This window comes from Ischnura elegans, chromosome 8 (assembly GCF_921293095.1).
Source record: "Ischnura elegans chromosome 8, ioIscEleg1.1, whole genome shotgun sequence".
Classification (NCBI taxonomy): domain Eukaryota; kingdom Metazoa; phylum Arthropoda; class Insecta; order Odonata; family Coenagrionidae; genus Ischnura; species Ischnura elegans.
Genome location: NC_060253.1, coordinates 62,323,284 through 62,395,372, shown reverse-complemented (window position 1 = coordinate 62,395,372; position 72,089 = coordinate 62,323,284).

Below are 72,089 nucleotides of genomic sequence, written 5' to 3'. Positions count from 1 at the left end.
GTACTTGAAATTACACACTGTAAGTATAAACTTTTCTCCGGATTTCACGCGGGTAAGATTTTGTAAGAGTGCCGACGTTTCGGGTACCGACTCGCTACCCATTTTCACGGCTACTGATTGAATATTTGAAGTGACCGTTGAAGCTCAGCATTAGAAGGAGCGGGATTGGTCAAGTCCCGATTGTTGTCGCGGAGGACCGTGGACCAGCGTAGACTTAGCTCTAGCAAGCATAATTATTTTAAGAGTTAATTCTTACCCGCGCAGAATCCCGAGAAAAGTTTATACACACTGTTCGCTGGAAAAATGTAAAATCTTACACACAGTATGCCTTCTATTAAGAAGTTTTAGCATAATTTTTTATAATTTATAAATTAAAAATTATTTTTGAGCGATTTAATCAGGAAAAATTAATAAATTTTTAAATAAAGTCTTCATAATTTGTTCTAAATTTGGATTTAGAGAATGCAAATCGTTCCAAATGTGCGATCCACTTAACGGGAAATCGAATGATATGCGGGTAAACCTATTCGAGCCCATATCGTTATTACTTTTTGACAAATAAACACGACGATATTTTATTTGGGAATACTATGGGAATAAAGAACTAATGACCCCTCGTGAATGAATGAATTACGAAAAAAATACCTTGGCTATGGAATGCCACACATAAAAGGTGAGAGATTTGAGGCTGAATTCTTAAGTGTGCGAAACAAATGTTTAATTATATCCATTCGCCTAAGTTGAGTGGACTTGCAGGCCCAATGTTAGTTTAAAAATCTGTAAATGAAAATCTATGGATTATTTTATTCTCAATGGAACGAAATTAACCATACATATTCCCTAAAAGACTGGTAGTATAAAAAGAAATTTTCAATAGAAATCTAAAAGGATGAATTACATTATTCATTTCAAGGTATTTTGGCCATTGAAAAAATTGTTGTGTCCTAAAAATAATTGATATAAGATGTCATTGTTTGGAAAAAATAATTTCATCAGTGATGTATATTAATTACGGATATGTAGTGCATCATTCTGCGAACCTCGCACGATGCATTCAAATACTAGTTTGGGTTGATGAATACCTTCGGCTCACGTTATTGTGATTTTCTCTTCTTTCGTTCATTTTGAACAATATAAACATCCAATTAATTGCAATGAACCAAATCAACTGAACCGAGTCATCAAAAGGAATTGAACCATAACATGTACCGAATCTTTTAATCAACAGAATCATCACCATGGACCGAAACTCTCACCATTGCTCCGGTTCAGTTATGTACATGTTCAGTTATCAGTGATATATCTATATTAATTGCAGATATTTATCGAATCATTCTATGAACCTCTACCGACTCACTTCAATTATTAGTCCGGATTCATGGATTTATTTCAGTCTTGGTAATCGTGATTCTCCCTTTTTTAGGTCAATTTTAACAATATGAAGAACTAATTTATTGAATTGAACCAAATCACCTGAACGAATCACCAAAAAGAATCGAACCATATAATAAACCGAATCTTTCGATGAACCGAATCTTTTCAATGAATCGAAATTCTCACCCTTACTCCGTTCTCTCTGCCCTCCCCTTTGCATCTCCCCCACCCCCGCTCAAATTCTCCCTCCCTCTCCCCCACCCCCTTCATTAAATCCACCTCCCCTCCCGCGGCTACGCGCGCCCCACTTCCCACCTCCTCTCCTGCCAAGGAGGAATGGGATATTGGGAGGGGAAGGCCCTCTGGCGTTCGCTCTCTCTCACTCAGTGTGTCTTTCTCTGCACAAGTCCCCTCTCATTCCTGTTAGCTGCTTGCCAGGAGGCGGCAGACGGGTTACCGCTCCACCACTCCTACTGAGCACAGTGTGTGGGCTGAGAGAAAGAGATAAGGAAAAAAAACTGGCCGAAATTCATGTCTCAATGCACATATCTAATGACTTGCTCTGTTAAATCTAACTTTGCTAGGATCATCCTGTTATCTTTTCTCTTGAATATTGTTTCTTGCTGATGCATCTCTACACCTTGTTGTTCATTCATTAACGACGGGGGTTGCCAAAATGTTCAGCCCGAGGGCCGCATTAACTGCCTATATGCACATTACTGATGAATTGCTTTGTTGAAACTAGCTGCACCAGGATTACTATACATTTTGTCTCTCACATTCATGCATATTGCCGTGCGAGGTGATGTGAATTGCGAGTTGCCAGTTGTTATTCCCAATTCTCCACGTCAATGGCGATGTTAATCTCAGTATAAAAATCGGGTCATTACGTCAGGATAAGGCCGGGAATGAAAGATTCTAGACTTCATGTGCAATTTTGAAGGATATGAATAAAATAAAATGTGATTTAGCTCGGTGTACTTCAGAGCAACAAACTTTAATCCTCTTGAGCTCCCATCGAGCAGTGAGGGCAGGAACCAAACAAGAGAAAAAGCTGGCCTGAATTATTTGTTTCAATGAAGCATTCAATGGCTTCCTTTGTTGTTTGCATAGAATTTACCTGTTGTCAATTAATTTTGATATTATGTTCATCAATCACACGCCTAGTCATGTGATTTATTATTTTTTATGTGACTATTTCGTATTTTCCTCAATGACAGGAATTAAATTATCAATCAGTTCTTAGGAATGAAACCTATCACCTATCATAATAGGTGCAAAAATAAAGATTTTTGATATTATGGGGCTTTGCAAAGTTAAAATTAAATACATTTCAAGTGTCAATTTACCATCAATAATCCTTTTGTTGATTTGTTGGAACTACCTCGGTCAGGATGACCATATTACGTAGGATGGTTGGTGTATTTCATGTAGCAAGTCATGTGAAAAGAAGTGAATATTCCATATTTCCTTTTTTAATGGCGATGAAGTCATCATAATCATCGATTCACGAAAAAATTAACCGTATAGGGGTCGAGTTAAGATTCTGGACTAACTTGGCCGTTTGAAAGACTTTTAAGAAAAAGTTGACTTGGATTGGGTAGACCTCAGATGAATCTTACCCAATTATTTCTTATCGTGACATATTATGTTTGAATAAAATTTTTTACCAACTCAATTATATGCCTGGTATATATTATTAGGCAGAAGTCTTGTTTCTGATCTCTTTTTTAAAGTGAGCACATTTTGGAAACTTCAACGACCGAAAGGGTCGGAGAGGATTACGCGCAATATAAAGGTTTTCAGATGACTCAGACAGTTTTGTATACAGACTGTCCCACAGGTCGTGTGTCATTTTTGACCTCTAATTTTAGTAACTTCGCCTCGAACAACACTGTTGAAATTGGCATACTTATGAAGAAAGTTCCAAGGCTTTGTTAAGTGTAAGCCAAATTTTACAATTTTGAACTTTGTACCTCACAATGTGGGTCCAAACCAAAATTTTGAATTTTCATAATGGAGTTTTTAATGAAGTTTTAATAAAGTTTTAAAAAAAAATTGAGATAGAAAAAAATCTGCATTTCATTGACCAAGATGTCAATTCTTGGGTTCTCGGACATGATAAAACCGAAAATAACCATTTTATTACAAAAGTTTAACAGTCAAGGTTGGGTATAGGGGTTGCATAAAGAATAGCATACCTGCAAAGCTGTCGATCCATAGGTTTTAAATTCTCCAAGTCATTGCTATTGTCCAAATACCCGTGTTATCCCCCAATTGACCTCCAAGATTTAATGCGTATACACATCTAATGGTGTATACAAAGCTTTCTATGATGTCGGTCGCAATCTATTTTTCACTCAATTCTGTCAAGCTTTAAGAAAATTGCATCGTAAACAAAGGGTTTACTAAATTTTGCAGCATCCCTTAATATTCCTGGGAGCTTTGTTTTTTTTTGTGCTGGATGCATGAAATGTTGAAGAACAGGAAAGACATTGTAAATAGCTATAGGACCGAGTGTGAAATATTGCATTAAATAGAAATAAATGGGGAATGTCGATTCATATGTTCAAAACTCTTCCTCTTTTGTTGAAAGAGGATTGACGCACCAGTTAGACAATCTACAATTGAGTGTGCTGAGAGAGAAACCCTTGCGTGGAATCCTATGTCATCCTTAAAGGGATGATGACCCTAGACTAGAAGACTTCATATTATGCATGTGGATTACTAGTGCATGCATGGAGCGTAGAAAATTTCTTTAAATTATCAGCTAGCGCTAAAAACTTAAGGCTCTGTGAGAGCTTAAGTTAATAATCTACTCAGTAACTGAACTTGTATTTAGGCATGATGCAATGAAATTGATGCAGAATTAATTTTGCCAAAGTAGTAAGTTCTCATGGAAATAGCATGAACGAATTCGTTTATAGATCATCATTCGAAATAAAGTAAGTAAATCATTGCAGCCTGTAATTTTTTTATCATTTCTCGGATAATTATTGTGAGACGACAGTTAAGTCTCCCTGCAGTGTGAGAATCCTTTAGATATAAGATGCGTTTGCATGGTTTTTTTTGGTCTACCAAGGCAGTCCCTTGAGGTGTGGTTTACTTTTCTCGTTTTTTCTATTATATTTTTTTACATTGTGCCATTATGTAAGGCACATACTTCTGTAATAAAAACCAAATATATTTTTCGTACTAATAGTCGATTAAGAGGCTTAGATGTATATTTGTATGGCTTATTTGATCAGATTGATTTATTGAACCTATACATTGCTCTCTATTATAAACAATCTCTTGTATTCCTTAGCTACCAAATTCTCAATACTCTCAAGATCCAACTTAACTTTTCTATTGGCCATCCTCTTCTAACTTGTCCTTCAATTTTACTCCTTCAAAATTTAAACCATGCGGCTTAAATTTTTCCATTTGGGGAAATCACGATTTTCATCGGTAGCATGTATTATTGTATTAGCTAAGGAAAAATTATCACTTCATGTTTTCATCCTTGCAACCGATTTATGCGTATAATACATACTGTTACACGAGCTGTGTCATTAGCGGTGCAAACGCATTTAAAATCTCCAAATCTAATTTTTAGATTCTATCAAACCCATGGACTTCTTAAAATTATGTTAGATACCATACCGTTGCGTTGTGTCTTCAATTGTGCAGCTGGCTGTGTATAAGAATTAAAATAAAACATGTGGAGTAATTTTTTTGAATGAGCGAGCATTTGTAAGTATTTTATTGTGATAATCTGTGCTAATTTTTGGAATCATTGGTAAAAATGGTTTATTCTAATATTAGAGTTGCTTTTGTATTATTTTATTAAAAGTAAAGAATGCCCATCATGGCGGCAGACTAAAGATGGAATGACGTCGCTTTGATGCCGTAAATACATTTCATGCTCTTTTTTGTTTTCGTTGGGCTGCGTTTTAAATTATTTTTTTTCATAAATCAGGAGTTATTAAAAAACATACTATTTATTAATTGATGCAAGTGGCAATTGAGAGCAGAAAATATATCTACGACGCACGTCTTAAAAATCCTATAATCGTTGGGTAATGAAATAATGACAGGCAAATCTATCTGAAATTTTTATTTATTTATGCTCAAGGAGTCAAAGGAAGCTATTTCTTATATCACTATCATTTGCTTGGCATGATAATGGCATTTTTTTTATCTATAATGAAATATAATGGAGAGAGGAAGTAACAGGAAAAAAATTATAAGAGATTTTTTTGTAAGAAAGTCACAAAAAATCAAATCATTAGTTACCTCTCGTTTTGTCTCTGCCATCCGGCTATAATTTATCAGTAGTGTGTTATTAGGTGCGAAGCACAAATTTGGTCAGAAAGAAAATGCGGAGATACACAGTTGAGTCACTGAAAAAAAACATCTTGTTAAAATTGATCGAGGAATTTTGAAATCATTTCGGAGGCAAAAGGGATAGATGATGAACGTAGAGCAAAATATGATACCAAAATACGCAGCTGCTATAAAGGAGAAATGAATGGAGAGGGTATATATAGATGTTAATGTGGTGCTATGTAATTCTGAAGGTCGTTTCTTTCGAAAAAAAGGCGGACCTGTGAATCATAATTATTATCAGTAATTAGTTGCCACGTTGCATTGGAAGTGTATTTACCACTAGCATGCCATCTGGCTTTGCTCGGGAAGGACGGTACCCAGATATGTGGTAAACTTGGAGCTTTAACTTATGATCATAGGGGGTTTTGAGTTTTCACTACGATTGTTTCGTGAGGTATGCATATCCGTCAGGATACCTACCCGCAGTAGTTGTATGGCGTGACGTAACGAACGGTAATCAGAAAACGACACAGAGGGCGCATCGGACGCGACCGGAAGTAAGACTATGGGGTTCAGGTACATAAAGTGCACTTAACTAATAACTTAGGTCGCAATCTGTTCAGCCGCATGGAAACTTATAGCGGACAGACATACTGACATCATCTTTCATATGCATAGATAAAAGCCGACTAGCATCCATTTGTCGATAATTTATAATTCCAATCCAGTAGATTATTTATGATTCTAAACTTGACGAACCTCTACTACCTGCTTATCTCTATCCACTCAATGTATTATTTCTTCTTCTCCTCTCCCGATAAGCCTAACATCCTTCGGTCTTCCGTGTTTCCTCACATTTCCTGCTGTTATCTGGATGAGTGAGATGTCAGCGCTTACAAAACTGTTGCATCTTATACTGTAGCATACCCAGGATTTTTTAATGGAGGGGGTTTACCGGAGATTTTGGGGTCCTACTGGGTTTTATAGAAAACACCCCAGGAGAAAGGGGGTCCAGAGATTTTTGATGTTGAAAACGTGATTTTTAGGACTCAAAAACGAAATTTTTTATTGCTCCACGTGTACCTACACATTTTTTGCCCAGAAATAACCTAATATTGTCTACAATCTATTTAAAAGTGATCTTTTATCTATTAATATGCCTAATAAAGTCACCTTTCCAAACAGTCCGACCTGCTACCATTCAGGGTGGCGAAAAAACTTTTACTCTTCAACGGTATTTATGTGAAAGAATTGCTTGGTGTAATTTAATTAGTAAACATTCTACAGAAAGAATCAATCGGGAACACTTTTAAATATTTTCTCCTTACTTTCATCGTGACACCACTTCTCCGAATCCTATGATAAATGGGTGTTTCAAACCAGCATTGTCGAGGAAAGATCAATAACTGCTTGTCAAAATTCACTTAGAAAGTAGAAAGTTGTTTACAACGGATTGAAATTCTTTTATAAAAATAAACTACCTCACCAAGAAATTTCTATCGGAAAAATGGTTTTACCTGCCTACCTGAATCAATTAAGTGGCTATGATCAGTATATCATTGAGATAACATGCCTCGGCGCAAGCTGTATCTCTAGTGATTAATTAATGTGGCTTTTGATGGAGCCAAGATATTTATCCTTGAATTGATTCATGTACCTTAGGAAGTTCCACCTTATTTCACCTTAAGAAATGATGCGCTGCTCTAGAATTTTTCAGTAGCCGTATTTTGGCTGATAAATTCGGAAAGTTGGAAAAAAAATTATGGTTGAACAAAAACAAAACTAAGAAATGTCGGATTCAAAACATTCGAACGGTGCCGTTATTTATACAGGCTAATAGTGCCTTTATTTATTAAATGCCCATCCCGATTTCTCCTTAATTATTGAGCTTAGACATTTTCAAAGAAAATTATCTTCTTCCACTACATTTTAGGTAGATATTGGATTATGCTACAGGAGTATTAATGGCATAAACAAAAAATATGACTTTATCTATTCTAAAAATTGAACCTGAAAATACATTACTAGTATATGGTTATCATTTTGTTCGCCAAATGGCATTGACTGACACTTAATTGTATATTATATATTGACATTAAACCAAAAACTATTAAATGAAATATAAGGTATATATACCTTTCGGTGGAAGAGTAGCATAAATACTAGGCGTTGATCGGCGTGAACAAGATAGCCTATAGTTGATTAAGAAATCTTGTTTCGTATTCCGCACTATTTTCACAGTCTCCGCATCTTAACAGTCTACCAGTACGTTTGTAGCCCTCACCTACCATTTAATGCATTTTTTCATTAACTAATATAGGATCTCATAATTTTATACACCCATAACTAAATGATATAAATGGCATACCAAGCAAAGAATTTCGCTTCGCGACTAACATTGATTTAAAAGAGAAATGCGTCATTTAAAATAACTTAAAGGGACTCAATAAATTAGGAGAAGCAAATTCATGTGTATGGGGTGAAAATTAAAGGATTCAGAAGGTTCTTCAAATATGTTTTGCCTGTCAAGCAAAACATACTTGAGTAAAGGGATAAAAAAATATTCGGCAAAATTTTGTTTCTACATGGAATTCGTTTAGTAATGTCGCCGCTGGCAAAAAGTCATCATTTTAACATGTAGTACTCTTTTAAGCTGTATTTCTCCTGGCGTGTGATTCGGTTGACTCAATAGAATGATAAGTCAGTAGATCTAGCTTCCTTCGGGTACCTTGGGTGCGGGAAGGAGCGGTTTGGTGGCACTCTGGTCTACTGTCCGGGAGGAAACTTGAGGTTTCTGTGCGTGGGGTAAAGGAGGAGGAAAGAGAGGTGGGGGTAAGCTGTTTGTGGAGTAGGGGGTGAGGGGTTGAAAGGGAGCAAACTCAGCCGAGGACGTGGAGAAGTGAAAGGATTTCTCCCCCCCCCCTCCTCCTCCCTCTGCTTCACCCGCAGCAACTCACCCACTGGCGGGAGCGTGGAGTGAGTGGACCTCCTGCCTCCCCCCCACACTGCAGACAGACACTCACGAGATACAACAGCCAGCCGCCTTTACCTCCCGCCCCAAGACGAATCGGTCCTCGCGTGTGCATCTTACGTGTTAGTGTCTCCGTCTCGAGAAATGGTCACTTTCCTTTCCTTTCATCCCACTCCAACGCCACGCTCAATCCTTTGGTTTTACTGTCCATTGTTATCGTATGGTATTTGGAGGAGGCGACCGACAGCTGAGGTTATTTGCGCCATGATAGAAGGGTAGGTAAGGAAGGGTGGAGAGAAACCCGGCGTCGGCATTACCCTGCTCTTTACAAAATGCGCCAAGGGGACCACGGCTTCACGTCCCATCCGTCGGACTGAGTGTTGCGCTTGAAATGCCTTCCACCCAACATTCAAGCACGGAAGTTGACTCTAAAGTAAGCTGATTTTCATCAGAAGAATATTTCGTGAATTAAGTATACATTTTATAGTTTATTTTTTAAAGGTGGTATCATTGATGTCAACATAAATTTTATAGTTTATCTTTTGATGGTGACACCATTGATTTTCACAAACTTAAGCCTGAAGTTTTGTGCTTTTTTATTATTGAAGTTGGCTGTAGGTATACTTCATTATCATCAGTACAATACTTCGTGAACTAAAGATAAATATTCAAAGTTTATCTTTTGCTGGTGTCGTAATTCAATTCCAAAAAGTGAAGCCGGAAGTTGTATACTTTATTTTTTTGAAGTTGACTGTAGGTTCATATGATTTTCATAAGTAAAAATGTCGCTAATCAATCATCAACACGTGTACCAATGAAGTTGAGCGCCGCGCTCAATCAGTCAACTCATCGAGTATAATAGGGAGGTTTCCTTTTATTTCATTACCTAAATCGAAAGATTATTACTTGCATTAAAAATTTATTTCGTTGAAATTTCAAGAAGAGCACCTGCAATTGAAACTCATATCTACTTCCATTGCTATGCAGTCGCATAATCTTCTTTTCCATTAATTTCACGTGCCTTGACTTCAGTGGCGTAGTCATGAATTTTGTTTGGGGGGTATCTATTGCATGACGAGTATAACGATATCAATTTTTCGCGATTAAATGAAAAGTGAAAATTTTCAAGCGCGCGAAAACGCGACGGCTATGTATGAATGCTGGAAAAAGCCCGAGTGACGTCGTTCTGGTTCCGGCTGCCAGTGTGTGAGGTCACTTTGGTGCGAGGCTATGAGCGCCGCTACGATGCAGGCTGATAGCAGGTAGCTGAGTACCCTGCTAGCAGGTAGTGCTTGGCTTAAATAAGGATTATTAATACCCTATTAAACGAAGGTAACTTTCCGACCATAGGCAATTACAATACATAGGTGATTATTAAGTGATGTTTCCCTGAGGTCTGTGCCTCATGCATGCATTGGTAATCTCAGACGATGTAAAACTCCTAACTACTCGTATAAAATCTGGGTCCATGCGACGTCACGTGGAGTGGCATCGCATGGCCGCCAATCCGGCCTTTTCCAAATGAGGTTAAAATTGACCATTAACATTCGTCTAAACTGGGATTCATAAAACCAAATAATTTGCATATTATGAATACACTAATGGTGGATAACGAATCGCAACCAATGCCTTTCGTTTTCATTGATAAAGGAAACTACCCAATTAAAGGAAAAAAATCGGAAGATCAGACGGTCTTCCTGATGGAGACCGAATCGTTGGTTTAAAAAAAGATGTATAATTTTTCATCAAAATTAAACAGATCAACCTCCAAAAACTTTGAAGATATTGCTCAAAAATAAACCTTCTCTGATAAATAAAAGCGAACAAACTATGTATAAATCCACCAATTTATTTATGTGGTACTACTAGTTTCGACGCAGCGGCGTCATCATCAGGTACAAAGGCTACAAAGAAACAAACATCCTTATATATCATGTAGTATCGGGAGGAAGAAGGTATATATAAGGATGCTTGTTTCTTTGTAGCCTTTGTACCTGATGATGACGCCGCTGCGTCGAAACTAGTAGTACCACATAAATAAATTGGTGGATTTATACATAATTTGTTCGCTTTTATTTATTAGAATGAACCTCCACAAAGTTGAGCCTGTTACGATAGAGATTAATCCTTCTCTGTATTATCTCTTACAGATCTTGAGTGTTGACTTTACTGAACAAGACCGTGTGCGCTCAGGAGGACGAGAAATGACAGAAGACATTCAAAATTTAGATGAGGAGGAGAATGAAGAAGGTGACATAAATGGAGATGATGAGAAACGACGAAGTGTTAGACATGGTGGGTGAGGAGAGGAAATTTCTAGAAAGAATTACGATGAGACAGAAAATTTGGATGAGGCGAGTTCTAAGAGGGAAAGGAATGATAAAATCCGTGCTCGATGGAAGAATGTTGGGTAAGCTAGGAATGTAAGACATTAATATTTATAGAGAGAATGGAAGGGAGGAGACAATTCTGAGAATTGAAGAGAGATGTCCAACTTTGACAGGCTGAGCTAATTCCCAAAACGTACCATGTAACCAAACATCAACCGGTAGACTTCACTGGCAGCAATTTTATTATATTAAATTAGATTTTTAATTTCATTCGATATAAGAAAAGAAACTTTAAAAATTCAGTAGAGGTAATTATTGGTAAGGATTTAATTTATAAACCCTGAAAATTTCAGAGCGATATCGAAGTTTTGAACTAGCATTGAAAATATATTGAAAGCTCCACATCGAGTGGACGATACCTATGCATACTCTTAATCCGTGCTAGCCTTCGTTCCTGGTGGTGATCGGAGCATGATTGACCGTGAAGTTACTCCACGGTCATGCTCTGACGGGTCATCACTCTTTTTTTTGTAGATATTTTCAGGTATCCAGGCTGGAAAACTGGAGGTCATACTCAAATTGACCTTGGTGAGAATTGTTTTTCCTTCTGAAATTAGTCATTAAGATGTCTTCCCTTTCATCAACGGAATTCAGCTAAAACCTCTTTCATTCGTATTTAAAATGTCTGTTAATTTTAAAAGCTATTTACTTTAGGCTTGAAGTACAAGTTACGATAATTTATTTCACTTTAGTGAACTTTATCTTATTATTGGATGGTAATTTATCCCAAAAAATACTTTAGATGCCTATGACATGTCCAGGTCATTGTATTAGTTGCAGTCCAGATCAGTAAGAGAATATACTGGGGAATATATATTTATGAAAAAACTTATTATTACTTGGATGTCGAGCAATTTTTTAAATCTAAAATTATATACAACTTTGTTTATAATTAACCATACTAAGGTTAGCTACGTGTAGTCAGGATAATTATTGCATCAGCGTTCTTAATTTATTTCTTTTGACGAAATTCCCAAATCTTATTATATGATAATATCAATTAGTCCTTCACGACGTTTAATATGTTGGTTTCGGCGGTTTAATTTTTGGGAATTTTTAGATTGACTTGGAAAGAGATTAGCAGTAAAAACTGAACGTTTCTAAGTGTAGGTATTAATGAGGGTCTTTTGGTCACACGTAGGATTCTCAGTTGCAGTCGCTACCTGAATGTTGCCTCCTTTCTTCGTTAATTTCATTGTCTACCAATTATTTGCGGCCCAGCAAATTGCGATGTCGTAGATCATAGTTTTTGCTTCAGTAATAATTGGCGAAGCGAGAGAAATGAGGAAGTACCGTGCATAAAAGCTCATTGCTAAATTCGATTGGAAAAACTATGAGTGACGTCAATTTGGGAACATTAACAGAATTCACTGTTTCATTACTTTGCACGATTATAAAAACCGAAGATTTATCGTGAAGTTAAATGCCGCGGTCAAAAGCGGACGTCATAATTCCTTTGACTTGAGCGGTGGAATTTTTTTTTTCAACGTTTACGAGAGCTGATCTGCTTGTCGAGTTAACTGTATCGCTCGAGTTTAAATTTTATAGCTCACGACTGTATGTATAGTGCACGTTGCAGGTCAGAGATCGGCGGATTCACGAAGCACAGAGAAATTACATTCGTTTTTCTCTCTGGATACATCCGCTTAGTTTTCCCCATGATTTTATTGCCCTACTTAATGCCTTATTTTTGCGCGTAACGCTATCGATTCGTATTTAAAAATGATTGGAAAGGTTTGGTTTTAATCAATCCATAGGATAGAGGAAAATTTTATTCAAAGGCTTGATGAGTACGAAACTACGAGGGTGAATTTCATAAAAAGACGTTTCATGGGCAGCGTAAGCTGAGCTTTTAGAGGTCTCTAGAGAATTGTAACTAACCATATTATGCGTTTAAATAATATAGCTTGTTGTATTGTAAAAAAAGACACAATTTTTTCTTTGTTGACAAAATGGCATAAACGAAATGGTCCTTACTTATGCCGGTACATATATTGAAAATTTCAGTTATTGTCCAACAACACCAGCAATGGAAATATTTCTTTACGGAAGGCAGTCTCGATACAGCTTGTACCTTTAAAGCTGCCATATGTTCCGAATTATTCGTACCTACTTAAATAATGCAAGCAGTAATGGAGTAAATATACTATATTATTATTGTTATTATTATTATTTAATAATAATGTAATAACTCCTTGTTATATGATTATTATTTATAATATAATAATGAGTTATTAACATAAAAAATAATATACATAATACAAGACCTATTACTATATTACTATTTCTCCAGAAATTATACCTTTAGCTCTCTCAAGTTTTTGCTTCAGCAACCTATTTTAAATATATTGAAGAATTTTAATGAATTCAATTTCAAATTTCATCTCTGAACCCTACAACAATGCATTGATGCTACACCCTCACCGAGTGAAGCCGAGGATTTTCGCATCTCACCATCTTGGAAAGAACCTCGAGCAATGCCTTCCGTTTAATTGTGTAGGAAATAATTCAAGTTTGAATTTTTTTCCTCAACTTGACCGTTTCTTCATCTCGAAATGCATTATATTCCCATTCAAATATTTTCAATGTTACCTTGAATTACATGGTGGTCGGCAATGCTTGAAGATCCCGAACTAGCTCCATCTTGGCTTCCACTGATCCCGCGCGTGGTGCAAAGTAACTATCCATCCATTTTTTTCGCAATAAAATTTTTTTGCGCACACGGTATCGATGGGGAGTTTTCAGGATTTCATAAGAGTGGTATTGTTTCATGTGAGTGGTATCGACGTTCCTGTAATTTCAGCTTGTTGTTAATTGATGTAGAGCTCTAGTTTTTGGGCTAATTTGACCGGGGTAAGAGGCTAAGTGGAATTTCGTTAGAGCATTTTCTTATTATTCGTTAACGCTTGGTATCCTAACATCTCCGCTACGCGTCTATTTTGGCGGCTTGAGGGGTAATGTATGTGGATGTAGAAGTAGATCTGTGGCGTAACTAGGAATATGCTTTTGGGGGGGATGGAATGGCCTGAGGTGGCGACGGGGAGGGGTGAGGGGTAAAAAGCAGCTTTTTTCAAAATGACATGCCTCGAAATACATTTTATATCATTTTGGCACTTAAGATTTAACTTTAGCAGATGCAGTTGTAACATGTCAAAACTAGATAATTTGTTTAAATATTTTTTTATATCTCTAAGGCTTCGTGGGTAGGATCTATTCCCTCATCCCCCCATAGTTACGCCACTGATGTAGATAATATTGTGGAAGTAACGATTGAGAGGTGGTCGTTTCATTATTTGTCAATATCCAGAAAATATTTCCTCTGGCCAATGGGGTGGGTGGTCGCTAATGAGAGGTGAAATATTCATTCCATTTATGGGGAATACACTCGGTATCTAAGTATAGAGGCAGCTTATTGGAGGTGGTCATTTGGACGCGTCATACTGTACAAAAGAAAGCATTTCTAAAAAACACTTCTTTCAAAAACATTCCATCGATCAACTTTCTTTAGTCCAGTCGTATTGGACGACGTTTCGGAAAACGACTTGTCTACCATTCTCAAGGCGTATTACTGTCTAAATGTCCAAATTAACACTGATCCGAATGAACCGTTTGGCGAGCACAACAATAAAGCTCAGGTGCCATCCGATTGGTTGATGGTCTTTTGAAGTTCTTTATGTACTTTCCTCATGTTTTTTCAATACAATTTATAACAGGTGTCCAGGTATTGATAGAATAATTGAATTGAGAATGGAAATCAAGTCAATTTCTTAAACTTTGGCCAACACCAATGAGTTAACCTGGTGCAGAGCCCGAGAAGAAACCTAATTATTAGTCACAAGTAAAAATTAAAATCGTTTGACATCCTTTAACTTAATTATTGGGGCTATAAGCTTATTTAGAACACGCATATCAGCATGCGTTTACGCCACTTTTCTTGTCGGCCCGCTCATAAATGTACTTTCATTTTTTTACCGCTGGTATTGACTGATGAGAAATTTTAGCGGCGAAAAAAATACCACCCAAATTGTTGGGAATTCCTTTCAAGGACGCAGGGTGATTTGGGCATGCTTCGCTTCATTGGTAGCGCGAAACAAACGGTTCTGTTGTGATACCAAGGACACAGCCTCCACTTCTCAACCTCTCTTCCTGAAAACCTATCGCTTAATTTTTGTCCCTAAGCGCACGTATTCTTTTCTATTGGCGATCACTCCCATTTTTCCGCCGATGAGATGCTGAAACATAGCGCGTTGGCGTAGATCAAGGGTCTTCAACCCGCTGCCCCAGGGCCGCATGCGGTTCGCCAGCTAATATCTTGCGGCCACTAGAGGCTAAAGAAAATACTGTATCGCGCCATGCACTATAAAATAATATATATCGGCGCACTCATAAAAAATAAACAGTGTCAAAAATCGCATTGATTGATTGAACGTTTTATCCTATGAAGATTATTGCACTTTGAAATTAAACGTTTTTTTATTCTATTCATGTGGTAGTAAAGCAGTGGCGCCGACTCCATGGGGCCTGAGGGGGCCCGAGCCTCCTCAAAGATTCGTTTGGGGGGGCGGAGCCCCCTCAATAATCCAAGAAAATAATTAAGTTATATTATGCCTTGTGAAATCACAAAAATATATTGGTGATTTTTATTTCCCATGCTTGACGATAGTTACCTTTTAAAATAAATTCAACAATGAGTGTTGAAACAAATAATTATAAGGTTAAGCAGGTTAATTGAATCAAGTGTTGTGAATCATGGTAGTGTTTCGGTGCTGCGACACACTTTCAATTTAACCTCTTCCTCGGGCAAGACCTCCGATATGGGCCCCCCCAATATTTTTTATAAGTCGGCGCCCCTGTAGTAAAGTGACTTGGAGCATTGTGGCCCTCCGGACCTTATGAAATCAATTTTTGGCCTTGGCATTAAAAAAAGCTGATGACCCTGACGTAGATGGATCAATTTTCTACACGGTAGTTGAAACTGCTGGACACACTTTCCTTGAGTATATGTTGCCAGTTTTTGCCAAGTAATCATTGATGAGTTAAGATTACACTCTAAAAGTGCGGGATCCGTTACCGTTACTTTTCAACCACTCGCTTATTGTACCCTTTGTATCAGAAACGTGGACCATTTGGAAATGTTGATCAGAAAAGAAAATAGGCCCAAGAGGCCTGGTTCTTGCGACGAGGGATGATTATCAAATGGACGGATTGGCTGAAAAAAAGAGGCATTATACCGAAGAACAAGAAGAGAAAAGGAACTTTGGAGCTACAATCACCAGAGAAGGACCAGTTGGATATACTGTTGCGTAAGACACAGATGTTACGCGAGAAATTTAATGGAGGGAAAGATTTAAGGAAATGTCACCCGAGGAAAACCAAGAGACAATTTCTTGATAGAGATAAAGCAGGACACAAGGAAGAAGTACTTTAGGGAAATGAAGAAACAGGATAAGGTAGAAACGTAAGGCTACAGAACACCAATCTTAGGAATTTATTATTTGCAAAAGAATATGCGGGGTGTTACAGGAGGAATCCGTAAAACTTCAGGAGCAGGTAGGAGACAATTTTAACCCATTATAATCCAATACTGCTTCAAAGTAGCATCAAGCATGCATGTATTTTCTGCTCTTTTAGGAAATATCTAAAATACGCATTATTTTTTGGTGTAAATGGTAGTGAAAAAATATTTTGCTGCCACGATATTGTGACTGCGTTCAAATTTTATTTTAATGGGAACATGGTAACTGCAAAGTGCATTCAAAAAACGTTTGCACTGCCTTAACTCAGTAGCAGTTTATCGACTTCATATCTATGGACAAAAAATGTTTAAAATTCTCTTCCCTACCATTTCCTGAATTATGGGATATACCTTGTGAAAAACCCTCTACACTGGTAAAGATGTTATTTTTCCCAGTAGCTTCAAGATTTCCTATTGCTACACTTTACCTGATGCTTAGAATACCTATACCTATGCATGCATCGTTAATGAGCTACTCGCAGTGATGGAGGGAAAATCTTCAGGAAATATTTTTTTCTTCTGGGAATGTTTCGCCATCAATTAAAATAGTGGTACACGTTTTTAAAGAGTGATTGTGCGGTAAATAGGTAAAAATTCGATACTAGAAGCAATAATAAGGTAAGTTATGGGTGAAGGACTGCAGACAAAAATCGTCAAGCCAAGATGATAGATTTTTGATCGAACGAGAAAATAATCGATGTTGCCAGATTATCCAGTTTATTTCGGACTCTTCGCATAAAATTTATCACTCGATTTGTGAACGATATGATTATTAGACGCCGTCAGAGAAGGGAAATTCTCATCTCGAACACTCGTCGAAAATTTCTCCATCCTCAGAAGAATACGTAATTGCGTCCGGTCAGGATCACTGCTGGTAGAGGAGTGGCTCTAGAAAAGGATGCCGCCTTGAGAGTATCAAAAAACTAATTGCGAAATCAGATGCGGCGCGAAAAGTGAAAGAATATAGCCCTTTCCCTTAGTTCGCACTTATATCCCATCGAAGGACGCACTCGACATATTTTAGGTCTTTCACTTCCTGTCCATCTTCAGAGCGTGCTTTCAAGGCTCTCTCAAGTTTGCCATGTGGAAATTAGAGCTCACCGTATTAATCTATGCATACTTGTTCGATTCAATCTCGATGCCAATGATAATCGCCGGAACACAAATAACGGAAAATCAATTTCACTTAAATTGATGAAAATATAAGTAAAGGTTATTCTCCACCTATTATCTAAAACAAATGGATAAGCGTTGAAGTCTAGTTCCGGTCATTTTAGCCATTGAAGCCATTGTTTTAACTCGTTAGGTGGCTACAATTATCGACTGCCACGAACGTGATAAAATTAACGCAAATCTCAAGAAGCGAAATTCAGCTGCAACGAATTGGGAAAAAGGACTTAGTATAACATGCCAGAGGATGAACGTACCTTTTCCAGTAACCATGCGCTACGGTGTAATCTGAGTATGCGCAATCCTTTTCGCTACATATTTAGAGAGGATAAGTCAGAGTTAGTGCCCGAGCTTAAATTGAAAGATATATTTCTAGACTCCAGTAACATTACGATTGAGGATCACAATTTTGAAAGAGTAAATTAATTTAAATACCTTGGTGCCATTATCAGATCAAGCAATAATGAATCGTATGAGGTACAAAACAATAAATTCAGCCAATAGAAGTATGCACTAACATCAAAAATTTTATCCCTCAGGACCAAACTTAGAATTTATAAAACCATAATAAGACATATCCTTTCATATGGAGCTGATATCATGGGTTATCGACAAAAGAATGGAAGAGAAATTAACTGTCTTTGTAAATAAAGTGCTAAGGAAAGTTTTTGGCCCAACAAGAGAGAATGGAAGCTGGAGAGGAAAACACAACAGAGAAATCAGGGACCTTTTCGACTCGCCAGACGTCGTAGCTGAAGCAAAGAGCCGCAGATTGCGATGGGCAGGGCACATAATACGAATAGAGCAAGAGGCCCTGGTAAAATAAATCTGGGCAGAAAACCCTGATGGAAGACGACCTCCAGGAAGACCGAAAATAAGATGGAAGGATAATTGATATGGAGAAAATAGGAGTCAGGGAGGTGGATGCAGAAGTTAGAAAGAGTTGAAGGCAGACAGTTGGCCAGGCTAAATACCATTTAGGGTATAAATAGCCATGGATGTGAGAGAGTGATATTTCTGGAAGTAGTTCTGTAAGAGACAGTTTTGCATGAAGTTTACCTTTTTAGGATATTTTTGGCTTTTTTGCCAGCTTATTAATCTTTCGTAAGTCGCAATATTAGAATTGCTGAGTTCAGACACAATGTGTCTAACAGGCACAGATGTAGCATTACATAATTAATTATTAGCACGGCTCAGTGGTACACCTTTAAACTTTAAAGCACCATTATTAGTGTAGCATAAAACATGATTGATTTCTTATTTGCTATGTATATACCCCTATACACACCGCCATCTTGCCCCGGACGGATCCAGCAAGGCCAGATTTAATCTGCTCTTTAGGTTATTAAGTATTATTATATGAATATATTTTAGCATATGGATTCTATATGATTAAGGATTTTTATTTTGCTATATTATATATTCAATAATTCTTTAATTTCGCTTTATTTCACCATTATTTTGCTTAATAATGCTAAATAATTCACCAGTGATCTGTCGGCATACATGCGGAAAGCGAAAGGCTGCATATAGCGTGTCAAAACAAGCAGCTACTATGAGTATAAAGGGTCTATGCCACCTATTGGCACGGAGAAGTGAAATAACACTTGCTCTGAGCCTGTCAGATCCATCGCAACCGACAGAAGGTTAAGCCATATTCGAATCGTGCCACCATATTTTCCTGTGTATTCTCGACTTTTGTTGCAGAAACCCCCCTCGAGGGTTAGGTCTCTCGCTGGAGGGAATCAGGGCATCAGGAAGATAAGCCAAGATTGCGAAGGCCATGAAATTGGACGAAATCATTTTTATATAACCTTTGAAAAGTGTTTTTGGTGACCTTTGGTTTGCCTTTGATCAATATGCCCTTCACATTTCTGGACAGGGCTCCCAACTCATCAGTAATTTCAGTTATTTTACGTGTTTTCTTATCTACCCTCTTTTACTTTCCTTATACCTTCGTCAGTATAAGTATAGAGAGACCTTCCTTAGCCGTTCTTCCCTCCTTCCTGTCCCTCGAAGATTGTCTTCATCAGGATATCATGTATGATGTTGTGGCCATTTAATTTACCCTATAACGGTTACCTTACGCTCATGTTATCATTAATTCGCACACTGCGTGTTTATCTAAGCCAAGTGTAAGTCAATATCGTGTGTTTAAAAAATAACCGACTTAGTCAGTTAAATCGAAACTTGAAGCTTTTACGTGGTGGAAGGGCTCAATATCAGCAAGGAAAGACAATTCCTTATTTACACAGTTTATTTTAAAAATACAACCGGTTTTTGCTCTTACGGAATCACCAAGTAAATAAATACCAAATAATTAATTTATGCACTTGAGAATGACGTAAAACCCGACACCGGTTGCACTTTTTAAAAAAATTGTGGAAGTAACGAAGTGCCTCTCATTACTAATTAGTCTTCAATTAACTGGACGATTAATACTACCATGTCGGGCCTGATAAAAATATCATAAAATCATATTTTACTTGACATAAAAATATTGAATATCACGATATACATTTCATTCGTGGAACCGGATATTTAATGGGTTATAAAAACAGATTTTATATCGTAATGTAAATTTGAATGCATTTATACCGCAATGTGGCGATATTTTTTAAGGGGGAAACACGTTAGCTGATGTTTTCATCGTCTTATTGGATTAAGAGTTTATTTTAATATGGTGGTATTTACCGATATGTCGCCCAGGCCTAACACATAGTCTAAGAGTGAGTATTTTATTGTCTGATTAGCGCCTTAAGTCTGATCTTATACGTGAGCTACGACGTCTGGCGAGTCGAAAAGGTCTCTGATTTCCTAGTTGTGTTTTCTTCTCCAGCTTCCATTCTCTATTAAAACGTTACTTAACACTTCATTTTCAGGGAAAATTTATTTCATTTCCGTTCTTTTGTCGATAACCCATGATTCAGCTCCATTTAGGAGGATAGGTCTTATTATGGTTTTATAAATTCTAAGTTTGGTTCTGATAGATAAACTAGCTGAGCAGAACTTTCAGCCATTGCTAGGAAATTTTGAAGGCTATATCATCTTATGGTTCTAGGGTTAACCAGGCATAAAAATCGGCCCTAATTTGAAGGATTCATCATCTTATGGTAATCGCTAACCAGACATTACAAAATTGGCCATATACTACTTATTTCTATTAGAACGTAGGTTTCCGCGGCGATGATTTGTTCTCTGCATTTCTTAAGGGTTTTCTTCCGCGTCAACTTGTTTGTAGACAACACCTTCGACCTGAAGACGCTGGCAGCGAAACCATTGCCTACAAACAAGCTGAAACTTATTTCTATTTTTTTTAATAGTGGGATTGAATTCTCGGTGATATATTTTCATATCCCGATATATCGCCCAGGTCGGACACTGACTACGTCATAGCCTAAGGCAAATGAGGCATTTTCTCCCCCTAACCCCCCCTCCCCCCCAAGTCTCCCTTCATTTGAGTATTTCTCGATCGCTCTCCCAAGTCTCCTTCAGCATCATCCTCCCTTCACTTTCCGATCTCCCATTTCATAAAAATCACTCCCTTGACTCTCCTCCCTTCGCTCACTTCCCGCTCATCCTCGACTAACATCACCTTGAAGTCGCTCTGATTCAGTCAACTTCAATTTACCCCGCAGACATCCTCTTGACTCTATTTTTTTCTCCTTCCATCTTCGTCGATGAGCCATAAATTGATCTCTGAGGTCTTCTCATTTGCGTCAGAAAGGAATTTGTACATCTTGTGAGCCATTATACGAGTGACCTTCGTAGCCGGCGGTCCCGGTTCGTGTGTATTTCTTTTATCGAGTCACCCCGCTCTACATATGCTGAGCTTTGTGAGTTTGCACTCTCTTCGTGACTACGGCGTTTTCGAATAACGTATCATCCGAGGTTATTTTGGGTGCATGAAAGCGTTGTGTAGTCTAAAGGTGCCATCTGTAGGAATTTTCTTTGTTCCCATAGAAATTTGTGCAAACTTTGGCATCACCTAATTTTTTATTAATAAATCTATATTCCTTTTTTTAGCATAGGATTAGTTTCCATTTGTGGCCATGAAAACTGAGTCCTTCTTAATTAACCTGCAAAGTTCAAAGAATTAAACATCTGGTATTTTTCTGATTGTATTCTGCTTTCAGATCTTAACATTTTGTAATAACATGATTATTAAACTACAATGTGCTAGTTCCAACACACTTATTTCTTTCACGCATTTTTCAACAATTGTTCCATGAAGTATCAGTACCCCAGAAACGGGGAGACGATATTGCATGGGAACTCAATATATTTGCCGGCCTCGGTGGCGGTTGGGTAGCGTTCTCGCCTGCCAAAGAAGAGGTCGCGGGTTCGAGTCCCGCCTGGGTAGGTCCCCGGTCCAGGGCATGGTCGTTTGTGTAGGTTTACTTGTTACATTCGTTGAACACCCCGGTGTAAAATGGCCAATAAGAGCTGTATCCGGTGGTTTGAGAATAAAATTTATAAAAAAATAAAAACATATGTGACGTGAACTACTTTTTCGTCATCGAAGACAGCTGAATAGTTCAAAAATTCTCTTTGTGTATTTCTTCGCGTCTTCTTGGTTTACTATTTAAATGAAGACTTATTTCGGGATGTGGAATGCTGAAACTTTACCGGCGTATCTGAGCATTGAATGATTATCAGGCTTCCATTAAAGTTCATTTCTAATAACTTAGCGTCTAAGAGGCAGGCCCATGTTTTTTTGACGGGGTGAGGGCGGAGAGCACGTGACTTTCAGAACACCAACCAAAGTTCGATAGGCGGGGCCTACACTTCGGGAAAGTTAGTCGCTTTATACGTCCGTGGTGCACGCTTCGTGAGTAAGTAAGCTAGCTGCGTTTCCAAGTGGAAGAGGGTTTCTGAGACAGTCTTTCGTTTCGATGAAACGCACTCAATTTCGTTTCGATGGAAAGCACTCAAAGGAAGAACCCTTTCGTACCTCTTGCAGTGCCCAGCGATTGCATAATATGAGTCATTGACAGCAATATTTATTAATTTTACTTTCTCGTGTTTATTTTATATCACTATTATATTATCCAGATATAAAATTGAATGTGGCCGTATCGCGTCCACACGCCTGCCGCGTCGCCCTACTCTCCACCGCCGCCGCCGCACAGTGGTCCCAATCGCTAATCTAGCGGGACAAAAGTCAGTTTTGCAACTTTTAAAAATAAAGTCGCCGTAGGTGTAGCGATATCCGCAATTACATACTTCATCATAATTGGTAACTTTTACAACGTTTATATAAGTTATAGCAATGTTATGCAGCTGCAAAGTCACGCGTTGAGATTGCCTACCATCCGCCTACACCCAGACGGTGGCTGACTCGCTAGCATTAACACGTACCGGCTAGATAGCAATAACGGAAGGAACGACAATTTCTAACGGGATCTTATAGCCATCGGTATATAGCATTATTTAGAGTGATTTTTCTTTAAATATAATTGCTTTAAAATACTAGATTTCAAATGGCAATCTCTCAGTCTCAGGCGCGCCGGCCAGAACCGGAGTCGACCGCACGCTCGAAAAACGATGAAAAAATCGGGGTTACAACTTGGTGCAAGATTTTACTATAGGTATATTCACAATGAAGAAGCTTCATAGGACGACATGGTATTTTATTATTATATTATTCAGGTATAAAAGTGATGGGGCCATATCGCATTCACACGCTTGCCGCGTCGCCATACTCTCCGCAGCCGCCAGCCTGAACCGGAGGAACAGTGGCAAGTCACTTGGCGAAAATCGGCGGAAGTATCTACTTTTTCTCTACGTTTATGTAAAAAAGCTTGCTGAAAACAGGATCCGTCATTTTTTCGTATACCTACGGTTGATGATGAAAAAAAATCTTTTCAAAACCTCCAAATCTATATATATATATAAAAGAAAGTCGAAAATCGTGTTAGTTAGAACACTTATAACTCGAGAACGGCTGCACCGATTTCAATGAGATTTGGTTCTTTGGATTCGTCTCAGGCGGGGTTAACATATAGGCCATTAAAAAAGGATAATTTCAAAAAAAAAAAAATCATCTCTTTCCTATGGGCATGCTTTTAGGAGTTATAGTAACACAACAATTGATAAGTCGGTCAAAACTACAAATTAAATAATTTTTTTTGTTTTTACCACTTTAATAACTGAATTTAGTAACAATATAACATTTTAATTACTAAATATATTCAAAATATTAATTAAATTGAAATTACATTTTTTAAATTTAATTCGAGCTGATTGTAAGCCCAGCCGTGGCCCAGCTCGAGTTGACACTTCACTACCGTGTTTGTAAACAAATCTCCAAGTAATTGTTGACAAACGGTACTGTCCGTGTTCCTGTCGAGGAATCGAGTAGTTTTAACTCATTTCCTTGGAATGATTGCAAATTAGTTTCAGCGTAAGGTGAGCTCATCAACAAAGAGTTCCAGAATATGATTGATCACCAAAAGAATCAAAGATGGTTGATTTAGCGAGCAAGAACGAAGATGTGGATGACTAAAACGAGGTAAATTCAAATAGTTCGTACTCTGCATGGTTTCGAATCTTTTAAATGTGTAACAAACGAAGACGAAATCACCAACTATCTATCTGAATATTTTAAGTCCTTGGACGTACCTGGCTTACCAAGGCACGATTTACAGAAAAATGTAGTTTCTGTGCTCATGATCTTTCGAAGCCTAAACCAACCATAGCTATCCAACGGAACGTGTTTGATCATTAAAAAATTGGTGATGAATGTGATTCACGCAACTTTACTCAAAGGAAAATTCAAAGGTTAGGAAGTCCGCATTCCGTAGATTCCATGATCTCAACTCATATGCCCTTTTGAGCTTAACCGTATTCAATTTACAATTCGTGTTGCATTCGTGATAACGATTAAAAAATCGCATGGTCATTCTTTCAGTTTTTGTGTTGTTTGTGCTCATGTGCTAATGAAAACCCATGATTTTCTCATGGTCAATTTAGCGTGCTATGTTCACGAGTCGATAAAACATCCTCTGTATTTCTTCCTTCGCTTCAAGTGCGTAGCTAGGATAGGGGGTTTTGGGCGCAGCTAATACCACGGGTCTGTGGGGTATAGAAAACTCGCTTAGGTAAGCGGGAAGTGTGGGGGCACTTCCCCCAGACATTTTTTAAGATAAATGGTTCAAAATAGTGGGTTTTGTGGCAGTGTGAATAGTTAAATATGTTTTATTTGTTAGTCATCCGTCCCCCAAATATTATTAACAAAATCTTTCATTAAAAAATTTTCTAAGCTCTTGGGGGGGGGGGGGGTTATCCCCCAAAACCTCCCCTCGCTGCGTCACTGCTTTGCTTCGCTATATTTATTTAGCTTCATCCGCTTCATCTTGCGCCTGATAACAAAACAAAAACTGTTGTTTCTCAGAAGGTGCTTGACGCAAGACATTAAACCCGAATGTGTAGTAGGGCGGATCGCAAAAATCGATTTTTTTCAAATCCATCTGGCCCAATGAAAAAAAGTTGTGGGACCGATCAAAAATAAGGCCTGAAAAATTTGAGACCTGTACGTGAACCCCTGACCCTCGCTCAAATGCAATTTAGGGGGGGAGGGTCAAAATTCGAAAAATATAATATTTAATGGTCATTTCCTATAGATTTTGCCGAGTAACTGCCCTTAGGGCAAAAATTTCGTGCATTTTGACGTATCTGCCACCGTTTAGCCACAAAATGCCTAATATGAGTCCGCGTCCGCGACGAAAATATTCCAACGCCCACGCAGCGTCGCGGATACCAGAGCCGCGGGCCGATCCCTTCCCCTCCACGCTCGCTTCTCCCCCTCCCACGCCTCTAATACAGCAAAATTCATCCCGCGCATGCTGCTAGGAGGTCGTTTATCTTTGATAATATAAATCAGAAGATGGTAGAAGGTAAATAACCATGCGTAGTGAGACGACTTGTCCCTTATTTGGCGCCTCGTCGGCGTTAAACAAATCGATGTTACCAACTTTTAGAGAAGTGATGAAATATTTTTAGACCTGCGCACGCAGGAAAGGAGACTACGGTCTATGAAGACGCCTCTCGAGTGGCTATGAAGGTGTGCGAACTATGGTGACGTGCTTCTCTTCCATTATGAATGTGACAAAATGGATTTAGCGGTACCACAGGAAGTACTAAAACTTACGGAAAATCGTAAGAGGCCAAAAGTAGGGTTTTTTTTGCAGTATATAACTCAAACAATTTTAAAGGAACATTTTAAATTATGCGATATTTTTGCGTGTAAGGGCATGGAGGAGCATAAGGTTCCCACAATGAAGAAGTATTTTGAGAGACAATCTGACGAAATGAAAGATGATGGCTGCTGGATTGAACCCTAAATAAACTCGACAACTGAGGAAAAAAGGGAATCATAGAAGAGCGTTGAGTCATCATAGTCAATTCTTGTACGGGAAAATAGTATCAAAAATTTTCTTCATCAATTCATCCGAAGAAAATTAAACTGGCGAGAAATCAGCCGATATGTATCTCTACTTTCCTCATGAAATAAACATTAAGGACTATAACCTCAAATTGGAACTTCTTCGGGGAAAACGCGTCTGCCAACTGTGATAGAGGTATATGCAAGAACCAAGCAACAGCAATTCTAACTTTGCCCGCAACTTTAGCTGACGCAGAAGTCATAACTTCGTAAGATATATCAAAGCTAATGTACCAGAATTACTTACGTAGACAGAAAAAGATGCTAATTACTGTGAATAAGAAAAGAGAGGTGTCATCAAAGGGCCTTATTTTATTGGAATGAAAGACTATACTCTTGTCTGATGAAAAAAGGGAAGAGGACTTACCAATACAAGTTTAGAGGGGAATGTGTGGTGTTAGTTGAAGAAACAGGGTCCCACTTTTGGAGGTTTGCCTCCCCCGTCGGAGGATTAGCAAAAGTTATAAAATCTGCGATTATCGATTCCTTTCCGAGTGAAAATTAGATACACAGAATTAAAAAGGATTTGATTATGATGGTACCAAGCAAATACCGCCCAAAAAGGAGGCATCATCCCTTTGCTATAAGCATAATTCCAACATCCGTTGCAGTGTGGGTAGACTCTTCTCGGGATTCCCACCGGGTTCATTTTTCCATAATGGCCAACATTTCAAGCTCTGACTGGGGGCTCATCCTAAGGGATAAATTTTGTTGAACCCCGAAAAGAGTTTACCCACATCATTCTCTGGGAAAGCATCAAATCGTATTACATCCCTTACAGTGGTCTATTTGCTAATTGCACTATGCTGACTTGGATTTGCGACATAAACGTTGGGAGGGTAATCTAGGGACCCAATTTGCGTTTCTGCAAGGATGCGTTTGGCGACCAATCCGAGATTTTTTTAATTGCTGGATTTTAATATCGACATAAAGGACTACCCGCTGATGATATATTGGAGGGAGACTCCGGTTCCTTCGGCTATATCTGAGATTAGCGCTGTGGAATTTAAAAATCTATGGACGAAAGTTCTAATTTGAATTTCAATATTCCTTTTATTATACATACGGACGAGAGATTCGCGAAAGAATTTACCAAAACTTTGTTGACAGCAGAAAAAGACGAGGAATGACACTAACATAAGAAATACAGACTGGAAAGCAGGTAATTGAGTAATTCCTTCGTGATTGTTCCTCACTGGACGATGCTGATACAACTAATATTAGTAAGACTAACGAAGAAAGACGCACTTAGTGAAAATTTTGGTGCATTTGGGGCGCGGGAGAGGCGAGCGGGGACGGGACGCCGGCGGCCTTCACCCCTATTCATCCATTTAGTCACAGCTGTCGGACAATACCGGAATAGAAGTGCATAACCGAAGTTCCCAAACCTTCATAGCCACTCGAGAGGCGTATTCATAGACCGTAGTCTCCTTTCCTGCGTGCGCAGGTCTAAAAATATTTCATCACTTCTCTAAAAGTTGGTAACATCGATTTGTTTAACGCCGACGAGGCGCCAAATAAGGGACAAGTCGTCTCACTACGCATGGTTATTTACCTTCTACCATCTTCTGATTTATATTATCAAAGATAAACGACCTCCTAGCAGCATGCGCGGGATGAATTTTGCTGTATTAGAGGCGTGGGAGGGGGAGAAGCGAGCGTGGAGGGGAAGGGATCGGCCCGCGGCTCTGGTATCCGCGACGCTGCGTGGGCGTTGGAATATTTTCGTCGCGGACGCGGACTCATATTAGGCATTTTGTGGCTAAACGGTGGCAGATACGTCAAAATGCACGAAATTTTTGCCCTAAAGGGCAGTAACTCGGCAAAATCTATAGGAAATGACCATTAAATATTATATTTTTCGAATTTTGACCCTCCCCCCCTAAATTGCATTTGAGCGAGGGTCAGGGGTTCACGTACAGGTCTCAAATTTTTCAGGCCTTATTTTTGATCGGTCCCACAACTTTTTTTCATTGGGCCAGATGGATTTGAAAAAAATCGATTTTTGCGATCCGCCCTAATGTGTAGGGCTCACCGTGGTGCGTTTACGCATGCAGTACGTTTACGAAGTGCATTTTTTCCAAATAGAGATACTAAAACTGGCGCGCCTTAAGTCATTTAATGCGAATGCTGCTTCATAGGGGCTTTTCTTGCACGATTTTGAGCATCAGTCAAGCGTCGGTCTGGGGTCGTGTCAACCTGCCCCCTGAATGGGCCAAGTATATGCAACAGACTTGGACCTAAAAACATTTTTTTACAGCTAATAACGCAAATAGCCAACAACTGAATGCGTATAATTTTTATTTCATGAACTGCTTTATTAAACCACAATGCCCAAAATTTCTTAAGCCAAAACGTAAGAAAATTTGTTGAAAAAAATCCGCGTAAACGTGCTCCGATTCACCCTATGTAGATTTAATAAAGAAAATGTCTTTCTGACAAGCAATTTTGTTACTCATTTACGTAGTTTTATTGAATTTGTATCCTTATTTTATTATAATAAATTAAACATGATTAAAAACGATACAGCCGCTCTTGATTTATAAATGGTGTAAGTAAACTGTAAGTTCATTGATTGTTAGGCGGTACGAAGTTCGCTGGGTCAGCTAGGTATTTTATTATTCTATTATTCAGGTAAAAAAGTGATGGGGCCATATCGCATTCACACGCTTGCCGCGTCGCCATACTCTCCGCAGCCGCCAGCCTGAACCGGAGGAACAGTGGCAAGTCACTTGGCGAAAATCGGCGGAAGTATCTACTTTTTCTCTACGTTTATGTAAAAAAGCTTGCTGAAAACAGGATCCGTCATTTTTTCGTATACCTACGGTTGATGATGAAAAAAAATCTTTTCAAAACCTCCAAATAATGAAATAAAAAGAAGTGTTCATTAAGATGGTATGACAGTTTTTTCAATATGACAAAAACTTTTCATGAAACCACTGCACGAGGATAAAGTTGGCTATTTTCAGAAAAAAATGAGAGTGGTCGTTTTTCGCTAAATTTGTTCAACTTTGACCTCGAATATATTGTTAACGTGATGGCACAGGAAACAAATTAGCTGACAAGTTTTGCACAATTTATTGGAAAATATTTATGCGAAGTTTCAACGTCCTGGCTTTAAAAAAATCGTATTTTGAGGTTTTGGCCAGTTTTTTTTTTATTCTAGCCCACTGTGCGGTGTCTCCTATCCTTATTTTCTTGCCTTTCTTCTCCCTTTCGCAATGTGTAGGTGAAAATCGAAGAATTATGGACCTGGCCCTTGGGAGATTAACCACGCGAACCCGTTCTGGGTACACGCTTCATCCGTCGCAGGTTCCACCTGCCGCGACGCCGCTCGATTCATTCCGAGATTTCACGACTAGGCCAGTCGCAAAGATATTTGAAAAGGATCATAGCGCTAAGAACTCCATCATCGCCAACGTTTCAAAGAGCGCGTTAGCAACAATGGAGTAATTTAACGCGAGTGGAAGCCCGTGAAACATACAGTGTTGTTATACTGTACTTGAGGCGTGGAAATGTAATTTTTAACTATTCCTTTTATTACGCTATGATGACCTAAGTTACTTGAGAATCGAATTTCTTTCTTAAACGTCTTTTTATAGTCGGTGTCCTGTTAGCTTTATAATATAATTCATAAATTGTTTTCATGATATTTTTAGATTCCCCGTTAAGCATTTAGCTTGCGTAATTTGGTTTGAGTCCTACATTTGATCATATTCTTCGCAAGACATTAATAGCAATCATTATTTTCTGCTTCTCAACTTCTGCAAAGGTAGTTTGACAACACTTCAACCGCAGTAATTAAAGAGGAAGGATGACAGAAAAATTAAAACGTTTGCTGACATTAAAAGCATGGTCCATTCAAATTTTAAAATGCACATGTAAATGGTAAGGTTTTAGTTACATGTGATAAAATCCCCTCTCCCATGAAGTCCTATTCAAAATGTGTTCTCAATTTTGATAATTGTTTTCATCCCTCATCTATCTTGCTGGAATAAAAGTGGGAGGAATGATGTTCAAATCAGTGAGATTCGCGGATGATCAGGCGTTGATTAGCCAGTCAGCGAGGGGGCTTCAGGCTCTAGTGGATGCGTTATACGAGCGTTGCGAGGAGTATGGGATGAGGATTTATTATCAGGACAAGAAAACTAAGGTTATGCGGTTTTGTAAAGCATCACGAGCGACGAATGTGAGACTCAAGATAAAGGTGGGTGGTGAAAAACTTGAGCAGGTTGAGCAATTCAACTATTTAGGCAGTACGTTAGAGGAAAACGGATACAGTAGTGAGGACATAAGGAAGAGAATCGCATTAGCAAAGGAGGCATCCATGAACAGGAAGGAGCTTCTGAGAGGATCGTTGTGCAAGAGTTTAAAGAAAAGGTTAGTGAAGAGTTTGATCTGGAGTGTAGCTCTCTACGGTGCGGAAACGTGGACACTGAGGAAAGAAGACGAGAGAAGATTAGAGGCATTCGAGATGTGGGTATTGAGAAGAATGGAGAGGGTGAAATGGACGGAGAGGAAAAGGAATGGCGAAGTGCTGGATATGGTTGGCGAGGAGAGGCAGCTTTTAGATGAGATACGGAGGAGACAGAGGGTATGGATGGAGTTAGTGCTTAGCGGTGAGGGGATGCTGAAAATGGTGTTAGAGGGTAGAATGTTAGGGAAACGAGAGAGGGGAAGGAAAAGAATAGGATTTTTAGATAGATTGAAAGAGAGTAGGCCTTACAGTGAATTAAAGAAGGTAGTGCTGGAAGGAAAGGGAGGCTCCCAGCTCACTTCTTGAATACTCCGTGAAAACGTACCTTAATCGGTAGAATACTATAATAATAATAATCTATCTTACACCATCTCCATCGTAATTTCCCCCAACTCCTCTCACCATCCTATGAATGATACCATTCTTTGTTTGTTATTTGATTGAACTTTTTAATGTTATTTTGCTAATTCTTGTCCACGTTTTTAAATGTTTTATTTGTTATAATGAGTCGTTTGTAACTGGCATTAAGTTATTTTTGGACTGCGTTAAATAAATAAATAAATAAATAGAAGAAAGCCTAGGTATAAGCTTGAATAAATAGTTTATAAACAAGCGACGTGAGGATAATCCCACTAAGCTAATAAATTATTTTTTCATATTCATATCTTAACAGCGTCAGAGATTTATCAAAGGTAGGCTGATCCCTGCTTGATTGCTCAATGGAGGGCACTTCAAGTGCATTACTATGTCTGTCGAATGGAATATATAGCCATGGTACCATTTTCGCCTTTTGTATAGAGCTGAATCAGTCCGACGATGGGTCTCTCCTCGCCTTTCTTTTCCCACCCTATCGCCATGGAGCGATGGGCCTTAGATGTCGTTATGTTTAACCTTTTCCCTACTAAAGACGTACACATGTGTGTGGACGTTTCTTGACCCGGGAGGCGAAAGCCGAATATTTTCGTCCGAGATTTTTTTACACTTGTCCACGATTACCGTATATATACGTTTCCTAGCTCTCCCCCTATTATGACGGTCGCGGGTGTACGACGTCTTTGTTTCGGGACCCAATACTGCGGGGTTTAGGCTTTACCCTCATATTCCGGGTGCAGGTACCTTGACCCCTCGTCTTTATTTACTCCTCTTAGCGGTAAGGGACCGCGGTCATGCATTTGTGTATCTAGTTAGTTTTCGAAATAAATTTTTGTTCTTTTCTCAAGAAATATAAACTAAGAATTGAATTCCTTGTCTTTTGAGTACAATAATTCATCATTACAATACTATTGCGAAAGTCAAAATATCGATAATAATACCGATATCACGATTAAATATCGAGCTATATACGCGCTGAAAAATTCGCCAACCGATAAAATATCGTGATAAATCATTCATTTTATAACCAATAAGGCCTTGTGTCTTCCGACTTAATCCGTTGTATTGTGATATTTTTCAGGAGATATTTTACTGGCAGGTAAATTGGAATATTTTATTTAGTGACATGTCAAATACCTCATTTTATTATAGATCCTTGTATGGCGATATTCATTACTATAAAAATAGTAATCATAACCGACGATTTATTATTGATACGGTGGGATTATTTTATTCCGATATTGAATTTTTAACCCTTCCCAGGCCTACCTCCAATACCCTACCATAAAACAAGATTCAAGAGACAATGAGAGTACAGTGGGTGGGCGCTGGTCACTGACCTTTAGGATGAAATTTTCAAGGGGAGAGCCTCAAGATCCCACGTCACCGGGAACCAGAAATAGCCGGAGTAGCATGGAGAACTGCGTCAAGGTGAAATGTGTTCCCGTTATGAAGTGCTAGAAGAAACTGAGGGGTGGCATCTTACGAATTACCATCTGCTGTAAGTTTCCTCTGCATTCAAGGAAGTACCAGTATTCTGTATGTTCATCGATGATAAGTGTATATTACGAGGTGCGTTTATGAAGCACCTTATTTTATCTTGTTTCATTTGTTTTTTGTTGTAGGAAAAAGAAATATGTGAGGTTGTTCGCAACTTCCGGTGCTGTGGTGCATGAAGGGTTAAGAAAACCTGTGAACAACAAGGAAAGTGTGATATGGTGGAAATTCCAATTTATTCATCTGCTTAATTTGGAAGGTGCCGAAAGCTATCCATTTTCACACCCTATCCGAGAGAAAATTTAAAATGTGCAAAGATCAAATCCCCCTGTAAGAAAAATTTACGCATAGATTTAGTGATTTATGTCGGGAATTTCCGTCAGCGTCGTGGAAGTAGGACGAATTGCTAGTCTGGACCACTCTTACGAACACGACTCTTCCTCAGGCACTTGTCTTTTTGTACCGACTGTAATTGGCAGGAGATGGTGATTTTCCTAGTATGAAGACATTCAAGTGTCTAACGACGACTTTTTCTCATATTTGGATTCATTCGGTAAAAAATATATTCTTTTGGTAATGTCTAATTTTACTGAATCGATAGCATTTTTGCGAGTAACGGTCAGATATGCTGCTAATGAAACAAATTAAATACATTAGGTAGGTGATCAAACTGTTTGCAAATTTAGTCATCAAATCCATTTTCCTTACGCATACATGCATGGATCTATATGCGAACAATAAAAGGCGTAAAAATACGCTAGGTACATCTCTGACAGGAAAAACTCTCGCAACTCATACTTCAATGTTTTTTGTGTCCTTGCGCATGTTATCGGCTATCTTAAATCCTCCCACCACACGGCTATTGAGTCGACCTATGAGGCAGAATGCGGAAGTAGATATTGTTTTGGTTTCCTGAGTTTTTAGCAAGGATTGAAGTCTAATAAACTTCAATCGGACCTCGGCAGCGGCGGGGTAAAATCCTTGCATGCCAAACTGAAGGTCGTAGGTTCGAGTCCCACCTGAGTAAGTTACCCCTATACGGATATTTTCTTTAGCACAGGATTGTTGATAGTAAGGTGATAGGACGTGATATAGAGGCCTTGAATGAATTTTTTTCGGGGGGATGAAAAACAAATTGGCAGCCAAGCACTCCAACTTCTAGGCTACCAGCTCCTAGCCCCCTAGTTCTCGTGACACCAGCAAAAACATTGCATATTATGGCAAAAGCATGAAATTTGGTGAAGTTTTTTTATCGGACAAATCTAAGCAATTTTTTCCAAAGAACTCACAGTTCCAGCCCTTGGGTGAGTGGGGGGTCGTCAGGGGAGGAAGGGATGTTGATAAATTATTGTCTTAAATCATATTTTCACCCCTAAACCAGTCCAACTTGTCATTTCTATGTAAATGAAACCTAGTGGAGGTGATAACGATGCTTAATTTCTTCTTCGATGACTGAAAGTATCAAGTATGGAGACTTAAGACTTATTTAGAGATAGCAGGGAATGCCTGAGGTTTATGAAATAAAGGACAAAAGACCAGTTAGATTGTAATGACATTAATTTCACTTACATGGTTAACTGGTGGAGAAGGTGGTCATAGGGTTGGGTCGGGGTGTTGGCTTCCCACCCCGTGGGCTCAGGTTCAAACCCCGACGGTGGCAGAGAATTTTCCGAGATTGCCCGATACCTGCTTGAATGTTGTGTGGAGGACATTTCAAGCGCAACACTCCGTCCATCGTATGGGACGTAGAGCCGTGGTCTACTTGGCGTATTTCGTCAAGAGCAGGCTGATGCCGAAGCCGGGTTCTCTCCACCCTTCCTTCCATACCTTTCTATCATGTCGCATGATAATGACCTCAACTATCAGTCGCCTCTTCCAAATGCCATTCGCACCAGAGGGCGGTCAGCCGAGGAAAGGATGCCGAGTCTGATGTGACCGCCGCGCCGTCTCGCGATGCGGGCGAATGACCACCTTTCTGCTCGGACCCCAGTTTTGGGGGTCCAAAGGCTGATTAACCCATACTAGGAGGAGACTATGAAAATGGTTAGCTATAGTACTGCAGTTGTTTCTGTGTCGCCACCACACCTACCTCTTCGGTACCACATACCCCCAAAAGGGAGTTCAACACATAAGTCCAGGATGATTTGATTCTTCCCCAGCAACGGTGGCTATGATTGCATTTCGGACTTCCCATCGGGTTGAGCACTCCATTTTTGCCTAAGTTTCGATGAAATACGTTTCCATCGACCTCAGGGCTGGTAAATGCCGGGTGCTCAGGTCGCGGGCTGGTATTTGACCCGTTCGGCCTGACATACTGGATTGCTTCAGGCACACATTTCATCTCCATGAATTAATCAATCTCCTATCATCAACTATTTTCGTCCTTGAAGTTATCTTCACTTCCTCTATATCATGGGCCGGGAACTCGCGTGCAGCATGCACAAATTAATATATATCATTTATCCATGCCCATGGTTATGATTTTATTCTCGCAATTATTGAAATCACATTTTGAGGATGTGTATGAATGAAGTACACATTATGGCATATTATGACTAGAAGAAGCATAGTATCTAGACCAACACGCGTTTTATTTCTTGAATTTATAGCCATTTGTAAACTGCTCGGCATTGGGAGAGCCTTGGAAGCGACGGTTAATATACTCACGCGAATTCTCGCTCATTTACGAGGGTACTGGGGCAGTGATGCTCACGACCGACTCCCGAAGGAATGGTCCCAGGTGGGACCCATCAGAGGCAGCCTCGTCCCGCTCCAAAGAGTTCACGTGTCTTCTCATCTTCCCGCAGCTTTCCAGCGATCGCAATTACACGACCCGAGGGCGGGAGCTGAGATCGGGTTTTCCAAAGCGGCCAGAGAGAAAGAGAACTGCCCAAGAGGGTCAGGCGAGGGATGAAGAAGATACGGCGCCGTAAACGGAGTCGCGCTCTTCCTCACGCTGCACTTTCTTCGCTATGCGTTCTCCCTTTTCGTCCGATCGTATCCTCATCTCGGTAGCACTCGTATATTTTCACCATCAACCTAAAAAATGGAAGTGAAAGTATTAAATTTACCATCAAATGGTAGACATTTCAGGTACCTACCTAAAATCCAATAGCAATCACTACATTTTCATAAGTTTCAAATATGTTTTTTTTTTTCATAACGTAATTTCCTGTAATCGACTATTTTCCTCCTCAAAGTGGTCGTTAATTTCCTTGTATCATGAATAAGTGATTCGTGAGCAGGCCGCACATAATAATAGTCATTACTGATCCAGTGCAGTAGCGTAGCCAGGATTTTGAGGTGTTTACCGGTTTTTCGATGCCCGTCCGAGTGTATGAAAAACACCCCATGGGTCCGGGATTCCGGAAAATTTGGGATATTTCATTTTAAAAACGTTGTTTTTGGACTAAAAAACAGGAATTGGTTACTGGTATTTTTTTAAATTATAGTATATAGCATATATATATAATCTAAAGTAATGAAGGCTCAAGTTAGGGAGGGGTTGTAACCTGGAAAACGAAAAAAACGTTTTTTGAAAATGCCACTGATCCAGGCTTATCGTTATTTTTTTATACTCGGAATAATGAGATCGCATTTAGAGGATGTGTAGGACTGAAGTGAAGTACTCTGACTCTATATTATATAAAGCCCACTTCCGACTACTCACTCACTCACACAAACTTTTCGGGTGAACGATACGAAATACGACAAAAAGTCATTTCTTCCATCCCCTCGAAAATCGTCTGAAACCCTAGGAAGAATTATCAATATATTAAATTTTCTATTTTATACCTCTGTATTCGTTTAAAATTAAATATGGGGAAAGTAAAAAAAAATGGCCACAAAAATCCTATGGGGGCGCTGCGATTTTTATAAGAAAGATAACAACAAATCATCGTAAAAATGGACTTGATTTTGCAAACGAAAGAAGCAGAAGTGAAATAGGATAGATATAAGTGAAAAACAAGAAGGAACTGAAACAAAAAAATGAGAAAGAATGAAATCGAGTAAAATTTAATAGTATCGTCTCTGCAAAGTGCTTGCAATTCACGTAACCTTGCCAATGACAAAGTCCAACTAACAGCTACTTGCCAATTTCGATATGCCTCCATCAGATTTGAAAGGTTTGCTATCCATTGCGAACGTAAAAAAACTTGTTCTTGGCCAAAAAATCCTCGAAAGAACGCGACAAATAATTCTAACCGTGGTATTTTTGCTTAACATGGGAATAATAGGTAAGGTATATTCATCAATTGTTAGCATAAAATGCAAAGAGTAAAAAATTCTGTAGTTTTAAAAGCATCATGCAGTAGATTATTGTAAACCGACCTCTTAACTCATTTTCAACAGAAAAAATACTTCATGAAAGATAACTGTACTTACACACCATAACAAGGTATTCTTATAAATTTTCTCTCGTAACTGATACAAATTTTCGATCAGTGACCTAAAAAAAAATCGCTTGCTCGTTTTTGGTCCATGTTCCATCTCAGCATGTGACCCTTTTCCCTCCCTCTTACTCCTGTGACCAAATGCACTTTCACCTCAGTGGCGACGGGGTACCTCCAGTCAGTCGCCTGGGAGTGCCCGGTCTCATCTGAGCACGGGATACAATTAAACTTCCGCCATGGAAATCTAGAGAGACGGGGTGGGAACGTTATTTTCCCTGAAAGGTCAAGTGCGGTCGAAGTGTCCCGAATCCTGCAAGTAGTCGGCCAAGCCGTTTTTATGGGTGTGACGACCTGAAATTGAGTCCAAAGGTTTTCTCACCACCGCATACCTGTAGTAGGAACAGGTTAGTCAATCCATTTGGTTATGCAGGTGAAAACACTCCTCATACTCCGCAATTCGAGGGTGGAGTATTTATTTACTTATGAAATGCAGTCCAAAATCAACGTATGGAAAATTGAAAATGACTCATAATGGCAAAAAATAAAAAAATATTAAAAAAACGTGAAAAAAATATTTAAAAAAACATTTAACAAATTATGAAATAAAAAAAAGAGAATGTAAGTATTCCTAGGGTGGAGAGGGGAGAAGAGATAAAATTACTATGGAGATGGTGCAGGATATATGAGGGATATATACGTGTTGACCACATTCTTGCGCTTAAAAAGTAAATCAGATAATTATCCTTTTATCTACAATTATCCTTGTGTTTATCCTGCTTATGCATCCTAGAGAGATACATGAGTTTATTATCATCACGAATATCTCTGTTACTTCTACCGCTTCAGTTCAATCCTTTCAGGAACTGCTGAAATTTTGCTGCTACCACTTCATCACTCGCCTTAACTTCACCACGGCTCTTAGACACTTTTACTATGCATCCTTACCACAATTCTGTTTGTGGTTCATTATAATTTGAAACACAACATTTGAAATAACGTATTATTTAACAGGCTCTTACGGCAATACTAGTCTAGGCATAGGAATTACGCTAATTATTGCTATAATATATATGCTGTTAAAGCAAAAACTGATACAACGTAAGGATCATATTAAAAATAAACTAAACAGCAAACTAATGCATTGGTTAAAGTCAAATCAAGTTAATCATGTGAACATAGAGATACTGTTGAATGAAGTACCTAGAAATTGTATCAACCTAAAAAAAATGCAAGAATTGGTTTCTCCACATTCTCTATGAAACAGCTTTATTTTGGTGTCAATGGATTCCGTCTGTTATGGTAAAATATTATTTTAACAGCATTTGTGCGAAAAGTAGTTGTTTTGGATGGAGCAGCGGCTAACTTACCTCATTAAATGCTCTGGATAAGGCATCTGCATTGTGGAAAGCATAGTGGAAGGCATAGTGGAAAGCATTTTGTCATTCGTTATGGTGGATAGGTAAGGATTTTCATCTATGTTCAGTTTCTCTGCAACTTCTCTTTAAGATGTTCACGTACAGTAGGGTGTGAAGAAAGTAAATACGTGCCCGATCCATAAATTTAGTGGTCCTTCTATGTTCCTTCATCCAGGACAACCTGCGCGTTTTACATCTTGCGAATCCTTTTCTCCAGGAAATTCGCACTAATGAACTCGAAGCAGCTTTCAAAGCAGTTTCTCCCAGAACACATTTTAATTACGTTTTCCTTATGGTCCATGCTTCCAAATGAGGATATAATTACATTCAGTTATATGCTATATCTCACATGAATTATCGCGCCGCAGGCGCGTTACCGCTGTACCAGTGAACCATGTTTACAACAACCAGTGAATTAGCAATAAAATAATTTTTTTAGGGTAGTGTGTCATTTTTTAGCAGAAACTTCAATACTAATTGATAAAATTGAATTAAAATATATTAATGCAAGGAATAAGCAAATTTTTGCAACTTTCCCATTGCCTTCATTTCAGAAATTTGTCTTTTGTTGTATTGCAGTAAGCAATTTTTAAGTTTTTTCTGTTTTGTATTATTTTCTTTTCTCATATTTTATGTATATTTTACATTTTTTGACATTTCACAACCGTGATGATAAAACTATTGAAATTCCTTCAAACTAGACGAATAAAAGACTTAGGAAAGATTCTTAGAAGAGTGATTTGACGAGGCAATATGCATGTAGTTGAATCGTTTTATCATAATTCCAAATGCCTCGTTTCCCTGAGCCTGGACTTAAAACTTTTCACTAGCTGAGAGATGAACTGGTTGACTGCATGAGGTTTATGTGCAGAAAGAACGACTTGAATAATAGTGTGCTCTATGCGATTGGAACTATTTATAGAAACCATGAATTATTAATAGAGTGTTATTTGGGATATGTAGTACATGTCTTTTAATATCACGTTCCTTGTTGCATTCCTAGAATTAACTACTAGTTCATTCCTTCAGGAACTATAAAAATTCTGATGGAGCTATTTTGCCTAGCATCAGTGCCTTACAAATCACCTGTTTTTGCTAAATTAAACAATTCATCCAAAGCCGAAAGATTTTTGTCCCAAGCCCATAGGAAAACTGCTATCCATCACGCCCATGCTATTTTTACAGATAACCTAAACTAACTGCTTCAAATCACCTTAGGCATCGTTTTCTTTCCGAAATTTATACTTTAAAAAGCGTAAAATACATTGCTAATCATAGTTACCTTTGATGTTCTTATACGCTGTTGACAAGGCCTACTCAGCGGTCAGATGAGTTAGCTGTGGGACCTCTTTCTGTTTTATTTCCTTCGAAATTCTCTCCGGTGCTACCACACCATACCTACTCTCCTTTTGCGCAAATGATTCACTAGTCGTATCCAATATATTGTTACGGAACGGTCTTTTCCTATAATTCCGTTTATGCTCCTTTAATACTGCACGTACATTGATAAATGAAGTATATCATTTTAAACTTTAAATCAGCGGATTTTGACGAAAAAAAACATTCCAAATCTCCAACACCATGACACAAAAGTTTCGATTTTTCCATGTCTATTGCTCGCTCGGGGTACATCGATTTCATATATTTATATTTATAATAAACTTAAAAAACAGGTTTAAAGCCAGTGAAATCCATTAATAAACCAATAAAAGGTAACATAAGCAGACAAAAATATTAAAAAGAAAATCTAAGGAGTATGAAGAATGTTTAGCGTTCTCTAAAAGAGACATCGTATGTAAGTAACTTAAAAGACAAGTGTAACACGAATAAATAAAAATATCGTATTGAAAGTATTCAAGAATTATAATCAATGGAAATTGACAATAAAAAATGAAAATAGTACGAAATTCACATAGTGACTATACATACATGGATGAATGACATAAAATTATTATGTATAATATAGTAAGTTTACTATTAATTATAAAGAAAGTACTTTATGACACACCTTATTCTCTTTTTGAAATCCAATTACACCGTTTCCATAACACACTTATTCCCTGATAATTTGACAGTGCGAAATTTTCGCACGGGTTACCTTGTCTTATATTTTTCTATTATACACGAAGGAACCATCCAATCGCCCTCGCCATGCAGCGTAGCGTCTGTTCCTAATGTTTCATCATTGAAGTATCTGGCAACGGCTGACTGTATGCTCGTGCGATACTCAGCGAAATAATAGAGTGTACATTCATGTGAGTGCATGTTAAGAAACAATTTTTTACACCCTAACTTACTCCCTTTAGTACTTTTAAGAGTGTTATGAGAATCTTAGCATATAAATTTCTCTCCTATCTTCAACACAGGCTCATCCCTGTTGCCATATTTGGATTTTGCCCTGTGAACGCGAATTCAGGGGTGCATAAATTTCACTGGCCATTGATTTGTCAGAAGTTCAATTTTGAAAAAAAATCTTGAAAATATTTGTTTATTCTACCTCCTGCCCTTTGAATAATTCTTCTCTATTGGTGGTTTAACAGTAAAAGATCATTAATTAGGTAACATATTTGATGTCTTAATGGCATGGCATCCATGCATTTTGTAGTCTTTCCTTAACTTTTTATCCAAGACAACATGTAGCTATACATCTCAGGAAACCTTTTCTCCAAGAAATTTGCACAAAAGGAACTCGAAGCAACTTTCAAAGCAGTTTCTCCTTGAACACCAGCTAATTACGGTTTTTCCTTATGTTCCATGCTTTCAGGAGAGTATGCCTGAGAAATTTATGAGCATCAAAGCAATATACTTAGTCTCTAATCATGGCGATGAAGATAGCGCTTTGAAATATGATGGCGTCAAAATTTCCCTTCCGAATAACTTCACAATCATTCCACCCCATGGATTGCCTCATTAGACGTTTGGCCGGAGATGTAAGGACACTAGCCATCTGTGTCTCTAATAAATACATATGCGTAGGTTGGGTGCTAAAACATCTCGCTTGCTTTATTTTTTCTGTCGGATCTGGAAGTATAGAGCATTTATAAGGTAATTTTCTCCGGCAGAAATATGATCGTAATAGTTCAAGCTGTCTAATCCTAGAAATCCCACAAGGAAGTGTAATCGGTCACATTTTGCTCATTATATATATAAGTGACCTTTGTCCCTTAATTATTAAAGAAAGTTCATTCGGAGACGATACTGTCATGTATCGCAAAATTAGTGATCACTCTTAACTTTGTAATTCTATCATCGGATTTAAACTACGCTCATGTATGGAGCCAGTGGCAGGGACTGGAACTTCATCTGAGATGTGCCTGTATCCCCATATATATGTATTGGATGGTGTCAACATAAAGGCGGCAGATGAATTGAAGCATCAGGGAGTAACGGTAACTTTGAACCACTCGTGGGGAACACACATAAGAAATATTTGTGGCAGAGCCCTCGAGAAACTAGTATTCGTCAAGCGTGTTGTGGGAAGAATTTCGGATGTAAAAGCAGTGGTGTCCGAGTCTCCAGCGGACCCCAACCTAATGCTTTTGAAATCTCTGGCCCTCTCTTATCTTGTGATAGTTTGTAATATATCTTGCTAATTTCCTTAGTACTTCATTCTGATCAAATACGAACGATTCTCTAAAACTTACACATTGGTTTTCAATGCGAATATTCATCCGAAGACGTGGTATCGATAGCCCTGTTCCCCTAAGACTACTCGATTGTGATCAATGTGAATTTCATTGATGATGCCGACTAGAGGCGCCGGTTAATTTCCTCTGGCGTGCTCGTAATTTCTAAAGCAGTGTAATTCTAGCACGCAGCCTCCGAGTCAAACAGGGCCCCGAACTTAATGCTTGAAAAAGCAATGGCCCTTCAATGCCTCTTCTCTTAGCTTGTGGTAGCTTTTTTCTCGGCGCTTTCCTTTGTGCTTCATTCAGTATGAATGATTTTTTTTAATTGCATCAGTTATCAATGCAAGCATGAGAGTGCTGTAAAAATTATTCTTGTAGCGAGGCATCAAAAGCCCTGTTATCTAAATATTACTCGGCTTTGATCAATCTTCGATCAATTGAGGAACTGAGAAGCCAAGGGATACAAGTTATTTTCTTTCTAAGCAGAGGTAGGTACAGAAATTGATAGAAGAAATAAAGAAAAACTAGGCTGCCAAGGGATACGAGTGAATCTGTGTACTGCGCTGACATCGAGTGGAAAATCAAATGCTAAATCCGTGGGTGATCTCGTTTGTTTTCTTTGTCTAATTTTTGTACCTAACTCTGTATAGGAAAAAAATCACTTGTATCCCCTGGCTTCTCATACCCTCAATTTCTTTGATGATGCCAACTATAAGCGCCAGTAATGACTCGAAGCAGTGGCATGAGTATAGGCGGGGATGAGGGGGATAGATCCCCCCAAAGCCTCGGAGAAATAAAAAAATATTTAAAAATATTATTATGATGAATTCCCGCGGAATCATGAGTGATACCCAAATTTTAAGTGTCAAAATAATGTAAATTTTATTTCTAAGCGTGTCATTTTTCCAAAAAATTTCCCTGGCCCCCGTTGCCTGGGGGAGGCCACATCCCCAGACCTCCCTACGTCCCCCAAGGCATATTCCTGGTTACGACACCGGTTGAAAGCATGATAACTGATGAAACAAGGAGCGCATCGGCACACTGCCGTGAGCCGTTACTCAAAGAGAAAGGGTATGGAAAGCTGTTCAAGTACTTCCTTTTGTGCGAATTTCCTGGAGAAAAGAGTTCACAAGATGTAAAATGTGCACATTTTCCTGGATGAGAGTGCAGCCAAAAAATTTATGGATGAGACACTCGATTACTTTCTCAACTCTCAGCCGCATCCCAAAGGAGTGGAAGAAATGCAACTGATAAACTAAACGAAGAATTGCATCCTGCTCAACAAGACGAGAAGCAGTGTGCTTTCTATTATATAGGTACCATCAACGGTGCATTTTTTCGAAACAAATGAGGCACTTAACCTTTTCATGCGTACCATTTGAGTCTTTTATTTTTTGGGAGGCGATCGAAATCAGAGATTATTCGCGCCGGTGAAATCAAGTGCGGCCGGTAGGAAAAGTTGATTATGCGATCAAAGGACGAGCAAGAGGGAACTTCACCTCAACGTACGATGTAACGCGGGCTAGATAATAGACAGCGTGCCAGTCTTTTTTTTGCTCTTAGCATTCAAGTGTTCTCAGCCTATCTCCACGAAGTCCAATGGAGATAGGTTTGAGACTTCGCGATTAAAAAAAAGAATTTTCTGAAATATTTGTATAGAAATTTTTTTCTTATTAGATGGTGATATTGTAGAGGCTAAAGAGAAATATTAAGGTACTGATGATGCGGATTATTCAACCCTTTTATTCTTACGCTCGCAAACTTCCGACTATTTGAACCAACCAATTGTTGCGCTAAATTTGGGTGAATCGCATAGACAAGTTATGACGCACTATTTCAAGATTTTATGATAGATTTCGACACGAATGTTCAGCAAAAATTTTTACAAAAATTACAATTCTTTCGGTTAAACGAAACATTAGTAAACTGGATTATCGGCCTTTTCCGTGATCGTAAGCAAAATGCAGCTCTTGATGGGGTTCACTCTGATAAAGTTGAAGCGACAGCAGGTGTCCCACAAGGTAGCGACATTGGCCCCATTTCGTTCAATAGATACATAAATGACCACTGCTCCCGAATTAGCGCCCCCCCCCCCCTCAGAATATATTTAATAGTTGACGATGCTGTCATCCATCGCGAAATTAGTGATAGCTCTGACTTTGAAATCCTATCATCGGATTTTAAAAGGTTCATAGGTAGAGCCAGGAATGGGGACTAGAACTTCATTAGAGCAAATGGTCAGCGGTACGTTTCTTGCTTAGGTATCCTCATGTATACATTGTGGATGGTGTCAATATAAAGGCAACAAATGAATTGAGGTATCAGGGGGTTACGATAACTTCGAATCTATCGTGGGGGCCACATAAAAGAAATATTTGCAGCAGAGCTCTGAAGAAGCTAGTATTCGTAAACTTGTTGTGGTAGGCTTTTCGGATGAAATAAAAGAGAGGTGCTATTTCACATTCGTCCAACCGCACCTTAAATATACAGCGAACGTATTGGATCTGGCGCAGAAAGACTTAATTCGTGAACTTAATAAAATACAAAGGAAAGCTGCGGAATTCGTCAAAATCTGCTACGGGCGTACACAAAGTGTTACACAGATATGAAAAGAATTATGCTGGGAGACACTACAGACTAGAAGCATTGGGGTAGCCAGGAATTTCCTCTGGGGGTCCAAAACCAGGGGGAAATTTTTGAAAAACAGGTTCCTAAGTAGAGAATTTAAACTAATTTTAACTCTTCTCATATTCGAAAAAATTTCATTTGCCAATGAAATATTTTTTAAATCCATGATTTTTCAATATTTTGTTTTCCTCTATGAAGGAAAGTAATTGTGATTTTATATTTGAGGGGGGATCCGGACCCCCCGGACCTCTCCCCTCGCTACGCGAAGGCTGCGCGCAAGGGTTAGGTTCCTTGAGCAATTGCGAATAGATATCTTTAAGAGCGACGCGGTGAACATCATCTTAGAGCCCCACTATATTCCAGGTCCGACAGAAGCGATACCTATATTAAGAGACGTTTTGCCGAAAAAATAGGTATGGGAACTCGTTTTTCCCCCGAACCAGAAAGGACTTTTATAGGTAATGTTAGTCGTAATTTCCTTAGAGCACTTCCTATTTATGTGTAAACGGCTGGTACCCTAACACCCCGCATCGCACCCTTACTGAGTCAGCTTCCAGGGTATTCTGTAGATATAGGTGTAAGTAACGTGATGAGACTTCATTTGTCAATATCTTCTTTCATATTAACTACAAAAGTGTATCGGTAAATAAAACAACTGTCCTCATTTTTTTATCAGGAATTTTTAAGTAAAATATACAGTAAATAGTTTTTCCCCAAAACTGAGCTTCATTGCAACGTTAATCAACATTTTTTCTATGGTTTTTTTCAAAGCTAACTGTTTAAAGACGTAAATATTCCAAAGCAATCCTCAAGAAATATTGTGAGGGAGAACCATTTTTGTAGGATTTTGTCTGTGAAGCACATTCCGAAGACAGAATTTTATGATTTTTATTAAAATGGTATATATTTAGTTCTCGGACCAAATATCTTAAATATAAAGATATCTTTTAATTTCAAAATAGGCAATCATCGCTACCACCCAAAGCTTTGCTCCCAAGAAATAAAGTACCTACTAAGGTAGCTCCTCTGCATAGTGCCATTTACACTTCATCGCTCCTCGTCGGTAATTGCTCTGCCTTCCATGTGAAGGCCATTGAACTCTGAATTTGCTAAATAACGCTGCAATATTAAAGGAACTTTGTCATAACCTTTCCTCGAAATACACCTCCCGCTCGCAATGCCGCCGCCCAGTCGACCTGGCGGTGGTTACGGCAGCGCATTTCACAGTTCAACATAAAACCATCGTAAGGCCTACTATGCAAATAAACAAAAAAGTACCTACCAATTCATGATGTGTCTTCTTTTAAACTTCATAAATTGCCCGACTGCTCTATTTTATAAAGGCGAACTTATCTTAAAATGAGTGATTTCACGCGACAGGCGTTTTTACTCCGAATGATACATGTTGGCCGGATTCCACAGGCTACAACGAGAAACGTAGTAGCCATAGTATTAGCCTATATCAAAGGCCATATTGTGTGGAATAAGAATAATACGAAATTAAAACTCCTCGGAAAAAGATGAAAAAAATTACTTTTGATTACTTTTTTTCAATTTGAGACCACTGTTCGTCGTCGTGTCTTAGACGGATAAACAGTAGACCAGGGGTGGATCCAGGATTTTGTTCTGGGGGGGGGGGCACAAGGGTTTGACAGGTAAATGATCTTTATATACTTGGGATTAAAAACAATATACAACAATTACTGAACAAAATATTATCTTTATTTTGACATGAAAGTTATTATATCAAAAAAAACGAACGTAATGATAACAGTATGAAAAATTTTGTCTATTTTTTTCAGCACCTGAAGGTGGCACGTGCCCCCGTTCCCCCTAAATCTGCCTAAGCATTAGACTAAGTCCTCATTTCTTGCATTCGATACCCAAATCTTGAGAATAAATAATCGGCCATAGTAATTCATTTACTTAAGTTCCAATGACATTATCAAGTCTTAATAATATAGCGCCGATGAAAAATATTTAGATAGAAAATATTTATTGTTCAGGGAAAAGATCCATAAGAACTAAATTAATATAACATAGTTCATTTAGTTTATAACATTAGATTCCATTCATGAGTATTTATCGAGTTCTTGGATGCTCCCATTTTTATTAATGAAATTTAGTCATTGTTATTTTAATTACGTGAGTTAGGGCCCCCGCGCACTGGCAACTTTTACAAAGCAACTATTTAGTTGCTTTGAGGAAGTCCCATGAAACACACGGCAGTTGTGGCAACTAAAAAGTCGCCTGTGCGCGGGGCCACAATCAATTCCGTGTGTTTCATTTGAACATCCACAAAGCATCTAAATAGTTGCTTTGTAAAAGTTGCCAGTGCGCGGGGGCCCTTACTCTGAAGGTTATCTCATTGAATTTTTCCAAAACCATATTCTGGAACGGATAATGAACAAACGAAACGAAGTTATCCCAATGAAAAGGATTAGGTAGAATCGTATAGCACCACATTGGATATGTTGGCCCCACTGGGTGAGGCAGTTATAGTATATTAACTATTCTTCATTCAATAGCTTTTAATTATTGACTTGATGTATTTTATGATTCCTTTTCATAATATTTTAAATCATATTTTAGATTCCAATCGTAGATTTCCAAATATGCACCTAGAGCAACAGCATTTCCGTCTCATTTTTGTCCTGTTCTCACGAAAAGGTGAACTTCAGCCTTTGTATCGTAATATATTCCTTAAAATTTTCCGAGTAATCTGTAAAATAAGGTCCAAATGCCATTTTAGCCAAATATTTAATGTCATATTATCTGCTGATTCCAACAGCTATTATAATAGACGTTTAGGCCAGAGATCCACTTCAATATTTAAAGGAAAACAGAATATTTTAAACGTAGATTTGTATAAACATGTAAAAATGAAATTAGGCATAAAAAATATCCGTGAAAAAATAACCCATCAGTATTATTTTGTATTCCCGGCACGTTATGTTTGGCCTTGTTTAACCATATGATGGAAGAAAAATCAAGTAGGGTCTGTTGGTAGGTTAAGACCTTTATCTGGGTCTAAGGGCGGATTATTTTTTATGCCAGGCCAAGCTTTTTTCTCAACGTTTCTCTTTTTTAAACTGATCTCCGGTCTGCAAGTCTTATTTACGCTGGTACAAGATTTTCTTTATGGAGCATGGCTAAGCACGCTATCTCTTTCCAGCAAAGTTGACTCGTCAAACTTGCTCATCTCTGCTGGAAAAGCTTGTACCATCTTCGCTGCATACTCACCCATTTTCTTGTTTGTCATCGATCGAAACCTTTGAAGACTCTTCCATTTTCACCCTGGACCGATATAGTTTCCTGCCACTTTGTTTTTAAATGACCACAAGGTCTTAAAAATATGCAGCCATACACCAGCTCATGCACCAAGAGTGAAAGCATAATTTTCTCGCTGAGGAGCGTGATTCCAGAAAATGGCTTGTGGTTGATCGCGAAAATAATTGACGGCCCTAGAAGACAAGGGGTAGGAGTGTAATTTTTACCATTTTGAAGATAAGTGCAGACAATGGTTAATGGGGTACACAATATTTTCTACCCTGAATAAGCTGTTTACATATCAGTCTCTTTTCCTAAGGGGTTCTTAACCAATTATAACTCAATTACTTCTAAGCAACATCAAAAATATATGCACATTCACCTTTATTCAGGGATGATTTAAACTACGTGTTCTTTGGTGCTGTAAATTTTAATGGCGAAATAAGTAGCTGCCACAATAATTTTTATTGAGTACACAATTTTAACATTTCTAATATGTAAAGTCTTGAAATTTAATGTCCCTCACAAGCAGCTCTGGGTTATAAATGGTTGAGAACTATGCGGCAAATCCACAGAAATCAGGAGAAAATGTGTGACTTTCTTTCGAAGGAAAGAGATAAGGGAAAAGGTGCTTGTAGTTAATGGCCAAAATAATTAAAATCATTCCATTTATATTTTCCAAAGGTGTTTTTCTATTTGGTCTCTTTCCCTGCCGATTTATTTATATATTCATACGCTATTGTGGTTTCACATAAGTATCTCGGTGCTGTAATGAATCTTCAAGTTATAAAATATATCTGTTCAGATTTTCCTTTTATAATTTGTACCATAAAATAGTGCCTAGTTATATTTTCTTTTGAATTGCAAACCTCATTTTTTTTAAATATTTTATTTATTTTCGGTCGGCATCTATAAAAACATTAATTTTAAGGTACTGTATAAATATATTAATCCTGTCCTGAGGAAATTTGGAGTATATGGGTGACACGGCGCCATTCAATATACCAATGCGGTCAAGTTTCGAAAACTTATCCAATAGGTGGCTAGAATGCCACAAAAACCTTAACCAGGGTTAACCTTAACAGTTTAGTTTATAAGCTATATTGTCGGGAAGTATACATCCCTGTGGAGAGTAAATGGATGAATGTGTATTAACCGTATTAATGCTCTGGGGTAACCCGTAAGAACAAAGGGAAAAAAATACATCATCTGATCAGAAAAAATGAAATATAACATATAAGATACTCTTTATCAGTTAAAAAAAAATATAAGGTTTAAGATTTTGAAGAAATCATAACAAAAACTCATCATAATGGAATGTTTGTCAGCACCAAAAAATGATAAATAAACCTAAATGCTGAAATAAAATAACGTCATGCGTAACTTTTTTTTAATATTGAAGGTTCCCTGATGACTTGATGTCATTTGTATGGGAATTCCAGAATTTAGAAGCGGTTAGTTGAAAAGAGGTGAAATATTTGCAGATTCGGGATTGAGGAATACGAAGGAAGTCAGAATTGGAAATCCTGGGCATCGCAGTAAATCTCTTGCGGAGGATAAATAGTTCGCACAGGTATGTTGGAGTCTAGTTTTGTAATATGGAGAGCAATAAATCTTTCCTAATGCAATGCTAATGCTAATGCTTCGTAATGCTGATGCCAATACTCGCTCAATTGTATTTGACTTATTTAACTTTGACGACTTACATTCAGGGTGTTCGCTCAATGCAAGATTTAAGATTCTTTCTTTTCCAAGGTTATACTAGTCAACATTGACTTTTTCCCTGGTTTTAGCACTGCATATTTGCATTCATTTGCATCGAGCAGCCTACAATCTGGGCATGTGAAGTATTTTAAATTTGGGCTGAAAAATTCTCATTCGACCTAGTAATCGATTGAATTGGGTGGATTACACGTGTTGCCTACAAGAAAAATTGTGTATTATTGATTCAACATTTTGTAAATATTTTTAAAGGACACTGCAGAATTAGTATTTTTGTATTAGGATTTTGTATGGCCTATTTCTTGGGGTTTAGGTACAATGAATTTTCCAAACGTTTCAGTGAGCGTATCGTAGGAAAATCGAACTTATTTGAATTCATAAAATATAAACTTATTAATCTTCTAGGCTCTACCCTACACATCAAATACTTACCGTTCCCTTCAGGATGCTTAACAAACGTGTTAGCTCATTACGTATCTCTCTCTTCCCAGAGCTGCACGTATTGTTAACTTGTTTGGATTCCCATATTTTAATCTTATATTATATTAAGAATCTATGACTTAGCGTTTTATTAAATAGGTATTTAGATACTGCAGTTTAAGATTCTTTATAGACTTCATAAATATTTTTGGGTAACGTCCTCTACGAAAGCTCCATTATGTTAACGGTCACGTTTCCGACTTATTAAATTTTTGGTTGGAAACCGTGTCTCATATGCCCACAATATGGCGTGGGCGAAGCGCGGACTCGTTAGATTAAAATTTCTTTAAGAAAAAAATGGGTTGAGATTGTGTATTATCAACCAACATTCTCCATATTTTTAGTCTACGAATCCCTACAGTGAACGGGGTGGCACTATCTTCAACAGCGGAATATGGTCGGGAGAAAGTAGAAAGCAAGCTCTTCGATGTTTTTCATCCGAGTGGTTTTTTTTAATCCGTAAAGAATTTATTCGATTCTTTACTTAGGAAACACATCAATGCTTAGCTTTATTGATTTTTTTAGAGTGGCTCATTGGATTTGGTGGATAAGAAAATTGGAAATTCTAAATGAACGAAAATTTCATTGACATTTATGATATATGTTAATGCCCAAATGCCTGGCAACACTTTATCAGATGAATTTAATGATGAATTTGCATCCTGTATAAATGAGCGTCGTATCAAGTCAGTTTTTATTATTTTAGTTACTTAAATTAATGATTATTATTTCCTTTAAGGATTTAATGTGGTATGAAATGGTGTTTGTGTTTTTCAAGTCATTTTTCGGGGTACTTTTTGTAATTCTTTATTAAGAAAGGGCTCTAAAATATCAGCGTTCCAATTATTCTATCAATAATCTCTTTTTTTGTAGATAAAAAAAAATGCAATTGAGCATTGAAAATCAGCAATTGATAGAATTTCTTTCTATGGTTCTTGAATGTTAGACTTGGAACATAGGTGGATGAGCTTTTATCTGCACTGCATTGTTTAATTTTTCTTCTATAATGAAGTGAAATGCTGGTATTTTTCCGAATCGTTTTACATACAAATTACTTGGCGGGAATATCAAAAAGAGACAAAATAGTATTTAGGAAAAATATGCCACAAAAAGGAGGCAAAAAAGGTTAGAATGAAAGGAAAATAAATTACTAAATAATTTAAATTGGTGAATAGGACGAAAATGTTGTCAGGACGCAAATTTATTACCTAATATATCAAATAAAGTGTGTCCTGGCTAATGGGAATCAGCATATATCATAAACATCATCAAGTTTTTCGTTTATGTAGAATTTCCTAATTTATCTTTGATGCTATTTATCATCTCCCAAATCCACTTTGTTAGCCAAGCTAAAGCAAAAAAAATATAATTCATTTTCAAACATATTAAAGTAGCTACCTTGATAATGGCATAGCTTTGTTGAATGCATGAACAGGAATAAGTAATCAGTGCGGTATGTATAGAGGGAGTTATCATTTCCTAATAAGCCTTTCTAAATAGTAAAGCCGTGTTATGAAGATGAATCTTCTGCTGTGAGAGGAGATAGGGCCTTGCAGGATATGGGAAGTAGGGGGACATGGATTCTTATATTTAAATTTCCTGAGCATAGTGCCTTTTATATCTCGGGTCATAGCCTTAGATCTATGATGATTTAAGGCTGTGCACCAGTGAGCAGATATGCCCCTTTTCCTGATACACAGTGGCAGTTTTTCCACTATCAACCAAGGCCATGGGCGTCATTCTGTTTCAATTTACACTCAAGTATTACTTTGCGAGGTATTATTCCGCATCAGCGTATTACTCCCGCTTTTGTAGTTTTTATTTCATAGGGTATTACTTGTTTAAAACGTGAATCACAAACTTAAAATTATCATCGTGAAACTCCTTGTCAACAAAACCGTGCCCGTAATTACCATTTAAGAATTTTCCTCTGTGTGATGATAATAAAAATAATTTTAAATCCTCGTATTAAAATAATACATGAATAGGTATACGTAAATATTTTGAATTAGTCCCCTTTGATAATTCCGCCTCGCTTTAAGTTGCCAACTCACTCATTTTCAGATAAATCCCAAAATTTACTTGGGTCGTACTGTGATATATTTGATCTATACAATCATCTTCAGCCGAGGAGAAATAAAAAATAAAGGCCTCCAAATTGTGGTGCTACAGAAGAATGATGAGGATCAAATGGATCGACAGAGTAAGTAATGAGGAAATCCTTAAAACAGTAGTAGAGAAGCCTCATGAAAACCTTAATAAGAAGACGGAACAACCTTATACACCATACCTTGAGACATGATGGCCTGGTGAAGACAATCATCGAGAGACAAGTGGATGGTAAGAAAGGAAAAGGAAGACCTCGAATGAAATATATGGTAGAGGTAAAGAAGGATGTGGAAGAGAAGAAGTAAGTACGTGTGAAAAGATTAGTTGATCGAAGAATTAAGTTGAGAGCTGCGTCAAACCAGTCATCGTCTACATCTGGATGCTACCCCGCAAGCCGCCTAAAAGGCATGTGGCAGGGGGTGTTAGGATACCAGCCGTTTACAAATGAAAAGGAAATGCGAAATTACGATTAGCATTCACTAAAGTCCGAATTAAAACGAATTCCCGTACCTATCCGTTCGGCTAAACATCTCTCTTGATGATTGCTGAACAGTGATCATGAGTCATTACCAGGAATTTTTTTCCTTATTTTAGGCTTTTACCCAACTGTCGGAGTGCAAAAACAAAATGTACAAAACGTACGTATAAAACACATGGAGAAAATGCATTGGCCAAAACTGGAAATTAAATAGAAACTAGAAGCTTGAACGTGGTGGATGGGCTCCTATTAGCAATGATATAGAAGTCTTGAAGTGTTATTGCTGATAATATGGAAATTAAGTATGAAAAGAGAAGAAAAAATTAAAACACTTCACAACATTCCTGCATCACTCCTATTAAGAGTTTCTACAAAGTAAAGCCGCATTTTAATGCATTAGTGCTCTATTTTAATGAGTTTGGAATTGGGATAACCTTTCTTAAGAGGAAAGAGAGGATAATTTCGGAATAATAGGGTCCATTTATCCTGCGGTTCTTTTTTTCAGTCCTCTGCTGTGAGAGGAGACAGGGCCATGCAAGAGACGGCAAGTCTGGTTGAAAGGAATCAGGGTTGCCGGCACTCTTATTTACAAATAAATCCCAATTTTCAAATTTTGACTTGGCTCGTGGTGTAACATATTTGAGCAATATAATCATTTTCAAGATATTTATTTCTATTTTTTAGACTTTCTCCCAGCTGCTGGATTGCAAAAACAAAATACGAAACAGGCACATAAAACGCCAAAACTCACACAAAACTGACAAATAAAATACGCGGAGAAAATACTGTGCCCAAAAATATAAATTAATTAATCGAAGAGAGGAAAGAAAAAATAAAACAGTACTTTAAAACATCTTTGGATCAATATTATCAAGCGGTTCTATAAAGTGAAGCCGCATTGTAAAGCAGTTCCAGTGTTTTATTTTTATGAGTTTGGAATGGGGATAACCTTTCTTGCGAGGAAAGAGAAGATCGTTTCGGAATAATAGGGTCCATTTGTCCTGTGGTTCTTTTTTTCAGTCCTCTGCAGTGAGAGGAGACAGGGCCTTGTTAAGAGTCGGGAAGTTGGTGGACATGGACGAGAAGAAAGTAGAAAGTGGACGATAGGCGGACGAGTTTTCGGCCAGGGCACCGCGGGGGCGGTGGCCAGGTCGTTTACATCCGGGCCACTGTAACAGCATGTCCACTCCCCTTCTGTGGACGTGACTTTTTACGATGGGACGCTGGAGGAAAAATCACTGGGGGAGCTGAGAAGTGTGAGAGCATACATTTAACCCTCTTAGAGCGACCGATATTTTTGGTGGCACTAGTGAAAAGTACCGGCATAAATTTGGAAGCACTTTTTTAAAGGAAGCTAAATGAATTTTCTATTTTAAATATCAATGTAATGCTTTAGGGGAGCTATACAGCGTGAGAGCACAAAGTTAACAGAAATTTGGTGGCTTTAGCGAACAGTGGTAGCGTGAAATTTTGTAGCGTAAATAAGACCAGCATTGAACATTTATTCATACAGCATATCCAATCCCATTCGCTCTACGTCAGTTTTTATAATGGGAGGCTGGAGGAAAAACCTATAAGGGGCTTTGCAGTTTAAAATAATAAATTAAAGCATCTCATAGTCCCAATAAAATTTAAGCTGGCAATAGCAAAAAGTGCCAGCGTAAAGTTTGTAGCACTTTATGAGGTGATGTGGGCCACCCATCGTAAAACTTTAAAATTCTTTAATTAACTTTTAAACTGTGACAAAATAATTTTGAACGCTAATTTCATCATTAATCACTTGTATAGGAAGCTTAGTACTGCTGATTTATTCTCTACAGGTGCTACTCACAGAATTAATCTTTTTTGACCTAAAAATCATTGGTAATTATGATTCCTGCTGGCATCAGCTATCCAGGATTAAATGTTCGTGACATAATTTTTCTCCACCTTGTAGCAATAATAGACATTTAATAATAACAAGAATAATAATAACTGTGCCACTGTCGCATAACATCGAAAAGACAATAGCCGGAAAAATAAATAAGTACCAATAATTGGCAATAGAAATAAAAAGAATATGGAATATGGAACAGGTTTATATAGCCCCAATTGTCATCTCAGCTACCGGTATCACCCCAAAACATATACAAAATAGCTTCAAAATACTCACCCTCCATCCAAATACGTACACCAAATTGCAAAAGGGTGTAATAATTTCAACCTGTCATATCACGAGAAAATTCCTCATCGCAATTCAACAATAAAGAGTTACCTTGGTGAGAACCCGTGCTCTTTACACTAAAACAGCTCCGTGAAAACTGAAGAAAATCAAAAAACAAAAAAAGAAATAATAATAATAAAATATAATTATATATTTATATTATTTAATATATAATCATTTCCAGGAGATACAGAATGAAAGCTCAAGTTAGGGTGAATTCTCGAGAAGATTTCATCGGCACCGTTAGACAAGAAAGCGTTGAGGTTAACGCAAAGATCAATTTTTTCATTGACTACCGATAAAAAAAATTAGACGATTCTTATGAAAATGCCGTTCTCTTAATTTTTAGTTACAACAATTTGAAACGCTGAATTCTTTGTTTTCCAATTCCAAAAAAAATTAAAGTAATTACTCTTTGTTTTTGAGGTGTGTAGCACGGAGGGTAGCAGTAGCCGCAATTTCTGTACACAATGCTCACCTCTCCCTGCCTTCCTCATCAGAAGACGTGAGGTTATTAGGTTGGGATGCAGAGAGGAAAACTTGCCCGTAGGTGTTCTGAGTCAGTGCCGCGTTCTTTTCACTTCGACGTTAACGGGGACCGACACCGAGAAAGACTTTGTCATGATGATCCAGCCACTTCAGGGAGAGATTTCGATTTTTATTGGTATCCTACAATCTAAGATGGGCATTAAATAGGCCAGACAATATGGTCAGAAGTGGTTTAGATGTATTTTCAATACTCTTTACTTTCGGAGCTGGTTATTTCGGTGGGATGAGTTAGCTAGAGGTTAGGCGATTGAAAGTTAAGTTTCCCGTTTCACCGTCATTTTTTCTCGGGAAATCAGTCTATAATGGGATCGGTCTGTTATACCTGAAATCAGAAAGTATTATGATTTGACAGGTGGAAGGGAAATATGAGTTAAAAAATAGTTGATGACGTCACGCGCTCCAGCCGGGAGGGTGTCCGCTGCTCTGCTCCGGTACCATTATTCCCTTCCGTCCGAGGACCTTACGTGGTTCGTTGTTGTTTACACTCATATGATCGTTCCTTCCCTCAATAATCTGTTCACCCTGAATGTATTAATGGATCAGAGCTGTGATGACGTCACCAACTCATGAAAGGGTGTTGGAACGTTCGCCTTTTTGCATACTATCTAAACTGATGAAAGAAGCTGCAGAAGATTTTCTCTGCTTACTAATCTTTCCGTCCATCCTCTTCTACCGATTCATTTTAATAGATTGCGATTTTATTTCATCATGTACGACCTTATCCTTGAGTGCAGATGGTGCTGGGAATTCAATACAGATGATTATGGGCTTATGAAAAAGTTTTGATAATGCTGAACTGATTAAAGACTATGCACCTATAGAAAAGCAGTAACTATACATTCATAATTCAACGCACATCCTTATCAAGCCCGCTCCTAACTACTTAACTTAGCCTTAATTAGCTTATTAAGATGTAAGATCTGATGCTTTCCCGGCGAATATTTTCCACAAGGCCTATTCGGGCTTCCAGCCGGGTGGTCTCCCTCAATTCTGCCGACGTTTCGGAACACGAGTCGGGTTCCATCATCAGGGCTAATGGTGAGTGGATGAAGTTTGCCAGCTTATATACTCTTCAATTGGTTCTAAGGACTTACGTGATTGGCCGGGAGGCAGCCAATCTTATTTTCCTCAGTGCCGGTTTCCATGTAAGAAACGTCGGCAGAATGGAGGGAGACCACCCGACTGGAAGCCCGAATAGCCTTTGTGGAATCTTATTCTGATTTTAACCAATAAGTGAAAAAATCAACGAATAGGAGATCAGACCCAGCATAAATCTTGAAATCAGTACAGCTGATGATTGTTTAGAGAAATTTGTCTCATGTGATCACAAATACAAGTCGAGGTACACCGCTTAACGTTGTTGTGAACCAAAAGATGCTCCTATTATGATTTTCACTTCTTAGCTAATCCAATTGAAGTCGAGTCAATTTTTTGAGACCGGATCATATCAAGTAAAAATCAACGAAAAGAAGACTAAGGTACTAGTATCCAGCGATAGATAGGAAGCTAGGTCAAAAATTTAAATAGGAAAATAAAAGATTGAAGAGGTGAAAGAGTTTTGGCCCATAATCAGAGACCTGGGCCCATAACCCGTAGAATTTATGGACTTCAGGATAAATCGTCAATTTTTCTATCCTCAAGTGATACTTTGAAGCTTAATCCATCTTCTTCACTCACATTAGTCAGGTTCGCCGAGTCATTGTGTCCTGAACTAATCGGTAGTTTCACTTTGCAGTTAACCCTCTTGTGCCCGGGTTTTCCTCATCGATGGCACTTGAAGGGATAACAATTCCCTGAATTTCCCTGGTGCTTAGTTTTAGCAGTTTCCATGGGGGTTACCTAGAAAGCCGAATAATCAACGATGGACGGCCAAAGAGAGACATAGTATATTGGCGGAGGCATGGAGCTTATTTATCTAGGCATAGACGTTGAAAGCAGCGGATAAGTAAAGATTGCAAGCATTTAAAATGTAGTGATATAAAAAAATGCTAGAAACATCAAATGAATCGATAGAGTAAGCAATGAGGAAGTGCTAAGAAGAGTGGGAGAAAAGAGAAGTCTTCTAAAAATCTTCATGATAAGACGGGACAACTTGGCCACGTTATGAAACATGATGAAACATAACGTTGGCCACGTTATGAAACATGATGACCTGATGGAAACAATGGTAGAAGGACAGGTGGAAGGGAAGAAAGGTAAGAAACGACATGCTATATAAGGCGTAAAAGAAAAGAAATACGCCGATATGAAAAGGCTAGCGGATAGGAGAGCGGAATGGACAGCTGCGTCACACCAATCTTTTTATTATCGACTTATGATGATGACGATCATATGGATAATTTTTAAAGGTTTAATGGCCTAGAGTACCCTAGTACGATTCCTAAAGCTTTGCCTTACACGAGGTTTTACCTCAGTAATTGCCTCATACGGGTTCATCCCCGAATCGCAATGTTGAAAAAACCGGGAGCTCATCAATCCTGTCGGAATTTTAGGCGTAGCCGGGGGCGGAAATTTAATTTTGGCCCTTTCTAAGGAATCCAGTGTAAGAGGCGAAAGGAGCTCACAATCCAGTTGCTGCGCGAGTCACATGATTGGTATGTGAAAATACGGGTATGTCCAGGTATGTTTAAAAATGTCGGGGGGTTACGGGGTCAACGAATATTTTACAGCAAGGACCGAAAAGAGGAAAACCCAGTACAGGAGGAAAGTTGAGGTAGCTTCTTGTGCACTTTAACGAGATGAATTTCTTTTTGCTAACCGAATGAAAATTTTTATTTTGAGTCGGATTCCATGAGAGAAAATAGATAGGATACCCTAATTCTCTGTCGCAGGCGGAAAACGACTTTGGGTGTAGGATGCTATAGATTAGCATTCTTTACAACCGTAATACCTTTTTACGTAACAAAATAATATTCTGGCAGCAATATTAATTATAAGCTATTTTACTCATGAGTATCCCTAGATTTATTTTAAAGTTGATTTATGAAGACCCTCTCTAAATCGCAATGCTCGTATGTTTATCAGAGGACATTATTACTAGAATATACTTTTATTTTTTCATTGTAACATACCCTTCTTTATTTTCTTTTCCATTTTCCTTTCTTCTTTTAATTATTCATTTCTTTATTTCGTAAGTCGATTACTTGCTTCACGAAAATGGATGTTTTATTTCATTACCATATCAGACGACGACACTTCTATATTATAAAAGAATTAAGACCAATTAAGGAAAACAGGAGAGCTGTAAATTGATTTGCAGAATTTTTTGTTTGACATATAATTCAAAATCAAACTTATTATCATTGAAATTTTTAACTGATCAGTTTAAAAAATAACTTCTCTTTAATTTTTCATTCTTAAATTATAAATACCCCAGGAAACTGGCATAAACTCTGAACTAATCAAGATAACAAGACAGTGACATAAATCTCAAAAATGTCAAAATTACACCATAAAATTTTTTAATTTCAATTTTTAGGAAGCATTTATAATTTTTAAGAAAGATTTCATGCTTTCCCCGCGAATGGACTTAGTGAAGACTTCTCGGGATCGCCGCCGGGTCAGGAACTCCTTAGCTGCCGACGTTTCGACGTTAGCTATGGAGTTCCTGACCCGGTGGCGATCCCGAGAACTCTTCACTAAATGTATAATTTTATTTTCGGAGTGCCCAGAATTTTCGGAGTAGCAGATAATTAGATAACCGCATATTATTCCTACTCCTTCCCGTATTCAAGATCAGGCAAACCCCGTGGGCCCGGGTTCAAATCCCGGCAGCGGCAGAGAATTTTCAGAGACTGCCCGATCCCTTCTTGAGTGTTGTGTGGAGGACATTTCAAGCGCAACACTTCGTCCGTCGGATGGGACGTTAAGCCGTGGTCCCCTTGGCGCCTTTCGTTAAGAGCAGGCTAATGCCGACGCTAGGTTTTCCTCCACCCTTCCTTACCCACCCTTCCCTCATGGCGCAAATGACCTCAGCTGTCGGTCGCCTCCTCCAAATACCATACCATACTAAGATCAGGCAAGGACTTTCCTCACTTGAAGATCGGAAAAACCAGAATAAATTAAAGTCTTTGAGAAGGTAAGGGTTCCTTTTGTAAGAGGTAGGAAAGAATTTCAATGAATGGATGATGGAAAAGTTGAATATAAGTTATGAATTCACCGTAAACGTCCTCGTTATTCCTGAAAAAGAGGTCCTTGAACATTTTCCGCGTTCACAAGGCTCTTTATCTTGATAAGGTGCGCATTTGTATTCATCCCATATGCTTCAAGAAAAGCTACTTTTCCCAAATTTATTACCCAGCGCTACCGCTTTATACCTATCTCAATCACTATCTCCGCAATTTTCCGACGAAATTCTTAATTTTTACTCGCGGTACCCCTTTCATGTTTTGCATCTTTCCAATTATAATAGTCACTCCTCGTCCGTGTAGTAGTTGTAGATGCAAATCTTGCTGTCTACAGTGTTTCGTCGGAGATGTGAGCCTACACTTTTTCCTCTCAAGTATCCGTGCAATATCTGGGCGGATCTCACCTTTCCATGTGCGCAACTGAATTTCAATAGTGGGTCCTCAATAAAAAAAAGTGGCCAAATCCTTGATAGAGCTATTTAAAAACATGTGCCCCTAGCGTGATCTCGTTGCAAAAAAGACGTATTGGGGTTAGCCGGAAATAATAAAGAGGTAACCAAAGTAAAATAACCTCAAATGCGAGGTAGCCCCGGGAAAAGACCTGAATTTTTAAAACTCACTCACCTGTTCCTTACGCTCGGGCGAGCTCTACCCCAAACAATCCAAACTAACCTATATGTTGAATGAGTGGGTTAGAGAAAGAAAAAGAGCCTACATAACTTTCTGCTCTGATTTGATTTATAAAACTGCGAAATGTCTGCAGATAACTTCTTATCCATGCAAATCATATAGTAAGTAATACATTTCAATAAATAATCAGTCACCAATTGTGCAATTTCTTGGTAATACCAAGTTTAAATTTAACAGTGTGCGGCCTTCAAAGAGCACCCGCAGTTAGGAGAGGCATATTTCGTTATAATTGCACCCATGAACTTATCGGTTCATACGTCGAGACCTCGTCATCACTCGAGAATGACGCTTTAGCGTCGGAACGCGTCGCACCAAATAAAAAATCTGTGAAAATTTACAAAGGTTGTGCATCTTCACTCAGCCGAAAGGATATTAACCGTACCTGATCCATACAATAAAAATAATAGCAATTTAAATTTATTGATCACAGAATTTTGCATCCGATTTGAGCATTTTGTATTAATAGCTTACAACTCAGCAATCATTTAAATACACTAACATAGCAATACATTGAAATCGATAAACAAATGAATATATAGAACTAAGAGATTACAAATATTATCTATTAAAGAATGAAGCTCATCTGGATTGAAATGGAAGCAAAAGTTTAAAAAAAGGAAAACTTCTACTTTCTCCCGATTATATGTAGAGGGCATTAGGTCTCATCTATGGGAAATAGAGAGGAAAAGTCGAAGAAGACCGTTCCTATCGGCTCATCGTAAATCACCCAAGGCGGTGACCGGAGGAATGTTCGTTGATGTACGCGGAGGACAGGGAAACGCCGATGCTCACCTGTTCGCCTTCTCTTTTCTTACGTCACGTTTGACGAGAGAAAAGAGAACGGCAGCGTCAGACTCGTGACATCTGCTCCGCGTGGGGGACGAATTGATGACACCGTCGCGTTCTCTATGCAAACGCGTTTGGGCCGTAAAAATTTTTCATCTTCCCCTTGCGCCACGTGAGGATTTTAAGCTTGGCATTGAGGACCTACGGAAAGTGAAGGTTTCCGAAAGTGTGTCTTCTGGATGATGGAATGAAAAAAGTTATCGCATCTTTTACTTTCGGAGAGCTGGTTACGTTTCTGTCGCTCATCTGTCGTTGGCGTTCCACCGTGAAGTCGCGGCGTTCAGCTCGTTCACTGATAATTCTAACTGATATAATAAATGAAATACTCGGTAGTAACCCTCAATGCATGGATTTCTCATAAAACTTTTATGCTTGATTGGAATAAAAAACTCTAATTATAAATAAAGGGTTGAGGAGCCAAGTTATTTCTATTTCTAAACAGAATAAGGCACAGAAATTAGGTAAAGTAAACACATGAGATAATTAATAGTGCATTTCCTTTTCCACTTGATGTCAGCACAGAATGGAGACTCACTCCCTTGGGCACCAAGTTTGTGTATATTATTTTTATCAATTTCTACGCCTAATTCGTTTTAGGAAGAAAATTACTTTATAGTATTTTATCTTGATTAAATTATTGTAAATAATACTTATTTAGAAACTTTATTGAAGTGAAGTGCAGGCCTACCTTTACTGTGGACGCACCCTAAATCAAAGTACCACTAATACTACACATAAATGGACCGTTATGAGTTCATCGCCGTGCAGTGGTCACTACGATAAACGATTAAACCCCGAGAGAAATGGTAGCTTAAACGAGATTCTATGGAGCGAACTGGGACCTCCTATATGTACAGGCTGCTACCGGCGTACAAAAGCGCTACCCAGATGTTAAGGGAATTAGGCTGGGAACTGCTGGAGATTTGGAGGCTGCGCGCTACACTTAGATTGCATGAAAAATTGATAATAGATATCTTTAAGAGCGACACGGAGAACAATATATTAGAGCCCCACTATATTTCCAGGTCCGACAGAAGCGATAAATGAAGAGAGATATTTTGCCGAATGGATATATATGGGAATTCGTTTTTCCCTCGAACCATAACGGACTTTAATTAACGCTAATCGTAATTTTGAATTTCTATTTTATGTGTGAACGGCTGGAGTACTAACACTCCCTGCTTCACGCCTTTAAGGCTGCTTTCGGGGTAGTAAGTAAATGTGGTTGCATTAAGCTATTTCACTATTTTTCCCTTATACTGCAGGAAATTCAAAGTATCCCTCTCAAATTAAAACGTGAACACGAAGCATAACTGAAGATTGATCGCAGCAATGTTATACTTCATATATTGAAGCAAATGATACACAAACCCAGACTTATAGCTTCAGTGGAAGTAAAAAATGGAACTGCTGCTCTGAATCTAATACTTAACTGATACAGGTAACCAGGGGCCCTGATGACTGGTTATAGCAAAGTTAATAGCATTATATTTTTTTCTTTAAAAATGTATAAGAATACGCCATCATTAGAGTTAAAACTAAGTTCTTAACTTTCTTACTTGTGTTTGAATTACAGAGTAGGAAATCGTTCCGGCTCTAAAGGCCTGTAAAAGGTGCGAAAATGAACGCCAAAACGCACCGTGTAACAACCAAGTTTTTTTCCAAATATAACTACAGAAAATTTAACTTATTATTAAGCCTTGAACCTACCATTTTCTTGAACCTATCATGTATTCGTACATGCTCTGTTTGGTTCCACGAAAATCATTTATGCAATCAGATATTAATTCGTGCGTGTGAAAGTGCCACGTAAAAAGGCATCTAGAATCGGATGATATGGCATTTGAAGGAGGCGACTGATAGCTGAGGTTATTTGTGCCATGAGAGAAGGGTAGGTAAGGAAGGGTGGAGAGAAACCCGGCGTCAGCATTACCTGCCCTTAACGAAATGCGCCACGGGGACCATGGCTTAACGTCCCATCCGACGGACGGAGTATTGCACTTGAAATGTCCTCAACAAAGCACTCCGGCATGGATCGGGCAGTGACAGTAAAATCCTACTCTCCACTTGGAATCGAATACGGACCTACTTAGTAGTTGCACTTCAAATTTCCTTTACACATCGTTCAAGCAGGTATCAGGTAGACTGAAAATTCTCTGCCACCGCCAGGATTTGAACCTGAGCCCACAGAGTGGGAGGACAACACTCTAGCCATCACATCGACCAGATCTCCTAAGAATTGTAGCTAACTAGCCAGTAAATTTTTGTATTTACATTTCCATTATTACATTCATGCTTACGACTAATCTATCCCTTCTACTGCGCTCTCTTCCGGTGAAAAGGAAAATCTAGTGGGAGACTTCAACGCTCGCTTGTTGGAACGGAGTTTCACTACACAGCTTTTAGGGAGAGGTTTCTTCCGCCTTCGTTTCTTTCCCCTTTAATTCCCATATTCATAATTTTTTTCAACGTTTCCTCAGTTATCGACTGATTAATTTGAAAAATTGAAGTTCTACGTGGTTTTCCATAAAATTTTGTAGTGGTTATTGTTAAAATAGTTTCATGCATGCGAACATCAACAGGCCCACATTAAAGTTCCTTTATTCCTCATACATACTGTTGGTCCAAATTTAATGCCCAATGAGTGAAAAATAACCTAAATTTTCCAGTCGATAACGCATTAATAGCTTTGGAAAAAAAGTAATTGGGGAGTAAAGGATGCGTATACCGAGCCTGAGGCCGTATTCTGTATTTCGTCGGTACCGCACCGGTCGGTTTCCCTTCCCAGCCCACCGACAGCACATCATTCCGTACCAACGACGGTTTCCATACCGACGACGGCAAATTCAGCGATTCAGTATGGTCGTCGGTATCAAGCCAGTCGGTACGGTTCCCTCTCCTTCCCAAACAGGGAAAATCCGAATATGTCCGCTGATGTGACGTTTACCCGGTGATTTCCACTGTTGGCAAGAATCGGAAAGAAAATGTCTTGAAGTTGGTTGTTTCGTTAAAAAAATTATTTCAAGAAATTTTACATTTTAAATTAAATTTTCGCCAAGTTGATACCAAAAGTTAACAGTTTTTGAAGAATTGGTATTCAAACACGTTTGCCCTACCTATATGTTCATCTATATTCGCCGCATCTGCTATTGAATCACAGTCCATAAATAAACACTTTCGTTTTGCTATATCCAATTTTAATACTAATGCATCTGTTGTAGCAACTGATTATTGGAAATTTGAATGTATAGATCAGAATTTATAGGTATTTAATGCTCTGCAAAAAATGCTTCGTTCTTTTACTACGCGCCTTTGTTCATTTACGCAAAATTATTTATTCTTTTCTACAGGAATCAGAATTCCTTGACAAGTATCCGTCAAGACTCGTTGGGACCCCCAAAAATCGATGCGGGGAGATAGCTCATAAGTTTTTAATTACTAGAGGGTCCGGTTATCAAATATCAAATGCTGAAACCTTTCACAGCCCCAGAATAGAAACATATCCTAGCGCCTCCATACGCTGAGTTTGTAGTATTCTTACTCCTTTTGCGTATTCTGGGAAATATCTATCTTCACTCCGGCAAATTAACCTTAAAGATGAATTCTTGAGTCCACTTTTTTCGAGGATTTTCTAGAATTTTAGGTGTGTAGGGTGTTTGAGGAGGAATCTGCAATGCTCCAGGAGGTAGTACTGAGGAAAATCTTTAGCATTTTTTTGCATAAATATAGGGTCGCAACTTCTTAGTTACTGAGCTATGACAACGCTATTATTTTAATGCACTTTTCAGTTACCATGAAAACGGTTTTTCTTGGGTAACCAGCCTTTTTGACATTTTATTTATTAATATGGATTTTTAAGGACGTTAAGAAGCCTGGGCTAAAATGGGCGATTATTAAAGTCTAAAACAATTAATCTCCAAAATTGGTAAGACTGCGCAAACGTATTGTTGATATTTGCTCTAAGCTCTCGTTTAATTAAGCTGCAATAATAATCTCTTATATAATGCTACAAGGACCTGCTCACCTCACTACATAATCGTCATAGGCAACTCTAATCCTACTCCCTTTGATTCAATTTCAGCATGTCTAATGTGGATGCTAAGCAACTCTCCCACTTGTGTTACTTTGGGTCTGATTCGATGTGAAAAGGTCCGGGCTAGTCCGCGGGACACCATCATTCCGCTCTAGATAATCCGTAATGCCCAACATTAAAGATTCGATAGGTGTCTCATGCATGTCTCTAGGCTGCTATAGCGGAAATTATCCTTTTATTTCGCCCTCCACGTTGGTAATCGGGGAACAGAAACAGCGAGGCCTATTCTGACATGCTTCGAGGCACGCTAACCCGAAGGCGTTGCACGAATCTCATACGAAATAAACGCCAATGAAGGGAGAGAGAGTACAGCTATTACATCGGCTCGGGACCAATTGAACCGAGCCAATTCTATGCAATGGATGAAGAATGTATTGGAATGATATGTTTACGAGGAAAAAATACCAAAGAAAAATGGAATTGGAACTGGATTAAGGTACTGTGGTGAGCCCAAGTGATGGTGGGTAGTTTGGTAGGTATATGGAAGAGGCTAACTACAACTGAGACCCTTTTGCCTTGAGGGAAAAGGTGAGGAAAGATTAGGATAATTAGGATACTTCGTAAATGGTGTAGCATCGATAAATTTCTCAAATGTTGCATGCATCACGTTTGCACCAAATCATTAAGGAAGGCAACAGGAAGTAGGAGGACGTCACCGAGAGAGTCGGAGGAATAAGGTGACTTTTTTTCGAAGATTAAAGAACGAGATTGGAGAAAGTACGTAGTGGACGTGATTGACCGCCTCGTTGACTCCCTCCACTGGATGACTTTCCATATCTGGTCGCAGGCAGAACATTTTTATTCCATGACGTCCACGAATCGAATCTAGGGACGATTCCACATTAATGCGTTCCCCTCGTCGGAAACATTACTCGAGATGCATATAAGCCCATGACACAACATCAACGAAGCTGATATGGCTAAGTGGAAGGAGGTATTCGCTTTGCGTTCATATTCACGATTACCGATGTCTCTGCTGCACTTAGTGAAGTGAAGTTATCGCGCAAGTACTCTCGATTTTATTCAAGTTTTTTCTATCGCCATAAAATGCATTCTGTGAATGAGTTGTCGCCTATTTTAAAGCGTGATGACCACAGAATCGCTACCGAACAAGTTTTTTTATGGACAAACCAAGAGAGCTTTTCCATGAAGATTAAAGAAAGGCCATCATAGAATCTGGATCGTACTGCGGTGCACCATTTACATTAATGCATGATGGAATATGTTGATAGATATGAGGATTTTTTAAAATAGATACTTCAGAAAAACAGAAACAGTACTGTTACAATAGACGGCCACTCTTGGGAACTGAACCATTGCACCATATCTTCATTCTGATTCATCACTGCACGTAATTGGCACGGAAGGAGATATCCAAAGCTTATGATGGAATATTTGAGACATAATATGAAATTTATGGGGGAGCTCATTCTCTATTGCATTATGTTTTTGAACTTATTTTAAAGTTTTGAATAAGATTCGATTGAACTTGGTCGTATTATAGGTATTATTCACTTATTTATTGATTCATTCAAATATCAAGAGTGAAGACCTCAGACTTTAATAATAAAAAGGAATGCTGTACGTAAAAATTTGGGAAATCTGATGCGTAGGGTGAATTGCATGCACATGTACCCTCATAAAGTCACGTTGCTATGTTTCTGTTTAGGATTTTCGATGTGAATTTCAGCCTCTCATTTTGGAGATTTTTCTATTTATGCCCACTTTCATATTAGAATCATCTATAAATTATCATTTTAATAATTTACGACCCTCATATTACTTTTCACTATGATCCTATTATTAAAAATAAACAAATCCATAATTTTGAAGTTTAGAAGTCAGACCGTTCACTTGGCATGGTAATGTCGAGTTAGATGTGGTGATATCATGTGAGTTCAGTTCAAGGAAGGATATTCATATGATAAGTTTCAAATTCTAATGTCTACGACGCAAACTTAGTTAACCAATTAATACCTCATTGACTATTATTTGAGAGATAGCGTAAGATTTGAGCAAATTTTTTATTGTATATTCTAATTAAATTATTCTATTATATTTATACATATATATTTCAACTTTAAAATCTGAGACTATTTTGCTTCCATTTTTTAAAGAAAATTTTCTTGCTCTTAGGAATTCAATTCCTTCATCCATGTTTTCCTCAGTTTTTATTTAGTTGCCAACTCTTAAAAGCAGGAAGAATAATAATTTCACACTCTTTATTTATGTTAGGATTGTAGCCTTATGCTAGAGAAATGTAGGGTATTTTTTATATCTCACACTTTATATCCTACATTTCCCTAGGAAATTTTTACAAACCTAACGTACTTAAAACTTGAAATTATTAAACTTCTTGCTTTCAAGAGTTGGCTAAGTTTACGAGTGGTATCGTGAAGTGGTGAAAACTCTGAGACGACATCAGCCAAAGTGGATTAATGCAGGCTAAATCGGAATAGGTGGATCTCGAGGGAGTATTGGAGACTTAAAAGCCGAGTTTCCGCTGTAATCCAGGTGTGTCTAACAAGATTCACACAAACACGCGATTTTATCACTCATGGCCCATTAAGGAAAGGTAGATTTCATTAAAGTTCAACCAAAAGCAAAAAAATAAAGCGAAGTGAAAACAAATTGAGACGTTCTTCATTAAGTAAAGACCGAGAAAGTTCTCGAGTGTCAGCATTCCTTCCGTGAGCCTTAAGAATTAGTGGAATTTCAAATGGAAACTTCAAGATGAGACACGACCAAGAAAGATTGCTACCAGAGATTTATTAGACTTGGTGATCTCGAGGAAAGAGCTCAGGAAAAAGGATGTTAAAATGAAGGTAGTTTAGGCAGATACTCAGAATTAATGGGTTGAATTCATGGGTAAGAGGTGATTTTATTTATTTTTTGACTTAAAAATACATTTCGCCAGTAACCACGCTAAAAATTTCAAAAAAATTCGAAAGCACTTAAATGAAGCATGCAAATTGGACAGCTTAAAATTCTAGCAGATATATATTAGCAAAAATGAGATTTATGTTAGTCAATTTTACAATATTTATTAGCATAATTTCAGAAATAAATAATGCTTGTTTTTAGAATAAAAAATAATTGCTTTTATGTAAAATGAAGGACTACGTTACAGTGGTTACCAAGAAATTCTACAGGTCTTCGCAGCACTCAGTGAAGAGCTACCCATTTTAAATAAGTTATCTCCGGCCTTCGACATAAGAAACGATCCTGTAGTCCTAATTTGCAGGTAGAAAGGTGTTATGTAGGTACGACCAACAGGGTAGGTTTTTTACATCATGAGGAAGGGTTGGGAGGCAAGGGTGGAGTGAAACCTGACATTAGGCATCTCTTTGTAAAAGTAGCAAAGGAGACCACGGCTTAAAGAAAGGAATCCACTTCTTTAGATGGAAGATGAGAGGTCACCCTTGAACGGAAAACCAGTGGAAGTCATGGTGAGATGACAGGATTTTTTTCACTCCACATTAAAATTCAACGAATACCGTCCGCCAGTCTTTTATAAATACCTCGCGTCAAAATGAGAAGGATTTGTTCACCTTCTAGTTATTGTACTATGACTCATTTTCTCTGGAACGGTTCTTTACCATTCTGATCTCAGTAATATAAAATAATTTAAATGAATTTTAGCATAAGAAAGTTTTTAAATGTTTCCAAATCGACGGATACGAACTGGTAAAGCAAGTTTAAAGGCTTCCAGTAATACGTTCAACTTGTTAGTCGACAGTTAAATTAAAGATCGAAATGGTAAAATAATCGAGTAATACCTTGTCACTTACATACTCGTTAAAAACAAAGACAAGATGAATTTTGACGTTATCACGAATGGAAAATGTTTATGCCGTACCCCCTTGATATCTAAAAAAAATGGTCTGAAAATTGTGTGCATATGCAAATATGGAGTGCAAAAAAAAAGATTTTTCGATAACGGTGACTGGTCAACAACTGTTTAACGTAGCCTCAAGATAGGACGTCTTTTTTTTGGCAAAATATTTCCCATCGAGGCCGCCAGCATCATAGGGCATTCCTTATCGCATTTACACCAGCTGTTCCATTAAATTAACGTTCCCATTGTTAGTAAACTGGTGGCGGGGCGTGACGAGACAGGATCTTATTTTTTTGGACTCAACAGAAAGAAAAATCTGTTGTGGGTTATGATCGTGATTCAGTGAAATATGCCCAGTCTGCCCCCAAGGCTATCGGGGTTGTACAATCACTCGCCGTAGCCCTTTGTTTTTTTTAATCTTGGCCAAGTGAGATACTAACTTTAACTAACTTCTGCGGGCGGAAAGATTTTGGACTTAATTATCGATGCAACTGTATCGATGATGGGATGTCACGAGTTTTTATTCAGCTCGAATTGGAATAGTTATTGTGCGTTTTAGTAATTGAGATATTGGTTTCGATCGAATTTCATAAATCTTCATTTTTTCAATATTTTTAATGAAAATGTCCGATGTTATTGACCGAGAACATTTTTAGGGGATTTAATAATTTTGTAACTTAAATACTCTTTAAATAAGCTCGAAAATCTGTGCTTAATTTTAAAATTTTAGACACCACATTGCATACCAACACATTTAATCTACACGATTTTCAAATATAAGGCTCCCACCCAAAAATCAAAATTTTTTAAAGTTGTAATAAAGTTTACAATGAGGAGTCATCTTTCACCAGATATTAAAAAAACAATGATTTTTTTACACGACCCTATGTTCCCTGAGAGATTCGGGACGCCATTCTGGTCGAAATTTAGCACTGTCTCACACGAAGAATGTGATTAGATTTTCATTTTAAATTTGACCTTGCTCACTCTCGCGGTGTTTCAACTCTTATATTGGAATGGATAAGTTCCTCAGTTTTCACCCTAGATTAAGCCATGTCTCATGCCAAATTTCCCTCACTTGGAGTACAAATGTCTTGTGCGTAGACTGTCTCGCACTATCCTTCAACATTTTTTTATTAGGGGCGTCCCAAGGATCCACACGGGATTTAATTCGTGATCCTTCGGTCGAAAGTCCAACTTTCTGTTCACTGAACTACCGAACCCACCATTTTGACCTCATACATAGATTTGCGGTGGCGAATAGGGCTATCTACAAAAAGAAGAATTTTCTTACTGCAAAGAATGCAAGCGTAGAAGTAAGGAAGCATTTCATCAGGTGCTACACAAGGAGCATACCACTTTATGGAAGCGATGATTGAACGTTAACACCAGCAGGAAAGTCAAGAGTGGAAGCATTCGAAATGTGGCGCTACCGAAGAATGATGAAGCTAAAATGAATCGACGGAGAAAGTAAAGAGGACGTGCTAAGAAGAGCAAGAGAAAAAAGGAGTACTCTAAAAACCTTTCGTGGAGGACGGGAAATTTTAGTTGGCCACATTAATAGGCATGATGGCCTGATGAAAACAATTAGAAGGACAGGTGGAAGGGAAGAAGGACAAGGGACGGCCCCGAATGAGTTACATAGGACAGGTTATAAAGGATGTAAAAGAGGAGAAATACGTCGCTATGAAAAGGCTAGCGGATAGGCGAGAGAAATGGAGAGTTGCGTGAAACCAATCTTAGCATTAACTCATTTTTAAATGTGTGGTATTCTATTTTCAGTTTTCTCGGTTGAATAACCTTTACTTATACTACTTTACGAATTTAAGTATACCGGGACTAGCCACGGTGATAACTTTAACGGGAGTCACCCGCAATGCACAATTGTGCGAAAAATCCACAGAGAAAAAATCATTCGCCTTGACCGGGATTCGAACCCGGATCCCTCGATTTCCGGCCGAGTGCTTTAGCCAGTCAAGCTACCGAGGCGTCAATCATCTAAAGCACTCGGCCGGAAATCGAGGGATACGGGTTCGAATCCCGGTCAAGGCGAATGATTTTTTCTCTGTGGATTTTTCGCACAATTATACTACTTTTTTAAAAAAAGGTGTGGGGCAAGTAACAGTTACCCAAACAAAAAAAAACTCGATCTAATGATTGTTGTCTAATGATAATGATGAACCATCAAGAGGAATGGACTACCAAATCTCGTATTCCGTGTTCACCCTAATGATTTCTCATTGGAAAACGGATTTTATAGCAGTAATTTACAATCCATTTCTCGTGTGTCCTGAAAAATTTCACACCTCACTCGATTTGATTCGGTAGTGACGGAATCTCGTCGATTGTTGCGGAATTTGAACGGGATTGTGGAGGAAAAACTTATATATCGGGTCAGATTTGGTCTTTTCCTTGACCCCAAGTCTGGCGTGACTGCTCCCGCATCGCGATCTTTTTTCACGGCTGGAACGCGCGTTGAGTTTGTCACGGGGCAGGGCGTTTCCACTTCTATTCCGTGATCTATTGGCTGCTAGGTTATTTTCATTCCTCCGCTTCGTTCCATTCGTTCGCTTTGCGTATCGTCGCTTTGCCGATCGGCATGACCACGACGGTTCGCGGCCTTCAACTGTCTTCCATTCGACGGGAGGAGAGATTGTACCCAGAGCCGTTAAGATGACGCATCACTCCTTCTCGACCATTCGTATCACGTATGTATTTATTTAACGTCAAAGAAATATATGGCACAAAAATTGAGTATAAGGGTATACTGGGGCACGTTTATGGAGTGCACTTTTCTGAAAGGCATTTTCAGACATGGCATATAAAAGCTGCACCCTAGGGAAAATTAACACAAGATATTGAACGTCAGTTTTAGCATCGGTCAAACATGTGGAAAGGATAAACTATTTTCTGTCGAGGTAAGTAAATTTTGTGTTGAAATTACTACTACTCATTATGGACTAATAACGGTTCGTTGAGGATAAACAAATAAATGAACTGAAGCCGAATTTTATCAATTGTTGGGAACTAAATTTTTATAAAGAAAAATATTATAAATTTTCGTTGAACGTTAAAAATAAATTCAAACATGGCGA